We start from the raw sequence: 60,948 nt of genomic DNA, 5'->3' as shown, positions 1-60,948 counted from the left end.
ATGTACAATATATTTAAAGATTTAGTTCTTGTTTTAAAATGGTTAATTTGTGCTGTGCTTTTGGGTGTACAGCTAGATCTGCTAAAGGGGTTTCCAGAAGTTTTCATAGGTAAGAATTTAGTATTTATATAAATTAAATGTTTTGATTTTAAAGATTCAATAGAAATTTAATATATTGATTTTAAAAGACAAACACTGTATGTATAATGAATCCTAGCTATCCATTTTTAAATAGATTTCCAGTGAATCCAGATAAAAGAGCAGCATGGATTCTTGCAACAAAATGAAAGAATTTTGTCCAATTTGCAAACTATCAACAAGAAGTTGTCATTTGTATTAAATGTTTATAAATTACAGAAAAAACGTATCAGATATGTAATGCAACAAAAGCGCAGACTCAAAAAAAAAGTTCCAAAACTTCAAAATATGATAAATAAATTACAAGAAAAACGTTTAATTAGTGATGAAGCCACAGCAACTTTAAATCGTCTTAATCCTGGTGTTAAAGATTTAATTCAAAGAGAACTGAAATCCAAAAGCAAATTAAAATACTCTCCATCATTGCGAACTTTTGCATTAACATTGCATTTTTATTTAGCAAAAGCATATGATTATGTCAGACAGTCCTTCAATACTTGTCTTCCTCACCCAGACACTTTAAGAAAATGGTATAGTAGTATTAATGGACAGCCAGGCTTTACTCATGAAGCATTCCAAATTTTAAAATTGAAAAATAATAAATCTACCAAAAAAATTGCATGCAGTTTGATGATGGACGAAATGTCAATTCGAAAGCAAATTGATTGGGATGGGCATACATCCTATGGCTTTGTTAATTATGGAACAGGATTTAACGATGACAGTGTTGGTGTTGCTAAAGAAGCTTTTGTTTTATTGTTAGTTGCTGTTAATGGACATTGGAAAATCCCAATTGCTTATTTCTTAACAGATGGACTTAATTCAAAAGAGAAAGCAAACATTATTTCTGAATGTCTCATTAAAGTTCATGAAACTGGAGTTCAAGTTATTTCTTTAACTTTTGATGGTACAGCTGCAAATTTATCTATGATAAAAATTCTTGGTGCTGACTATAGTGATATAAAAAATCTGAAATCGTACTTTAAACATCCAATAAGTGAAGAACCAGTATTTTTAATTCTTGATGCTTGCCATATGTTAAAATTAGTTAGAATTTGCTTTGGTGAAAAGAAATTGCTAAAAGACAATAACAATGGTATTAATAATTATGCTTTCATTGAACTATTGTATGAGCTTCAATCAAAAGAAGGAATTCATGCTGCTAATAAACTGAAAAAAGACCATATTGAATGGAAACAACAAAAAAAGAAAGTGAAATTGGCAGCACAAACCTTAAGTCAAAGTGTTGCAGATGCTCTTGATTTTTGTGCAAACAAGTTAAAATTAAAAGAGTTTTAAGATTGTGGACCAACTATCAATTATATTCAGCTTATAGACAAAAGTTTTGATTTATTAAACAGTCGGAATTTTATTGGTAAAAATTATAAAGCTCCTATCTCTTTAAGCAATTTGGAACACTGTACAAATTTTGTCAATATGGTATGTCAGTACTTGTCCACTTTGACAGACATTGCTGATAACTTAATTTATAAAACAAACCGAAAAACTGGCTTCATTGGATTTATGTTTAGCCTCCAATCAGTAATTCAACTTAGCCGATACTTGATTTTAACTCCAGAAAGCCAATTTAAATTCTTGTTGACATACAAACTGAGTCAAGATCATATTGAAATGTTCTTTAGTGCTGTTAGAATTCAAGGTGGTTTCAATAACAATCCATCAGCAAAACAGTTTATGACAACATATCGACGTTTGTTGGTACATCACTCATTACGAAACATAAAAACTGGTAATTGTTTAGCTCAGGATGCTACAGAAATACTTTCTGTAACAAAAGGAATTGTGAATCATCAAGAATGTAAATTAAATGACAATGATTCAACTGTGTTTATAGCTAATGAGGGTTTTACACCAGTAAGTATTATGGAACCATCCCTATTGTCTGAATATTCCGAAGAAGTAGTGAAGTATATAGGTGGATTTGTTAGACGAAAACTAAGAAGATCTATTAAATGTAAAGTCTGTTCTGCATCTCTAACGGATGATAATTCACAAAGTTTACTTGTTGATCAAAAAAGCAGAGGTGGTCTACTTCATCCATCAAAAGATGTTATTGTAATTTGTTCTTTTGTTGAAAAGTTTATAAGACAAAGCATTCCAGACAAATCAAAAATCAAAGAACAACAACTTTTTATGGAATCTATTCCTCATTTAAAATTAACTATCCGCCGTCATTTATTTTCTAAAGCATTTTTTAAAGGACTTACAAGTCCCATTCAGGAACTCCCAGTGGAAGATAATCATTTGGTTAAACTGATCAATTTGATTATAGAGGCCTATTTATACCATGTCTCATCCTGTGCAACAAGTTATATACAAGGAACACAAGTTCGAAACAAACTAACTAAACTTGTGTTGTTCAAAAATCAGTGAAAGAAATTAATATCCACATTATATATATATATATATATATATATATATATATATATATATATATATATATATATATATATATATATATATATATATATATATATATATATATATATATATATATACTTTAAAATAACATATAGTATTTTTATTTTAAGAAAAACGCTGAAAAAATACCTTGATCCAACAAAATAAGTACTTTTTCAATGCACGATATTCCAAACATGTATTTTATACATAAATATAGGTATATATTATAATAAATATAATATACATAGATATAGATGTATATAAAAATGATTAGTTAGTCTTCAGAAAACACCATTTTTTGAAACCAAATTAATATTCAATAAAAGTATAACGTTAAAATTTAAACTGGATATTTTATTTGCTAGTACAACTTCACTTTAAATAGGTCGTTATCAAATCCTCAGGTGCTGCTGATAAATTGTTAATAGCCTCAAGTCATGAGCCTAATAATTAAAATTATACAAATAAACAAATTCTCTTGAAACTTATTAATATATATTACTTTAAATAAACTTTTTGTAATAGTAATATGCTTTACAATATATATATTATTTACATATTACTTTTATTAAACGACTATTTACGAATTGTTTTGCCTCAATCTACGTCACTTTTTCAACGATAGCTCGGCTTCAAAATATTTTCCAAAATTATATGCCTACGCCGTATCCAGTAATTTATATATCTATGGTTTCGTGTGTGTATGCATATATATAGTGTTATTTTAATATTGGTATTGTTCATTTAGGTCTTTACTGATTTGCAAGAAGGTTTTTTGGAACAGTATATCTAATATTTATTATGGACTTTCACCTAAGGAAGTGAGGAAACTTGCTTATCAGTATGGAAAAGCGAATAGCATAAAAATACCTCATAATTGGAGTGCAAATGAAGCAGCTGGAGAGGGCTGGTTTAGTGCTTACCTCAAAACGCACAAAAAACTGGCAATAAGAAAACCTGAGGCAACATGTCAAGCACGTGTTTCCTGTTTTAATCTAACGAATGTTCCAAATTTTTACAACAATTTACAAATTGTTCGTAATCGTTTAAAGTTAGAAAGTGGAGATAATTGGAATATAGATGAAACTGATATTACCACAGTTCAAACTCCAAATCATATTGTAGCATGAAAAGATTTTAAACAAATTGGACGTGTTACTTCCGCTGAGAGAGACAATTTAGTAACTGTGGCAGTTACTATTTCTGCAAGTGGAAGCTCAATTCCTCCATTTCTCATATTTCCTTGAGTGAAATTTAAAAACTATTTTTTAAATGATGCTCCTAATGGAAGTGTAGGCGCTGCAAACCTATCTGGTTAAATGACTGAAGTTCAATTTTTGCAGTTATCCCATCATTTTGTTAAATATGCCAGAAGTACGAAAGAACTTGTTGCTATTAGACAATCATGACTCTCATCTTTCAGTAGAGGCTTTAGATTACTTTAAAGAAAATGGGGTATCGGTTTGTTTATTTCCTTCTCATTGCAGCCACAAACTTTAACCTCTAGATCGAAGTGTATTTGGAACTTTTAAAAAATACACTAACACAGCTTGCGATGCATGGATGACAATGCACCCTGGTTCCACAATGTCTATTTACAGTAAACCAGGTATTGTGGGTAACTCATTTTTATTAGCATGTACCCCTAATAATATCAAGGTTAATTTTGCAAAAGCAGGAATTTTCCCACTGAATGTTAACATTTTTAGTGAACACGATTTTATGCCAGCCTATACCACAGGTAAACCATCTGTGGTATAGTTTGATTTGTGTTGGAATGTTTTCTAAAAGTAAAAGAAGTCTGAGTTCAATGCACCCAAATGTCATTTTCAATGTCACCTTTGGGCTCACGAGTATAATTGGAAACTCATTGTTTTTCATTTGCAGTAATTGCTGCTAGCCGATTTAAAACTCAATTGGTTGAAAATATTCATATGATAAAACAATATAAGTTTTAATTCTTATTGTTTAACCATAAATCGGGAATTGTTTTGTTTTCCCTTTTTTCACTTCTTAAATATAATTTATTACAAAATATATATTATATTTAAATTATAAGTTTTAATTATACACTTTTTAATTATAATTACTCTTTTGATTAAAATGCTTCGATGACCTGACCCAAAAGTTGATAATATTGATAAAAGTATATTTCAGCTATGATTTAAAAAAAAAAAGGAGTTGAGGGTTAAAATATTATTGAAATACATATAAATAGGACCTTAAACTTTAACTTTTATTATTGTGAGTCAACTTACTCCTTGAGTATAAGCAACTTACCCCATGGTTGCAATTTTTAAGTTCGCGCAATTTTTTTTTTTAAGCGTCCGGGAAGGCCCCAAGAATTTTTTTTGTAAATGAATGCAACTTTTAAAAGTTACCCAAGTTCATACTCTTTGAGACTACGCTTTAATATTTTCAAAAAAATGTGCCGTTAGGGCTACAGAGCCTATAGAGTAAAAACCGAGTTAACTAGCCCCGGTCTCCCCTACTAAAGTTACGCATGGTTAAAATTTTTTAGCAAAAAGTAGTACTAAAGTAATACATAGTTAAAACTTAGTGCAAGGTGCTTTTCGGTAATTTTAAAACAAATATAGTAAATATGTTACCGTTACATCTGTAACTAAATAATTTTCTAAAACCTCGTAAATTATAGCAAGTGGGAGAAAATTTGTCAAAAATAACCGCCATGGAAGGTGAAGTACGTTTTATTAACTACTACATAACAAAATACAACAATGGGCGTCCCCAACATTTTTTTTTTAATTATTTATCTTTTTTTTAGTTTACTTTTTAATATTAAATTTTAAAGTATTTTATTTTATTTATAAAAAAACACTTTTAGCATCTATCATTAAGCGACATTTAAAATGTTGCTTAACGATAGATGTTAAAGGCGTTAGTCAACGTCAGTTAATCGCAAAGTTGAAAACGTCGTGCTACAAAATGGCGAAACAAAATTAATCACTTTGAAAATTATAATACAAAAAAATACAATTTCTTATAAAGATACGAGGCTTGTTGACTCTTGTGAAGTATTAAGGTTTCTTAAAAAATCAAGTGTTTGCAACATTTCTGTGCTAAAACTGGTAATAAAATTCTTCAAAATCAACTTAAATATTATTAAAAAAAATGCTTCATACATATCTAAGACACTATATCATCAGGTAAAAATGTATTTTGGAGAAGTTATTAAACATTTGAAATTTTAAACATTTTTCTATTTTTGTTGATGATGCTTCTGATAGTTAAAGTAAAGAACAACTATTATTAATTATATGGTTTGTTGATTCAAAGTTCAATAAAAGAATTTTATAAAAGTTTAATAAAAGTTTTTAGCTGATACAAATGGCGTTATTAGTTAAGAATTTTTTTATATTTTGTTAAAAGTATTTCAGTTTTGTATTTAGAATCTAAAAAATCAGTCTGAAAACTGATAAATTCTCTATCTAAATTATATATCCTGATATGCAGTGAGCAATAATATGATGGTGCTGGAGCAATCGATGGTCACACTAAATGTTTGTCCTCTTGTATCTGAGTAAAAAACCTGCATATGCTCATTGCAACAGTCATAGACTTAACTTAGCTATTTGTGCCTCATTATATATAATCTCTTTAATACCAAGTATTTCATTTACTTAGTGTTAAAGAGAAAATATAACCATAATATATGATATAAAAAAATAACAATGTAAACAAAACCAAGTGCAATAAGTGAAAATTTTTTTAATTTATTTAACATTTACAAAATTCAGTAGGGCAATATCCTTTCGGACAGTTATCATTACACCATTGATCTTTTACCCTTGCATCAATTGCCTTACATGCTCCACTTGGGGGGTTGGTTGCAGGACGATCAGTGGCAGTACTACTTTTGCTAGGCGTTGATGGTCCTTTTGTGGTTGGGGAGAATGTCGGCTCAACGGGAGGAACGTATCCACCAAGAAGTTTAGCCACTGATGACATTAATGGGTAACGTCCTTGACCGCAATGACGACCATTGAAATCATCAAGATCTAAGCACCAAAACATGGCACCAGCAAGACCCTTTTCTGAAAAAATTTAAAATTTTTTATTTATTTCTTTGTTAAAGTACTAACTAAGCGTTAAATTTTTCTTTCAAACCTAATATGGTTTTGTTTACGTTTTAAAAAGTAAATTATAAATAAAAAAAAAAAATTTCAAAACAGTCTTACTAATAATTTGAGATTCTACTTTTTTTTTAAGACTTGCTTGATCATCATATCCTACCCAGGTTTTGTCTTTGTACCCGTATGGAGCATCAACAACACTGTTATGTACAACAGTTAAACCCATCTTACATATTTCATAATAAGCAAGAAAACCTTCTTCACGTGTAAATTCTCCTTTTGGGGCTTTGTTCCAATCTCTATCTTCTATAGGAGCACCGAGTCCATTATCACTTGGATTTTTAAGGAAGAAAGCGCGACCATAAGTGCCCATACCTAAAGCAATTTTTTTGGCAGGAAAACCACGTTTTATCCAGTGATCAACAGCGTAAGGTATGGTAAATTCTTTACGATTTGGTGCATTAACTAAAATATTTCAATTTAAATTAAAACCTGCAATCAATCAATATTTTTAGAAGTATTTATAGTATACTCTATACTTTAATCGCCTAATCTATGTATGCAATGTATAGTTCCCATTTAGACTAGCTCATTTGATTTAATTACTCCATTCCATAACAAATTTTCCTAATACTTTTTATAATGGCTAAATATTGTCGCATTATAAAAAATTGAATAAATACACACAATAAATACAAGCACATAATTACACCCAATAAACATACACACATATAATTATATAATTGTTTAAACAAACTAATGCATTAGCGCAACATACATAAATAGAACAAACTTTTAATAAAACTGCCTTTAACAAAAAGCGTGTTACAATTAATTTGTAATTTTTAGTATATCTTAATAAAAACTAAGAGTCCAATAAATGACGCCAGGTAAAAAAAATTTAAAAGCATTTAAGAGAAAAACATTATACTCATACATTTTTTTATTTTTTAAGTCAAAATAAAAATTGCCCGTGCATCCACAAAATAACAACTGTTCAACAACAACTTGATAACTTTTTTTATTCCTTCTTTACTTGTCTCAATGCAAAAAATAAATAATTTGTTACCTCCATCACCAGCCATAGCAGCGTGATGACCAGTTACTTTATCCCAGATACCATGCAAATCATACGCCATTAAGTTCAAAATATCTAAGTATTTTCCAAGTTCTTTTGCTTCATACCCAGCATCAATGCCTAAATGGGAAGCAGATACAGCGGCTGAAAGTTGAAGTCTTGGCTTTTGTCTTGTAACAGCGTCTTTATCAAAAGCTTGTATAAGCTCCTTGCAAAGCAAAGTGAACCTTTATAAAAAAAAAAAAATTATTTTCATTTTATCAAATCAAAATTTAATTTTTATTTTGATAACGGGTGGTTACTAAAAAACCGGACATACTTTCAAGGGTTATTACTCCCATAGTTTTTAGAATATAGATTAAATAAAAATATCATTAAATAGAGTTTTTAGTTATTTATTTATTTTAATTAAGTTTGTCTTCAAACATTCTGTTTCTTCGGATTCGACCAACTCGAAGACGAGTTGTCCCAAAAAGTGAAAATATAAGGTTAGGGTCAATTATTTTCCGACAAAGCTTTAATCTGGTTTGTAGTTGCTTCATGTTTTTTGCATGTCGGTTACCCTTATACACTTTGCCTTTCAAAATAGTCAAAAAGTCTTCGATTGGGTGACATTCCGGTACGACTGGCGGATTGTCAACTTTTATGACAAAATTGATGTTATGAGTCTCATAGCAGTTGGTCACGGTTTTGGCATAATGCAATGAGGCCAGGTCCGGCCAAAATGCATAACTACCATCGGCATGATGAGCATTGATAAACGGTACTAATCTTCTTTTAATAATATCCATTTCAAATATGGCTTTATTGACTGCAAGGCCGCTGGAGACGAAAAATAGATAGGAAATACCTTTGTCAGAAGTGGTCAATAAGAGGAGCAGTTTGGGTTCATACTTGCGCTTTTTTCAAAATAAACCACTCGGTGGAGTCTTTTCTCTGTTGCTAGTGTAGTAGGTGCTGTTTCTGCTTATCGTTGAGTGTGACAGCATGAAATAAGACTCGTCGTCAAGGATGACCAATTTTTCTTGAAAATTGCGATAAAGACGATCAATGCCGGTGTTGATTCCCTCTATCTAGCTCTCTTATTGATCAGGTATACCCTGTTTTGGATAAGTTTGATGTCAGTACTTGGCAAGATTTTTAATGATATGTGAATGACTGCATCCAAGTTTTCGACCGGCTTGCCTCATCGAAACTCGGTCACTGTGGTCAAATATGGTTCTTAGACGCTTGATCACCTTCATGGTCACAATTTATGCCACTCGACCACTTCCTTGCACTCTTTTGTGTCCAAAATTGTTCTTAGTACGCTTGATTATATCATTGCTAGTGCTTCTTGGAATTTGTTTAGCATCAAAGTGATCTACTGTGAAATTTTTACCTTGCAGTTTATTACTCAAATAGAACTCATAAATCTGTTTTTCTATATCTTCTTGCTTAGGACATCATTATTATCTTAACTTTTATTAATCATCTAAAAACAAGTAAGTTAACTTATAGAGAATTAAATAAGCTTTAAAATGGTAATAAATGAAAAAAAAAAGTTTAGCTTATGGCATTTAAAAGTCAGTTAACTTAGTCCGAGTTTTTAGTAACCACCCGTTTGTCTTTATTACTGCTTTTATTAATTTTTATCTACATCTGTTTGTCACCAGGGGGTGAGTTTCCTCTTCCAGCTGGATACTCCCAGTCAAGATCAAACCCATCAAAGCCCCAATGACGAATAAGTTCAACAGTTGATTTTATAAATGCCTGTCTGTTTGTTTGGCTGTTTACCATAACTGAAAATTTTGATGTGTCTACAAGAGAATATATGAAAAAATAAAATAAGGCAATAACTTTTATATATAGTTACAGAGCAGCTATTAGCATGTGATGTAGCATGTGATGTACACAGTTCAAAGTTGTTTTGTATAAATTATGATGCTACGACAAACATTTAAATACCTCCATTTTCATGATTCCAACCTCCAACTGCCAGAAATATTTTTAAATTTGGATTTTTTTGCTTAAGAGCCATGACACGTGGATACATTTTGTCGTCATTCCATTCATACATATCAAGTTTGTTGTCTAAATGGTTCGAGATTAATAAGATTATATATAAATGCGTTTAAGAGTATTCGTAAGCGCGTTTAAGAGTATTCGTAAGCGCGTTTAAGAGTATTCGTAAGCGCGTTTAAGAGTATTCATAAGCGCGTTTAAGAGTATTCGTAAGCGCGTAGCTAACCAATCAATAAAAGCAACATGCATTTGGTTCTCGTGCGATTTTATAAATAATTATATTTAAAAAAAATTTTATTAGCAATATAAATACTTAATACTAATAACACCTTTGTAAATTTGATAATTTTTTTTATAATAAAAATTGAATTTTTTTGTTTAAATTTTTCTAAACAGAGAAGAAAATTAAACTTTATTTTAAAAACACTTACAGTTTGTAATTTTAGCAAATGAATACATAATGTGCGTGCAAAGAAACGGATCAATATCTTCAGGAAAAAACTTCATTGGTTCGGGTCGATATTGAGCCCAGTTTGTGTAATAGCAAACTCTAACATAATTTGAAGCGGTTGCGGTTGCCGCCAAGAAAGCCACCAAAACCACTGCCTAAATGTTTACGATATTTTTTACTTACAGAAACGGTATGAAACAAAAATTTTATAAAATATCAACAAATAAATAACCGTTATCATCTTGCAAGTCCTTTAAGAATAAAACTATAATGAATTACATTCAAAACCAGCAGGTTTTTATATTACATTTACGTACGGAGATAATAAATTTTATTATATAATGTTCAGGGGGTAAATTTATTGTGAACCTTGTGCATTACCTTTGATATAACATTTTTAATGACCCGTTATCATTTTCTTAAAATTATATGTCGTCTCAGGCAACTATTAATAAACAAATCTAAACAAACAAGTTTGATCGATGTTATTAATTCTAACAATTATTACATTAAAGATCAAACAATTTTTTAGGTGAACAAATTCAGCTGTTGCAGTTTTTGCAACGCTCTATGTTGAACAATCGAAGCTCATAAGAGGAAATAAATGATATGCACAATTAGGAAAAGAAAAAGCCAAAACAATATTAATTATGATATATATATATGAAAAAAAAGAAAAGAAAATGGAAAAGAAAAAACTTTTCAACACAACAATTTCAACAAAACAATAATAACTTAGTTTATATAAGTAAAAAAAAATGAATTATTATTCCTAAATTGGAGTCTGAAGGTGTACACATGAGCGTTTCCCAACATTAACTGAAGCTTAACAACCATTAGTTAAGCTAATTTAAATAAAAGCTTCAAGATACTTTACTTTTTTTTAGAATTTACGCATTTAAAAGTTGTACAATATTTTTAGAGGTTGTGCAATGTTTTTAAAGGTTGAGCAATGGCATTTACAAATTATTTTCATGAGTTTCCACAAAATAAGAAAACAAGGGAAGAAAAAAAAAGTAATTTGTTTACTTATATTTAAGTAAAACTGATTCAATAGACAGAGCTAAGTATATGTATTTGAGTTTACATAAAAGAGATTTGCCTTAATTAAAACAGCTCCGTAACTGAAGTAATTTAATTTCTTATTATTTTCTAATCATTCATTTTTTTAAATTTATTTTCCAAATAAAACATCTTACAATAATATGCTAAATTCTTCTAGTATTTTAAAAAATAAAAACGTTCTAGTTAACCCTTTACAAGCAACTTAATTTTTTAGACGTACCTCAAAACGCGCGGGTTATTCCGAGAGAGACATATCTTTTTACCAATGGAAATTTAATGCAAAAATATTGCATGAAAAAACAACAATAAACAGAGTATTTTCTTTTGCCTTTTTACTGTATACAACACACCTCCGTTGAGGTGCATTTTTTGATTCTGTTTCTAGTACATACGCGATGGGTAATGACGGTGTAATGATTGCATTGGATTACTATCAAGACTTGGTCTCCCACCCTGACCAGATTTTACAATGCCATAACCATAAAAAAAAACTAAATCACTAAAAGGTTCCATTCTGAATTCTAAAGACTTCAGTTTACCTCCCAATACTTTGTGAATTAAATAAAAGAATAATAAGATAGAAATAGAACTTCTTATACCACCTTTATCCTTACCCTTTTACGTTCGCACGTGCAAGATGTGGTCATTAGATCACTAAGATCAATGTCACCCATGTTGCTGTTGCAAATATAGATAACAGTTATTACTTCTTTCCCAACACCTTTACGTAAGATTATTTCTGTGGTATCAGGTATACAGGTGGCTATCATGAAAACACCGCGTTTATCCTTCCAATGCGTTACCATGAACTGATATCCATGCTCATCTGCAACACATCATTTGCTTGATTTCAATTTTGCAATAATAAAATCTTTTGATAGATATTTTTTGTTGTTTTGTAATGTTCGAACAACATGAGTTGTTCTTTGAACAAAATAATCAAAATCACAAGTTATCATTGAGGTGTACCAATTGTTAAGGTATGTGCAGATATCATCATCTAAAAGTTCCTTAGATAATGACGTTACTACATCAGTCCTAGTAGTAACAATTTTCCAGCGATTTACACTGCACTCCTGAATGAATTTATTTGTTATATTTTTTGTATAACTCTTGTTTACAAAACAAAAATATCTACAAACTGAAGAAATCTCTCTAGTAATATTAATTTGTTTTGTGATAGATTACTTTTGAAGCCTCGCTTAGGACTTGGCTCTCGTAATTTTAAGATTTTACAAACACCTTATCTCAGTTCATATTATTACGGCGGTGATGCTTAAAGCATAAAAAGACCCTCCGTATTATTACGGCGTTTTGTCTTAAAGGTCTTACGGCGTTTTGTCTTAAAAGTCTTCTTTTCAACGGTTAGCCTAATTTTATACTTTGTTCCCTAAAATATTCAAGTATATCAATGAACTAATGCTTTCTTAAATAAGTTTTTATTTTAATCTGGTTTACTGTTAATACTTAATCAAGTTCACGGGGGTATTTTATAAAACCATTAATAAGATATAAAAATAGGGTGCAATTTATATTACATACTTAGGTTTTAAGTAGAGCTGTGTTAAGTATCGGTATCAAGTATCAGCAGTATCACTGTTTTTGTTGGGTATCTGTATCGGTTTCGATATTGGTGAAATAATACCGATACTTTAATAATAATGTAACACCAGATTAAATAATTAAGTACATTTCTAAGAGGACAACATATAATCTTTTATCAAAATGAAATATTGAGGTAATATATTATTAACATATTTTATAATTTTTAATTTCATTACATGATATCCATGATCAATAATCAATCAGTTATTTATTTATGTAATCTTTTTTTAACATGTATATTGAAAATGTGAGAGAAAAATTAAAATTTTTATTTGACAATACAAATGATACAAAAACTGATAACGTAGTTATACTATAAAAATTAGAACCCAAACTTTTTATAAGGTTTAATTCCTTACTTCTCGATTATAATCAAAAATGCATTTTTTTATTATTATAATAACATGCCTATTACCTGTTTAATTTCTGACTTGATTAATTTATTAATATAAATGCATTTTACATCAATTATTACACAAATGAGGGATCAACTCTTGAAAAATAGTTTAAATAATTTAATAAATAAAAAACTCTTTTTCAATAAATTTTTCATGATCACTTTTATTATAAATTTTCATTAATTTAAAATCAAACAATTGTTTTAAATTGTTGTTATTAAACACAATTAAAATAACTAAAAGTAAATTTCTTTATGTTTCACTTATTTATTTCAAAGCTTTTTTACTGCATTCAAATTTATGACAAATTTCGTTTTGTTATAATTTTGTAAAATATATTTTTAAATTAATCATTTTATTTTCACTTTCAGCTTTAAATCAATAGTAATTATTAAATTAATAATGTCATTGACAAATAAAAATATTGCATGGAAGTTTTTCTTAAAAAATTCATGCGACTTATCAAAAGTTAAATGCAGGCTATGTGATAAGATAATTTCTAGAGGAGGGAATGCTGGAGGAGGAAACACCACTAACATGATTAAACACCTTAAAGCAATACATAAAAAAAAGTTAATAGAAGAACAGCACAAAGAAGAAGTGGAAATTAGGAAATAATCACACAGAGAGAAAAGGAATTCTGTTTTAGCTGGATTTTCTCACTTATCAAGCAAGAACGTTAAAATATGTGACAACGCTTCAATAAGTTTTATTACAGGTGAATACTTGTTAATGAGTGTCTATGCTTTTTTTATGTTCATACTAAACTTTTTTGCGTTTTTTGTTTAAAGATGTATGTGAAGTACAATTAACTCAGAAAACATTGCAAGAAACTTTAGATTAGAAGAAAAGTTGGGATATAAACAGTACTGCATCACAAGAGATTCATAACTTAATTGCAGAGATGATTGCATTGGATAATTAGTCATTATCTATAGCTTTAGTTTTCAACAAGTTGATGAAAAAATTAAAACTAAATTATGTTATTCGCAGCCCTAAGTATATTGCCAATACAGTATTACCATCAATTCACTCAGCAATAACAGATAAGGTGAAATTTACATTACACAATGCTGATTTCATAAACTTTACTACTGATATATGGAGCAGTAGTTAAAATGAAAGCTTCATGAGCCTGGCAGGTCACTGTTTAGACAATACATTTAATTAGAAAACTGTTGCACTTAGAGTAGCTCCATTTCCTGACAGGCATACAGCAGCAAATATTGCTGAACTGATTGAAGATATTATGGTTGAATTTAAAATATCACTTTCAAAAATTTATTTAATAGCTAAAAATAATGATGCAAATATTGTTAAGGCTATTAAAGATAGCCCATATGATAGTATACCTTGTTTTTTACACACACTGCAACTAGTAATTAATGAGTGTACTTTTGAACAAACAGTAGTCAAGAATGTAATTGCAAAGAGCCATTCAGTTAATGGGCATTTCAGCCAATCTCCCCGAGCCTGCCATAAACTTAAAGCTCTTCAAGAAGCATACAATGTTCCCAAGCACAAACTTATTCAAAATGTTCCAACAAGATATAATAGTACCTATCATATGTTAAAACAAAGTTATGAACAAAGGAAACTTCTAACCATATAGCACTTGAAAATAGTAAGTTTCCTTCATTAAGTGCAATAAAATGGATGATTATTGGATAATTTTGTGTTTTGCTAAAAAATTTCCACAAAATGACAGTTTGCTTGAGTGAAAGAAATTGTATTGTCTCAGATATTATACCATATGTAAAGGTTTTGAAGCATTTCATTAATAAAGCTTCAATTGATGACAAGTTTAATGGCCTGAAGAAAACACTAACTGATTTAACTAATTCAACGGAGAATAGATTCAAAAAATATACTGATAACTATAACATCATCTTATTAACATTTCTTGATCCCAGATTCAAATTAAAAATGTTCAAAAATGAAAACACCTTCTCAGCTACTAAAACAAGTATTAAGAACATAACCATTCAACTTATTAAAACCCATAAAAATATAAAATATATCAAAGTTACTAAAAATGATTAGGCTGCAGCTTGTGGCATTTAAATTATTGACTCAGAATATGCAAATAACGGTACTGTACTAAATGAATACAAAAATATAATAGAAATGGATTTTGACAGTTGCTTTGAAGAACTTATAGAATTTAATTCTAAACAAATCGGTCAACCACAAACTTCATTTTTCAAATAAAACTTTATTAAACGAAATTCAGCTCTACTCAAATGAAGACCTTATTGACAAAGAAAGCAATCCTTTGTTGTGGTGGAAATCACAGAGAACTAAAAAGCCACTATTAGCAAAGCTTGCTATAAAGTATTTAAGCTGCCCACCGTCTTATGTGGAGAGTGAAAGACTTTTTAGTATTGGTGGAAATGTATATACTGCTAAGAGAAATAGCTTAACAGGAGCTCATGGTGATATGTTAATGTTTCTGAACTATAATATGAGCAATTAAAAATATTTGATTTTGTCTCTTCAACCTATTTTTTAAATATAAAAATTTTAAAATAAAAAAATATTTCATGTGTTTGTCTTTGAGAAAACCAGGTAAAGTATTGGTATTGGAATCAGTATCGGAAAATAACTCGGTATCAGTTTCGGTATCGGTATCGGTTAAAACTTTGGTTTTGGTACAGCTCTAGTTTTAAGTTTATTTAAATACACTTTTACTGCAGTATAACAAAATGATTCAAAAAAGTATTTCTTATTAAAACATCAATAAAATAAGATATTTTTTATCAGAGTTTTTGTTCTAATATATAGTTTTAAAAATATTTTAAATAAAAACAAAAAAAAAAATTTACAACATATATTTGTATACATGCTGTAGATTTATATATATATATATATATATATATATATATATATATATATATATATATATATATATATATATATATATATATATATATATACATATATATATATATATATGTATAGGGCAGAGTGGGGTATTGGCGAACACCTAAGCAGGAATGCGAATTATAGACACCAGTTATACAATATTTATTGCTTATCAATTAGTTTAACTATTCAGTCACAAACCCTAAAAAGCAATTTTTGTTAATCGTTTTATAAAATAAAATTTTATGGCAAAAATAAAACCATTGGTGTTCGGAATTACCCTACGTTCGTGGGGTAATTCCAAACACACCAGGGGGCAATCACAAACCCTGATGTGTAATAATGAATAAAATGCTAATTGTAATAACTGCAAAAATTATACAATTATATTGATAACAACAAAAAAAGGAGAGGTTTTATATCCATAGAAGTTACAACAGAATGTTACTCATGAAAAAAGTTGCATAAAATTATCAGTAAAAGTTAAAATCAAATTACAGTGAACAACAATCGCAGTTTTATTACACTACTGCATATCTGGAACTTAGCATAGGATCCCCTCTCAGCAGGTAAAAAAAAATTGTCAAATTTATTTTTCTATAATGCTGTTTTGACCATGTTCGGAGTTACCCCGCGTTCGCCATTACCCCACTCCCCCCTATATATATATATATATATATATATATATATATATATATATATATATATATATATATATATATATATATATATATATATATATATATATATATATATATATACATGTATACTATATATGTATTTATATATGTATATATATATATATATATATGAATATATATAGTAATAGTAATAATAGTAATATATTTAAATAAGTCTTTTTAGATAACATGACAAATAATTAAAAAACAAACAAAACCAACAAATTATACAAAAATTTATGCTTTGTGAAATTTTAACTTTAAATAAAAAAAAGGTATATGTTATTTTATAGGAAGTAAGTTGATATCAAAAATGAGAAAAAGAGAAAAAAGGTTTCATTTAATTAAAGTTTACATCTATGACAAATAGTATTTTAAAAGTCAATATTTGTGGCTGCTGGAGCACGAATTAATTAATAAACGTGCAGCTCATCTTCATTAAAAGATGTACTGTTTGCAGCTGTAGAAAAAAAAAACTTATCAATTCTTCTTAAATGCGTTAACTGACGGAGCCTTTTTGCATGCTGACGGCAAGTTATTCTAATCATTGACAATACGATTTGTAAAAAAATTGTGACGAGCATTATTATATGTGAATTCACGCATTAGGACGTTAGAAGATGATATGCAAATTGGTGGATTATGCCAATTGATCAAGTTTTTTATGGTGACCTTACATAAAAGGTGACTATGATGTCACCTTTTAAGTAAAGACACCATACCGAAACATATATATATATATATATATATATATATATATATATATATATATATATATATATATATATATATATATATATATATATATATATATATATATATATATATATATATATATATATATATAGTATTTGAATAAAGTTACTTAAAGTTGTTACTAAAATTAAAAAAAGTCGGTCATAATGTTTTTCGAAATTATTAAAAAATTACCAAACTTTATAACCTTTCATTGGTTAAAAAAATGGTTGGTAAAGATACTATGCTAGTTATTAAAATTCAAATTTCATTCTTTCCAATGATATATAACATTAGAATTATAAAATTGATTTTTTTAAGTTTTATTAAAGTAAAAAAGGTAGTAAAGTCTGCAATAAAATGTCATACGAATTAGCAGGTGGATTATAGCTTTAAACGTCACATTTATAGTTGTTTTAATTTTCCTATTTCCTTAAATGTAAGATGGCATAATAGCATAATTATTAGTAAGTAAATATATATTTATATCGTATTTATCAAAGATTTAAAAAGTCGCTTTAATCCGTCTCTAAGGCAAGCAAAAAAACAGCTTTGTTCGCATTTTTTAGTACATGCGTAATACGCATGTCCACAAAAATGTCCATTGCGAAAAGCCGTAAATGAAACACGATTCTTGATGACACGCGCAATAAAAAAAGAGTTTTGGATGATTGAAATTTAGGGAAAAGCTTAAGGCGACGTATTTTAAAAAGTATTCTATTTTTAAACTTTTTAAAATTTTAGATTATAAATAGGATAATTTATTTTGAAGTACAGAAAATCTTGTTATCACTAAATTTTGTTTTCATAACAAATGCTGATAAAATCAAATACTTCTTAGAAAACCGACAATCATTTGAGATTGGGGGAGTTGTTGTTGTTCGGCTCCAACCGCAGCATTTTTTTTATGCTCAGCCTCATTCAAATTTAAATTGAACATACCCAAGATTTAAGTTTGCCACATGTCTTTGAGTAATCTTACACATAAAAAAAAAAGCTACTGCAACCTCTGATAAGATTCGCCATTAACTTTTTTTATTAATGTTTTGATGCACTCTCAATTTTGTTAATAACTAATCAAGAGATTAATCACCTTGTTGTCATCTTAAAAAATACAAAAACCAATAAGTCTTCAAAAAATTTTAGGAACGAAACTGCAAAGTTTATAATTTTGAATTTCAAAAACTTAATTAACAAAAGTTATATAACTTGGCTCTTAAACAAAACGCTGATTTGCATTTTATGAATACAAAACGTTTTTGTTATACTGCCCTGCCAATAATGAACACCCTAAATGTAGAAAGATTGATTTTGAGTTATTTGTTTGCTTAACATAAGACCAGTTTGTAAACTGTTTAATAATAGACTAATGTGTTAATATGTTACTATAGAAACGCACACACACAAACGCACACACACACACACACACACACACACACACACACACACACACACACACACACACACACATACACACACACATATATATATATATATTTATACATATGTATATATATATATGTATATTTATATATATACATATATATATATATATTTATATATATATATGTATATATATATATACATATATATATATATATACATATATATATATATTTAAATATATATATATATATATATATATATATATATATATTCATATATATATATATATTTATATATATATATATATATATTCATATATATATATATATATATATATATATATATATATATATATATATATATATATATATATATATATATATATATATATATATATATATATATATATATATATATATATATATATATATATATATATATATATATATATATATATATAAAAATAGTTTTGAAACATTTTGACTTTTCTCATGAATGGACTTATACCTCTTATAAAAGGAAACTTAACTTAAAAAAACTTTAATAATAATAAACTTAACTTATAAAAGGAAACTTAACTCTTATAAAAGGAAACTTAAGAAAATCATTTTGTCTATTGATAATATACTTTTATACTTTTAATAGGAAATTTATTTGAAAATTTCTATTTTTTATTTAAATTATGTTTTTCTTCTAATATTGTTAAACACAGTTTTTTTTTTATTTATTTTAAAATATGTAACACGTAAATTTGTAACGATTTTGCAGCGGTTCTCGACGGCAACACCTTAAGGTCTTCTACGAGTCTGCGCATTCTTTATTTTTATTATTTATAGTAAAAATCCTCACTTGTAATTGTTTATATTATTATATCTTAACTTGTAATTTTATAAATATTGAAGAAATGTAAAAAAGAAAAAAAAAAATATATATATATATATATATATAATATATATATATATATATATATATATATAAATATATTCATTATGACTTTAGAACAAATTATCTTTTATATAAGATGAATGAATTTTTTACAGATGAAAAATCTTATATAGAGTTATATTCTACCCCTGCAAGGCCATTAGTTAGCAAATTGGGACCTTTTTGTACCTTCAGTCGGCAAATAGAAACATTTTTTTAAATACAGTCAGCAAAATGGGGTTAGGACTATTTAAATTATATCCAGTCCAATTGATGCCCACTTGCACTGGTCTTGTACACCAGACTAAATAAATCAATTTTCAGCGATTGGGTTATTCTTGATCGGCAGGGCAGTATATATCAACATATTTCTTAATCAACGTTTTCATCATGTAGTAAATCTACCAAAGTTAATTCTTTTGTTCAGCGTCTGAAAATTTCAGTTATATTAAAGTGTCAAGCAAATATTAGTTAAAATTAAAAAGGGGGTTACCAATTGCCAAAAAAATGAAGTAATATTATTTTAATTTTATTTTTCATTATGATTTGTTGCAACAAGGCTGCAACCAATCATTATTAAGTTAGGAGTTACTATAAATAAATAAATATAGAGTTATAGAGCAAGGAAACAGTTGAAAGAAAACTTGAAAAGTTGTACATTGTATGAGTAAGGAATACAGGAAGATGGATTAAATTTTTTTCCCTGCATTTCAACCTAAGGGTTGAAGTGCGGGGAAAAAAACTAGAAAAGTAGAAATATTTAGAGCGTGCAGGGACACATATAACAAAAAAATGAGACTTAAGTTTTAGTTTATGGAACTAGAGATGATAGGTTCTTTGAGCAGAGACCACCATAGTATTTGTTGAAAAGAGAAAAAGATGCAACTTTTTGATGGTGGGAATTAGGCTCAAGCTTAACAGATTAAGTGGCTCCAACTATGTTTACAATGCGTCTTTGGACCTTGTCTAGAAGAGAAAGAGCATCGTTAGAAGAACTAGCCCAGATATGATAACAGTATTCCAAAAAAGTATAAGAAATTTGTAGAGGAAGAGAATGAAATCACGAGAAAGGAAATGGCCATTTAGAATTTGATTGTATTTACAATCAATTTCTATATTCCAATAATCCAAGAAACATAAAGAAGAGGACACACTGAGAAGTTGCCATTAATTAATATAGAAATGTTGAAAGTATTGCGATAGTTGTTTGCATTGAATAACCAAGTTTTGGAGTTAAAATTTACAAGCCACTGTCAAGACTGTAAATCATAAAATTTTACTTTGAAGTAAAGCTATGGGATAAAAAACATAACCCTTGGCCGGTTCAAAAACTATTTATGCAACAGGCAACAATGTGTTATTTCAAATAATTATAAACACTCAAAACTACTAAAATTAGAGTGCGGTATCCCCCAACGTTCCATTCTTGTACCTTTTCTTTTTCTTCTATATAATAACATCTTTACAAAACCCTCGAAAAAACTTCATGTAATAATGTTTGCCGATGACGCAAACTCATTTTATTCCTCGAACTCAATCAAAGACCTTTATTAATATATGAACAAAGAGCTTGAAAAATTAAATATATGGTTGAAATTAAATAAGTTATCACTAAAGACAGAAAAAAGCAAAATACACAATATTTTATTCTAAAAAACAAAAAAAATAATACTCTAACTATCCTTCCCTCTCTAAAAATAGATAAGGTATACATGGAAAGAGCAAAAACAGCTGAATATTTTGGGATACTTATTGACAAAAACTTATCTTGGAGAGCCCATATAAGTACATTAAACACCAAAATTTTAAAAAATATTGAGATCCTCTACAAAGTTAAACCTATGTTGTCACGACATAATTTTAAATCGCATTATTTTTACTACATCCAAAATTATCTTGCGTACACTAATATTACAAGGGCACACAAGGGCCAATTTGAGTACTATTTAAATAAGAGAAAAGCATGCATAAAAATTAGTTTATAAAAAAAGATAAACTCAAGCATGCTGAACCTTTACTTCAAACCTTGAATGCACTAAATGTTTACCAAATCAATATCTACTAAAGTATTCTATTCATGCTTAAATACAAACTTGGAGTAGTCCATCTTTTAGAAAAATTTTTTCAATTTAACTCTAATAGATATATCACAAGAGCAACAGGCAACTTAACATTGCCTAAAAGAACAACAGTTTTTCTTACGCTTTTCCATTTCCTACCGGGGGTCCGAACCTAAATAACAAAATAATATCCAAAAATATAGAACTTAAAGTATTAAATAATCCTGAAAACTTAAAAAATGTACTTAAAACACCTCATACATAATATCAAAAATATTTAGGCATGTATTAAACTTAACAACAATATTTATACTAAAATATTTATGAGTATAACTGACTCTATATTGTTTAACCACTTTTGAATATATATATAAAAATGAATTAGACTTTATTTAACCAATTAAGAAGGTACTTGATGATAAATCTTAATAGACTTCTACAAGCTTTCCTTACAACAACATGCATATATCTGAAGTAACAAAAGGTCTTGTCTTATTTTTCTTTTTCTTTTTTTTTAAACACTGGTAGTTTTTATGGTACGAAAAATTATTAATTTACGTTATGCTTAGTTAAATTTGTCAAACCGTTTTATTATGTTACGTTATACATGATACTATTATGTTGTATTTCATAGTTTGCATTACAATATAATTATAGTATATAATTATAATAATAAATAAAGTCATATAATTGTAACGTAACAAAGTGTAAATTTATTGTAGTTGTAAAAAAAAATAAAGTTGAGTCATCACCAAAAAGAGCTATGTCAGATTAGAAACAAAACAAGACCAAGGTAAAAACCTTGAGGTACCCCAGAATGTTCTGGAAATAAAGAAGAGTGTAGACCTTTGAAGATGACTTGTAATAAAGCGGTTATAAAGAATTAATTTAATAATCTCAAAAACTTTCTCAGATACACCATATAAAGCAAGCTTATGGAGAAGACCAGCATGCAAAATTTTTCTAAAACCTCAGATATATCTGGAGCAATAGCCTTAGCCTCTCCGCCTCCAGCTAATGCAAGATAAAATCTTTCAGTCACAGCAGTTATTATGTCAGCTTTAGAAAGAGGATCAAAAACTGTATTGATTTTCTGACAGTATGTTATTTGACTCAAGATGGTATGTGAGAAATTTCTTGATTAAAGACTCAAAGACCTTGCTAATAACAGAATGAAGACTCATCGAACGATAATTGGAGGTATTAGAATGTTCACCGGAGTTTTGAAAATTGAAACAACAAATGCCATTTTCCAGCCGACACGAAAACATGACTTAGTCAAGCACTTATTAAGTAATTTAGAGAAAATACGGAGAGTTCTGGAGAACAATTTTGTAAGACTGCTGCAGGAATTCTGTCTCGACCACAAACTGTAGAAGAGCTGGAGTGATTTGAATGACGAACAGTTTCAAGCAAGAATTTTGTAAATCTTTTATTTAAACAACAAATATTTCAATAAATTTTATTTATTTGAAAAAATCAGAATTAGAATTTTATCCATGATTATATCGGTTTTTAAGAAAAAAAAGTTGACATGTTTTTATCAAATAAGTGAGTTGCAAGGATATGCTGTTTTTTAAATCTTTTAATTTCCATAACAAAATTTTATTAAGCCATAGGTATTTTTTCAAAAAAAGTTACTAAAATATGACCCCATGAACATGGTCAACAGTTGGTATTGTCATTTACTCTCATTTGTTGCTATATGAAGGCCACATTCCAAGGTCCGCAGAAGACAATTTCAACTTGTTAAAGAGCATTAAAACCCACCCATACGGACCAAGAGTAAGTTAATTTTGCAAAAAACAAATAAAGAAAAAAGTCAGAAGTATTAAGTAAGAACGTGCGGACATGTAACAATCATTTAAAGAAAACACCAAAAGTTCAGATTTTTCTGTTTTTTGAGTTTTTCAATAATTCAAAATATAAGCAAAACCTGTAAATAAACCATTTTTTGAGTTTTGTTGGGTACACAGCCATTGACAGAAGAAAAAAATTACTCTAACAAGCTCCAGAAAAACCCTTTGTTGGGAGCAATTTTGACATTTTCCTGATCTCAAAACTATAAAAACCGAAATCATCCATAACCGTCCGTTGAAGAGATTTCATTTTTAAATTTTTGCTTTATAAAAAACAGCAAATGACAGCAATAAAAGTTTTTGGTATTTTTACAGCAGTAGTAACCTTAAATTTTCAAATTGTAAACAATTAAAAACATATAATCTGGTAAGAGAAACTAATTAGAATCTAAAACTGCAAATAATTTTATTTTTACTAAATCTGAGAATGAGCAATTGTTAATGATTTATATTGCTCTTTTTTTACGTTAACTTTAGATATTCAGTATAAAATTTTGCGATCATTAATTGAATATTGTTTGTAACTTCCATGCTGCAAGTTAACCAAAATTAAAAAATAACTTTTAATTTTGAATCTATATAATTTTTACCAAATCCAGGAAACAGCAATTACCATTTTTAAGTTTATGTTGTTACTCAAATTTTGAACTGTGTACTTAAAAAATATACATTTCAGTATTCTTACAGAAAAATAGAAAAATTTCTTCAGTTTCTAAACCTAAATTGAAACAAAAGAATGGCAAATTAAGCCAAATCACAAGCCAAATCACACAATGATTGAAGAAAAACCATCTATTTTCTCTGTATGAGAAATAACTCAAGATGTTGTGATATTTTTTCTTTTTTCTGTAATATTTCGATTTATTTATAAAACATTTATTTCTTCATTTGAATATTTAACATAAACTTCTTTTGATATACATTATCTGATGAGTTTTATGTAATGTTTTCAGAGTTCTCATAAAATCTATGATGGATGATGTGTTGAGCATACTTTTATCAAATCTTGATTTTGCTGATAACAGAGTGCCACTTGGAATATGTGATACTTGCTGAATCACCATAGGAAAGAATAAGAATGAAGCAAAAGTCAATTTATCACCTCTTTTTGACTTCACATCTGTCAAAGTTCAACCTTTAACAATAGACAACAACTGTGACTGCCTAATCTGACAGATTGGTCGAATGAAAGTTTTTGAAAAGTATCCAATTGAAGATAAAAAAAAATTAGAAACAGGATAAACTCAAACATAATGCTTAGATACTCTCTCGGTTATTGGAAGAGGCATTTCTCACAACTGTAACACATTCACGTTTCGAGAAAATATGAGACAACTAGCGATCACGAATTTTAAAGTCTCCAAGCAAATTGCATTCACTATTGTTGCAGTCAAAGAATAATCTACACATGGGACAACCAGACTGTCTAATGCAATTGGTGGTTGCCCCCTACCACTAACAAAAGGTAATTTTAATATATTTCAATTAGTGAAACATAAAATAGACTTTTAGTAAAGTCAACTAAGTGAGACAGTTGCTTTTTGCTAGAGTTAAAAAAATTAATGGCATTACTATGAATGTAATACAATCAAGACAATAATGTAATGGAATGATAACTTTCAGGTTCATTAAGAGGAAAAAGACTCTTTGGTGATGGTCCTATCTTGAGCACTCAAGATCTTGTGCAAGTGCAAGTCAAGAGGCACAGCAGAACATGGAGGCAGGGTCACCACCAAGCAAGAAAACTTTAGCCACACCAACTGCCAGGGACAGTGGAGTCAAGAAGCAGCTGCTAGTTGCAATTGCTGAGGATGCGCCTAAAAAATTACAGTAATATTCAAAAGATCCTCAATCTTCTTGGAATCAAAAAATTTGGACCTCCTTCTCTCAACAGATTTGAAGTTAACCAACATTGTTTGCGGCCTTCAGTCACATGCCAGCTCTCACCATTGCACAAAGTGTGATGTCTCTGACAAGAATTTAGCCCAGTGTGGCACCCCTTGAACATTTGGCTCTTTAAGAAGATGCTTTGAGGATTTCAATGAAAGTGGTCAGAATTTAAGGAAAGCTAAGCTATTCAAAAATGTTGCAACTTACCACTTCTAAATGTACCAGACAGCACACTTGTCTTGGACGTCATTCCACAAATGTAACTCCACTTACTTCTGGGTTTTGTAAATCATCTTTACAGCATTCTAAAGGAGTCTTGGCCAAAAGTCTCAGCTTGACTAAATGATCTGCATATCAAACCACAGCCTTTTCATAGTGGGAAGTTTGCTGGCAATGAATGCAGGAAAACGCTGAAGAACGTGGATCTTCTTCAGAGAATAGCAGAACAAGATTGTGCATTTGACATCTTTGATATAATTGACGCACTGCGAAAATTTGATTCTGTTGTTTCAGGATGCTTTAGAAACAAATTGAAACCTGACTATGTAGAAAGAATTAATGAATTTCACACTGCATACTTGTCTCTGACAAGAAGAAACATCACTCCAAAGGTTCATGCAGTATTTTTCCACGTGAAAGAGTTTATTGAAGATCGAAGGGAGCCACAAAGAATATACAGTGAGCAGGCATTAGAGGCTTTACACCACAACTTCAAATTATACTGGAGTAGATACAAAAGGCCAATTGATCACCGTGAGTATAGGAAGTGGCTGCAAACCTGTCTGGTTGACCAGAACAGCAAAAGCTTGTAAGGAAGAGAAAAGTATGAATACTAGAAGTGCACATTTTCTAATATAATACATAATAATATAATAATATATAAAAAAACTTTAATGAGGAAAACTGCTTTTTTCACTCTTGGATAACTTGTTGAGTAAAACTGTTGTACTCAACCATAGTTTAAGGATCATTGATGAAACTATCAAAGATGCAATTTTCCATAATAGCTTCTTCTGATTTTGCAGATTATTTAAAGCAACTATTAAATATCTTTTATTTTAGAAAAAAATAGTGTTTTAAAGCTTGATTTGTTTTAAAATCTTTTGCAGTTTTTTATTAAACAGTTACCTTTTGTGTTTTTTATGCCAATCTAGAATAAAGAATATTTATAATACTGTAAAAATGCCAAAATTTATTGAATACTGTCATTTTCAATTTTTTAAGAGTAAGCAAAATTTCAAACGAACTTTTCTTCTGCGGACGGTGATAGATGATTTCAATTTTTATAATTTTGAGATCAGGAAAGTGTCAAAATTGCTCCCACCAAAGAGTTTTTCTGGAGCTTACCAGAGTAACTTTAAAAAAAAAAGAAAAAAAAAGAAAAGAAGAAAGAAATTTTTTGAATAAAAAAAAATAAAATTTATCAATATAAAAGAAAATAAAGGCATTACCAAATTATATATAACCCTAACCCTGTCCGCAAACAACTTTGTTATACCAAAATCTTATTCTAAGCAAATTTTTTATTCAATTCAGAATAGCGGACCACTTTTGTGGAAAAGATTCCCAAACATTGTTTCCGGGAGAATAAAAATTTCTACATCAGTTCAAAACTGGTTCAAAACAGTTTTTATTAAACACAGATTTTGATTTATATTATTATAAGTCTTTCTTCTAAAAATAGATCAGATATATAATTTAAATACTGAAAAACAAGGTAATTATTCCTCGTAATCATTAGAAAAAGGTTAAAATTTTTTGACAATAACCATTATCAAAAATCACATTTTCTTGCTATATATATATATATATATATATATATATATATATATATATATATATATATATATATATATATATATATATATATATATATATATATATATATATATATATATATATATATATATATATATATATATATATATAAGTTATTAATATTCACTTTTACTTTCGCCCAATCTGGTTATGATACTGTGTATTAAACGATGTCTTACTTTATTTTTTATATATTTTTTGTAAACATTCATTTAATTTTTCTTTAATACTATATATTCTTGAAACAACTTTGTAAAAATTATAAATTGTTATAGTGTTCGGCGATAAGGTAAATCAATGCCTTCTTCTCGCTCCGGTCATTAACTTAATTGTAAATTTATGGAAACTGTTATATTTATTAAACGGAAAAATATAATGTTAAATAAAAAAATAAAATAAAAACAATTAAAGTTAAAAAGTTAACTTCTAATCGCTTGTTTAAAAAAAAATTAATTAAGTTATAAGTTATTCAATAAATATGTAACCAATTAAATAAAGTGTTTGAATTGAATGCGGCGGAATATACCTTCTTATAGATGAAAAAATAAATAAAAAAACAAAACAACAATAAAGAGATTCGAATTTAGAAAAAGATCTTTTAATTACTTGCCCTTCTTCAGAAAGTAAGAAAAATAGTTTGAAGTTTTTTAAGCTTTTTAATTTAAGATTTTTATTTTACAGTTTTTCTTCTCTTATTTTATAGTTCATTCAATTTATTTTCTTTTTTACATACCTTTTTTATCATTTTATTATTGTTATTATTTTTTGCTTAATAACTCAAATAGTACAGTTTTTTCGTTTTTTTTTTTTTACTTTTTGATTATTTAGAGTTCTCGGGACTAGAGTTAAAATAGATTGGCGACTTTTATAAAGTATTGCTAAGCGACAGAATAGCGCCTAATTTTAAATTTGAATCAAAGTTTTACCTTTCAATTCCCAAATTTTTTTTCTTTGTAAGTTATGGATTTTGCTTCTTCATTTATTTTATACTTTTTTTTTTAGTTTTGAATATCTAAGTTTGCGCATTAATTGTTTTAAAAGTTAATATTAAATTATATTTCATTTTTATTTGAAAAATTAAGCAAAATAACTATAGTAAAATATAAAAATAAAAAAGATTAAAACCTAAGCTAAATCAAAAAAATTTTTAAAATAATAATCTTATATTCATTTAGAAGTTAAAACATATTTTTATGTACACGCTTTTTTGCAATTCAAATTGCTATGCGTGTAGTTTCAAACTTTTTTGTTAAATATACCAAAAAGATTTTGTGTACTTAAATCTCATTGATGTCTTTCACGCTTTAGGAATAGTGTTTTCTCGTTGACAGAAATAAATATTTAAATTAGTATACCTATTACAAGGTTAATTGCAGAGTCACGAAAATAAATTATAACACAAACGAAATGAGCTAAACTTTTTATTCATCTATTTAACATTTACAAAAGTCAGCAGGACAATATCCTCTCGAGCAGTTATCGTTACACCATTGATCTTGTACCCTGGGATCAATTGCTTTACATGCTCCACTTGGGGGATTGGTAACAGGACCATCAGTGGCAGCAGTACTTTTGCTAGGTGTTGATGGTCCTTTAGTTGTTGGAGCGAAAGTTGGTTCAACTGGAGGAGTATATCCACCAAGAAGTTGAGCCACTGAAGACATTAATGGATAACGTCCTTTACCGCAATGACGTCCATTAAAATCATCAAGATCTAAGCACCAAAACATGGCACCGGCAAGACCCTTTTCTAAAAAATATGATTTCAACTGTTTTAGTTCCACTTAAACTGAATAAAATTATTCTTTATTTTATATTATACGCATTGTTATTTATTCGATTGTTCGATTCACTTGCTTATTAACTTAATTGTTCATTTCAACTTCAACTGGTAACTCCATTCTTCTTTTTTTTTTAAATCTTATAATATTAATCCTAAAACTTTAAGATACAAATAATCAAATAAAAAACATTTGAATAAAAAAATATCATAAGAAAACATACTGAAAATTTGAGATTCTACTTTTTTCTTCAAACTTGCTTCATCATCATATCCAACCCATGTTTTTTCTTTATATCCGTATGGAGCATCAACAACACTGTCTTGTACAACAGTTAAATCCATTTTACATATTTCATAATAAGCAAGAAAACCTTCTTCACGTGTAAATTCTCCTTTTGGGGCTTTGTTCCAATCTCTATCTTCTATAGGAGCACCGAGTCCATTATCACTTGGATTTTTAAGGAAGAAAGCGCGACCATAAGTGCCCAAACCTAGTGCTATTTTTTTGGCAGGAAAACCGCGATTTATCCAGTGATCAACGGCATAAGGTATGGTAAATTCTTTTCGATTTGGTGCATTAACTAAATATTTCAAAACGCATTAAATAAAACAGTTTTATATATATATATATATATATATATATATATATATATATATATATATATATGTATATATATATATATATATATATATATATATATATATATATATATATATGTATATATATATATATATATATATATATATATATATATATATATATATATATATATATATATATATATATATATATATATATATATATTATGTATATATATATATATATATATATATATATATATATATATATATATATATATATATATATATATATATATATATATATATAAATCTGTATATGTATATGTAAACCTGTTTGTGTATGCGTCGAGTAAAAAGTTGTTTTTACCTCCGTCACCAGCCATAGCAGTGTGATGTCCGGTTACTTTATCCCAAATACCATGTAAATCATAAGTCATTAAGTTTAGTATGTCTAAGTAGTCGCCAAGTTCTTTTGCTTCGTACCCAGCATCAATGCCTAAATGGGAAGCAGATACTGCAGCTGATAGTTGAAGTCGGGGTTTTTGTCTTGCAACAGCGTCTTTATCAAATGCTTGAATGAGCTCTTTGCAAAGCAAAGTAAACCTTTAAGTTGAAAAATGAAAATAATATTCGTATTATTATAGTTATTACTAATTATTACTATTTTAAATATTATTTATTTGCCTACATTTGTTTGTCTCCTGGTGGCGAGTTTCCTCTTCCTGCTGGATATTCCCAATCAAGATCAAATCCATCAAAGTCCCATTGACGAAGAAGCTCAACTGTTGATTTGATAAACGCCTGTCTGTTTGATTGGCTGTTCACCATTACCGAAAATTTCGAAGTGTCTATAAAACAGTTTGTTTTACATAAATAGATGAAAATAATATTATAAGGCTTACGTTTTTTTTTGAGATCTGATTTTTAAGTATGATGCTCTCTAACTCAATTTTAAACTTTTTAATATAAAATTTTATATATAAAATTTTATTTATTCTGGTGATTACTAAAACTATGGCTGCATAGTTTTGTAACGACACGTACAAAAAAGAACATTTAACTACCTCCATTTTCATGATTCCAACCCCCGACTGCCAGAAATATTTTTAAATTTGGATTTTTCTGTTTAAGAGCCATGACACGTGGATACATTTTGTCGTCATTCCATTCATACATATCGAGTTTGTTGTCTAAACAATTTGACAGTTTAAATGATATAATAAATAATAAATCTTTTTCGTTGAATATTTATACGTGCATTTGCTTTTGTAAAGTATTTAAAAGTTTGTAAATTATATAAAAAACACTTACAGTTAGTGATTTTAGCAAATGAATACATGATGTGGGTGCAAAGGAATGGATCAATGTTTTCAGGAAAAAACTTCATTGGTTCAGGTCGGTATTGAGCCCAGTTTGTATAATAGCAAACTCTTATATAATTTGAAGCGGTTACCGACGCCGCCAAAAAAGCCACTAATACTGCCACCTAAATATACAAAAAAGATTTACGTAGTTTCTTTAATTGTGATAAAAAAATGAAACTGAAAAAACTTTAAAATCGAAGTTGAGCACATTAAAAAGAAATAAGTTAAAAAAGTTTTTACTGTGATCATTTTGCAGTTCCTTTAAGGAAGAAACAAAAATGCAATTAAATTCAAAGTTATTAGGTATATAGATATATATGACAATTATTAGGTAAGGAGGTTTATTGATTTATTAAAAATGCTATGGGGGTAAATTTTTAGTTATAGGTTATGCCTTATCGTTATAGCTACATTTTCTTTATCCCCCGTAATGGTACTCTTTAGACATAAAATTATCTTACTACTAACCCCCTTATTAAAACTGAACAAATTTATTACTTTTAGTTCTGGTATTCATTTTAATAAAGTTCAAATAAATTTTAAGGTGATCAAATTCAGCTGTTATAGTTTCGTAATAGTTTTATATATTTAATCAGGCAATTAAATTGCATATTTTTTAGGGAATTGGAGGCAAATTGGAGATAATTGCTTGGAAGAGAACATAAATTAAAAAAATTATTTAAAATCAAAAGTAAAAGATTATTTTTTTTCTTTTAAAAAAGACAAGAAAATAATTTTTTGTTTCAACACTAATATTTATTTATTCAAATATCCTATTTATACAGAGCATTTTAGATTCGTAAATAAAAAGTAATACTGACGCCATGTAAAACATAAATACATATGTAGTATAAATTATAAAAGCATATATATATACATACATACATATATATATATATATATATATATATATATATATATATATATATATATATATATATATATATATATATATATATATATATATATATATATATAAAATAGAAGGGAAAAAAAAATCAAAAAATTATTAATGTAACTTTAATATATTACTCTTAACATTTTATTCTTAAGATATGATTAAGTAATGACAAGAAAACTAACCTAATGTACAACCCACTTAATGTTCTAAATCATGAGAATAATTGGCATCGTCTATTTTACAATACAAATAAACAATATATAAGGATAAATAAACTAATTTAAAAACTTTTTTAATATTTAATACACCTCACTAATTCACTGTGGGTCAAGGACTGGTCAAAAGTATAAAAACAATAGTCAGATTTTTGATGTCATAATGGTTTTAAACTTTTAGATAGATAAAGGAATTTAAAACGGTTTACTTTCACTGGAAACTTAATGATTTGATTGAAGTAAATGCGAATGTAAGTCAGAAAGAAAAAAATTATAAAGGCAAAAATGATATTTAAAATATCGATGGAAATAAATAACTTTTACATAACGTACTGCGCTTTTTTAAAAGTTGTATCACAACTCTATTTATTATCTGGGTTTTAAAAGTAGTTAGACTAAACTTGGTAATTAATATATTTACAGCAATTTTAAATATGCGTAATATTGCTTTTAATTAAACAAATATTTTTATTGCTACATCTTGCTTTTATACCCAGATATTTTTATGCTTATATATGTTTGCTTTAATAATTTCATATATCTGGATGCCACTAGGCGCTTCTTTAACTTTCTTTCATATTTGAACTCTTTTACCTAACAAAAAACCTGTGTATGCACTCAAAATCTTTTATTTGAACAAATGGCGAATAACATATAATACGGTCTTACTCTTACTAAAAGTAGTACTGAACAATAGTATATATATATATATATATATATATATATATATATATATATATATATATATATATATATATATATATATATATATATACAGACACTCCTAGTCGGCGCTAACAGGGACTTATTTATTTCGCTCCCGTTTTTTTTTTTTCTTTTTCTATACTATTTTTATCATAACTATAATTATTTTTTAATTTTTATCATATTTTTATTTGTACATATTTGAATTCATTTTTTTATCATAAAAATTTGTTTTTTATATTTATTTTCGTTACTTTTATTTATTTATTTATCATATATTATATTGCATTTTTATTTTTATCTATTTACGAAAACGATTAATTATAGTAATATAACCATGTTTAAACATTTCCGTAACCATAACCCTAAGCCTGACCTTGATGCTTACCCGAACCAAACCGTCAGTCGATGTAAAAGCGCTCCGCTGCAAGTCAGGCTGTTTGATAGTCGATGTATGTACTTTTCATTCTCTATAAAATATGCTTACGAGGACATTTTTTTTACAAAAAAGCAATGCTTTTGGGGACAAAAAATTAATGGGTACACTACAATGTCCCCAATAATGCTAATGTCTCCGTATATATTCGTTTTTTTATAAAATCTGTCCCCGTAAGTGATACTATAGGTGCATCTTTTATCATCAAGTATCTTTTTTTAACTTTGTTAATTAGGTGCCCAAAGAAAACCTAATGGTCTCGTCACAGAGCACCGCAGTGAGCATTTAACTAAGAAGCTCACGCCTCCTTCGTTCCTTCCTTCGTTCCTTCCTTCCTTGGGGTTACATTACACTGGGCAACAAAAAAATATTTTTTTTTTGTATCTCAAGCAATTCTATTCAAATTATACTAATTTCGGGCTGAGAAAAAAGAATATGACAACGAAAATTTTTTATTAGCTCTAGTTTCTGAGATATACAATAGCAATTAATTTTTATTTCACTTAATTTGCAACAGAGCAATATGACATATAATTTACATATTCTAATAACATTTAAAATACATTTGGTTTTTTTTTATTACAGATATATTCTAATAGTTTTAAACAAAGAAATCATGATCATCAAGTTAATAGGGTTAAAGATGCTTATGGGGTATCGTCACAAAATCGTGATCTTTTTGCTTTCCTTTTGTAAACTAGTTCTGGAGCATCCCTACACACAAATCAACAGTAATCTGCAAGCATGGCCTCATTTCAACGAACCTGATATCTTTTTTCCATTACAGAAATAACTTGGTGAAACCTTTCCCCATGTTCATCACTAACAGCTCTACAATTGGGGGGGGGGGGGGGTGAAGAAGTCTAGATGTGAGTGGAGGAAATGAATCTTGAGGGACATGTTACATCCAAGTTGATGATATTTTTGCAGAAGTACTGCTACCAATTGAATGTAGTTATAATCTCGTTTGTTGCCTAAAAATCCACTAATCACTCCCTTAAGAGCTTCCCAAGTTTCTTTTTCGGGCGCCTTCAAAACTTCGTCAAATGCAGGATCCTTTATAAGATTTGTGGCCCAACAAAAATACCTTCTTTAACTTTTGCATCACTTATTTTTGGAAACTTATTTCTTAAATACCTAAAAGCATGTCCTTCTTTGTTCATACCTTTGATGAAATTTTTCATCAAACCCAACTTAATATGTAATGGTGGAAGAAGAACATCTTTTGGATCCACAAGTGGTTCAGCAATAACATTTTTTTCTTCTGTGTTGAGATTTCTTGCAGACCAGTCATCTTTTATATAATGTGAACTTCTGTCTCTACTGTCCCACATACACAAAAAGCAGCAGTATTTAGTATACCCTAATTGCATTCCTAAAAGTATAGCAATGACTTTTAGATCACCACAAATTTTCCATTTGTGTTTATTGTAATTAATTGAGTTGAGGAGAACTTTTATGTTTATATAAGTCTCTTTCTTGTGAACTGCATGGCCAATAGGAAAAGAAGGAAGACGGTTTCCATTGTGCCGTAATACAGCTTTCAAGCTTAGCTTAGATGAGTCTATGAATAATCTCCGTTCAATTGGATCATAGTTCAAATTAAGACAATGCATTAATCCAAAAACATCAATGCAAACAACAAGATTATTTTTTTTCTCAAAAAAAGAAAGCAGATTCTGCTGCCGTTTTCTGTAATGTGAAACCTTGACAACAAGTTGGAGAAGATTCCACTGCTTTAGTCTTGACCCTAGAAGTTCTGCCTTTTCCTGTGACAAGTTAAGATCTCGAACAAGATCACTTAATTCTGCTTGACTCAATCTGTGTGGCACAACATCTGTTAACACAAAATCAGGATCATCTGATGTGGAAGGCTTGTTTTCTTCTATTTCTACTTCATTTTCTGCTTCTAACTCACAACTTTGTGGTGGAGTAGGAACTGGTAAATTATCTGAATGATTTGTAAAATTTTGCACTAGTAAATAAAAAAAAAAAAAACTAAGAATAGATTAGACCAGAAACTTTAGCAAACACACATAACTAGTATCACAAGTTTTAAACATGAACAAAACATTTTGGATAGTCAAAAACAAAAATTTTTTATAAAAAAAAATGAAAATTTCTACCCTTGCAATGGTTGAATAAGCGATCGCGATTTACAAAATCTGGAAAAATATCTGGTCTTTAAAATTTTAGTTTATGCAAGCCGTTTACTTTGTTTTTAAGGAGCAAATTATTGTTAGCGAAAAAGTTATAAAAAACAAAACAAAGCAAAACAATAAACTTACGATTACAAATGTAATAACACTCCAGTCACTAACTGCATTATATAAGTAATAAAACTATAATAGTATTATTATTTTTATAAAGCACTTATAACTTTTAAAGTTCATTCATTGTTCAAACAACATTAGTAATTCCAAACTTTAATCAAAGTAAAAAAACATCTGAAAAAATGAAGTGGATAATTAAATATTATTAAAAACTTCATGAACTTCTACAATACACTTAAACAACTTTATAAAAACATACTTTATAAAAGGATTTAGCATCATGAAACGTTACGAACAGTCCGAAAAAACGCGCGCTAATTTAAAAATAAACCAATAAAAAGTTTTTTTTGGTTGATTTTAAAAATAACCACGCGCTTTTACGGACCATTAGAAGCTTTTTTCGTAATGCTAAACTTTTTATAAAGTGCGTTTTTATGAAGTTGTTTAAGTTTAATACGTTATAAATATTATTTAAATATCCACTCTATTTTTCTAGATGCTTTTCTACTTCAATTAAAAATTGGGATTACTTATGTTGTTTGAACTAAGAATGAATTATAAAAGTTATAAGTTCGTTGTAAAAGTATTACACTTATATAGTGTTATTACTTTTATAATGAAGTTACTAGAGTGTTATTACTTTTGTAGTCGTAAGTTTGTTATTTTATACTTTATAACTTTTTCGCTAACAAATTTAAGTTGATTCGCCCTTAAAAACAAAGTACACGGTTTTGCATAAACTAACATTTTGAAGACCAGATATTTTTCCGGATTTTTCATTTCGCGATCACTTAATTCAACCCTTGCCTTGAGAGAAAATTTTTGCTTTTATTTCTTAAACTAGAGCTAATATGTCATTTTTAATGTCATTTTCGAATTCAGCAAATGGAAATGCATAAGAAATAACTAATTTTGGTTCCGATACAAAATCACTGTTGGGCAGTGTTAACATTTGAAGATAAATCTTCAAATGATAATGTATCATTATCATTCAAATGATAATGTACATATATATATATATATACATATATATATATGCATATATATATATATATATATATATATATATATATATATATATATATATATATATATATATACATATATATATATATATATATATATATATATATATATATATATATATATATATATATATATATATATATATATATATATATATATATATCATGATAATAGTATATATATATATATATATAACGTCTGTTCACAAAAAATCCGGACTGATTTCAAATGTACACAAATTGTTCTAAACTTCGAATTTTCGATTCGAAATTTTTAAATTTAATCGGTCAACAACAACAGTTTCATTTTGTGGCAAAATTGAGTTTAAATAATTAATTCAAATAAACATGGAGCATCTAAAAGAGAACGATGTTAGAAATGTGATTGGAAATTTTTATAAACAAAACATAAACAGTGGAAAGAAATTTACAGTGGATCATTTTAAGAAAATGGGAATCGCTAAATCTACAATTTATTACATAGTTAAAAGGTCTGAAAATAATTTGCCAATGAATAGAAAAATCTGTTGCGGCAGAAAACCTTTTAAAATTACACCAGAAAAGAGAGAGTCCATGATTGCAAGAGCAGAAGAGAGAATCGGGATTTCGCAAAGAAAATTGGCACTAAAATATAAGATAAGCGTTTCATACGTAAATAGATTATTAAGTATGCATGGACTAAAGTATACCAAAAAAAAAATGCACCAAAAACAACAGAAAAGCAAGAAATTAAACAAAAGAAAAACTTATTAAAACTTTCTAAAACTTTTTTCAAGCCATCAAATGAGTTTGAAATCATCATGGACGATGAATCTTATTTCTGTGTAAATGGTGCAAATTGTTCACAAAACTCTGGCTACTATACAAAGGATAGTTCTCAAACTGATCCTAACATTAAGCTCAACTTCAAAAAAAAGTTTGACGAGAAAGTTCTCGTTTGGATTGCAATCAGTGGTTTTGGTCATTCATCGCCTTATTTTGCTGTAAAAAACTGTGCACTGGATGCAAAAACTTATTCTAAAGAATGTATTACAAAAAGACTTCTTCCATTTATAAATTCCAAGCATCAAAACATGAAAATTTTATTTTGGCCTGACGGAGCGAGATGTCATTATGCAAAACACACATTAGAAACTTACAACACTTTAGGTATTAACTTTGTCGACGCTAAAGATAACCCCCCAAATGTACCGCAGTTAAGGCCAATTGAAAATTTTTGGGCACATTTAAAAGCAAAAGTTTATGGAAATGGATTTACTGCGAAAAATCTTGACCACCTTAAGAATAGAATTCGATTAAAGTTGAAAGAGTTTGATCCAGACTACTTTTTCAACCTAATGGATTCAGTCAAAACTAAAGTTCGAAAAGCCGCTGATTTAGGACCACTTTCGGTTATAAAATAGTTAACTATGTCCAGTCACTCATTTTAGTTAACATTTTTGTCAAAAATCGATTAATTTTGTATTCAATTAAGAACAATTTTTCATTCCGGATTTTTTGTGAACAGACGTTATATCGTAATAATTCCCCTTTTAAAAAATATTTTTTTAAAAAAACTTAAGTAATCATTTCTAAATATTTCTAAAAATTCTTTTTATAATTGTGTCAGGAAATTCCACAAACGAGTGAAAGTTTACAGTTAAGACATTTGCGATTTACTGTAATTTAATTTTAAGTTAGCCTGCCCGATTTAAAAAATTTGTTTTTTTCTGCTATTTAATTAAAATAAAAAAAGCCAAAAAGAATACTTTGAATAAATACTAGATAAAATAATTAAAAAAAAAAAAAACTAGTAAAAATGAGCATTTTTCATAAAAGTTGAACAAATTTTTGTCGCAATTTAAAACAAAACGCTTTTATTTTTTGGTAAGCACGTTTTTATGCGCAATCCAAAGTTTTTGTGGGTGTGTGGGCAAGCGCAAAAAGACTTGATCGCAAAAATACTAGTTTAACGGTGAAGACTGGACTGATTAGGGAGAGCATGCAGGGAGTGTGCATACATCTACTAATGGTGTGGGCTGGGGTAGGGTTAGAGGTAGATGCAGCAAAGTATACATCGACAGATTAGGGAGAGCAGGCAAGGAGTGTTTACTACATCCACTGTGGGTTTTGATAGAAGCAGTCCCTTATTAAGTTAAACAAATTAAATTAAATTTTCAAGCTATTTATGGTCTTTTATTTAAACTTAAAATATAAACGCCTAACGTGTCATTTTTATAGAAAAGTTTAAAGTTAACCAACAGAGTAAATATATTTATGTATGCATGTATTATTTTTTTAACTAGAAATAATAGTTAAATTTATCTTTTGTATGGCGAGTGTACAGAATATCTGTTTTTTTTCTTCATTCCTATTGAAACTGCATTTTATTTATCTTTTTGATCTCTCAGTGCTTAAATCAAGTTTCACTCAACTTTGGTCAATTGCAGCACCTGATTTAGAGTTTGAACTTTTTTTCTTAGGCATTGCAGAAATACTAAAGCCCCCTGTTAAAAGAATTTCATTTACTTCATATCTTGTTGGAGCATGCAACTAGATTCTGAGTTGAATTTTCAGAACAAGGTATTCTTTAGTGACCTAATTTGACAATACTGTATTATACATACTTTTAGTTCTATACCGAATATGTTAAATATAATTTGGGGTAGGTGAAGGTTTCTGCAGCAAAGATAAAAATATCACCAAGGAGAAGGAAAACTATGATATAAAATCCTCACTATAATGCTGTGTGCTTATGTGGTAACAATTACATTATTTGCAAATTGTTTTGTTTTTCTTTCAAAATTTTTGTGAGCATTCTATTATGACAGTTAATGTAGTTCAAAACTTTGTAGGTTAGTTGTTTAAAGCAACTTAGTGGGCAGCTTTGTAGGTCAGCTATTTAAAGCAACTTGGTGTAGGCAACTTGGTGTAGTCACCTTTGCACCTAGTGAGTTAATGTATGAAACATGTGAAAATATAAGAAGATGGAAAACAAAGGAAACAAATTGTTTAATTAGAATTTATCATAAGGTGATTCAGAGCCGCCTTAAGAGATTCGGTGCCCGTGGGCAAATAAAAATAATGCGCCCCTCTTCCTGAGAAAATAGACAGAATGGCAAATGGGAGCGGTGTCTCCAGAAAAGTTATACAAAAGTGTCAGAACTAGAAAAAAACTATTTATTACTTTTATACTAAACAAAAATGAAATTTAATTAAATCAAAAAACATGTAAGAACAAAAACAAACCTTAATATAAACAAATGTAACTTATATATTTATTTTTCTAGCTTTTTCTCTGGCAAACTGACCAATAGCATCACTAGTACTGACCAAAAGCATCACTAGTACTAACCAATAGCATCACTAGTACTGACCAATTGTATCACTAGTGTTTAAATTATTAAATAAATCTCTCTCAATGAATAAAATACTTAAATCATTGAGTTTGCACTTTCTCAAAGAAGATCGTAGGTAGTTTTTTATTCTTTTGATTGCTGAAACTGATATTTCGCCACTTCAATTTTTAACTCGATTATTGTCTTTAAACTTAGTTCTGCGGTAGATATATTTTCGGTAGTTTCCAATAAATTCAGATGTTTAAAATGTAGACATTCTTCAATAAAGTTATTTTCTAAATCATTCTGATATATTTCGCACAACTTTGCAGCATTATTTCTAATTAAGTCTTCATTTATATTTTTTAAGTTAATTAGAAACTCAAATGTTGAATAAATGTTATCATATGCGAATTTTCTCTTTTGTACTTCTGCTAGAATTTCATCAATAATAGCATAATATGTGTTGAGCGGAATTCGTCATTTGCATCAAGTTGTACTTCTTCCGACGTACTTTCGTCGAACTGTCTTTTTCTTTTCCGTATCCGTTTGTATTTATCACAGCCAGATAATTTTATACCATCTGATTTGTAAAGGTTAAATGAGTTTATATTTCGTTTTGATTGTACAAATTTTTCTAAAGAAGCAAATAATGTAAGAATGTATTCAATTGTAATATCAATTTTTTGAAGCGATATATTAGTTTTATTTATGGTTTCTAGTATTTCACTCCAAAATGCTATCATAATAGCAGTTTCCAATAACTTGAACTCATTTAACAACCCCTTAGCTTCAACTTTTGTTGCAGGCTTCTGAAAATTATTTTCGTAAATTTTATTCAAAGCATCTTTAAAATTTTCTAGCCGGAAACCACTGCTTTCACTGAATCAGCTCTTGCTGACCAACGAGTGTCGTTTAGTTTTTTAGGAACTTTATTTTTTGCTGTTAGCGCATTTTTAAAAATTTTCCATCTTGATGTTAGCGCAGCAAAGAAATTATATAAGTTTTGTAGAAATAAAAATAATTTAGTTGCTTGTACGCAGCTTTCAGCTGCCGACTGTCCAATTAAATTTAAAGAATGTGCAGCATAGGGCACGTAATGGCAAGATTGTTTCTAAATTTAATGCGCGCTTGGAGGCCGCTATATATACCCAACATATTAGAGGCATTATCATTAGATTGTCCTCTACAATCTTCCAAACTAATATCTATATCAGATAGTAGCTTTTAAGTTCAGTCTTGCATTTTAGCGCTCTTATGGCCAGTATTTTCTAAAAATTTAAAAAACCTTTTAATAGGTGTTCCATTTTTATTGACATATTTTACGACAATGGTTAATTGATCCATCTGGGAAATATCGGGCGTTGAATCTACTATTATGGAGTAATATTTTGCGTCTTTTAAAACCGTGATAACAAAACTTCTAACATTTCTGCCCAATATTTTTACAAACTCATCGCAAATATTTCCAGATAAATAAGAAATATTCCCAGTACCTTTATTTGCAAAAACAAATATATGTTGTTGCGAAATGGGGTCAAATTTTGCTAAAACTTCTAAGCACCCTAAATAATTCCCATTATGTTTATCACCAATAGTTTGATTTTCTCCCCTAAAAGCCAAACCCCTTGAACATAAAAATTTTATGACTTCAACAATACGTTCTAAAATATTTTACCAGTTATAAGTACTTTTTTCAATTGATAAAATAGAGTAATTTTTGAAATACTCCAATTTTTCTGTAAATATGTTCACAAGTATACGGGTGTTTTCTTTATGAAGGGCTGAATTTTCATGGTCCGAAATTTTTTTACTGTGTTTCCAACCGTTAAAACCTGCACTAAATGGATTATTGACACTACCAAATAGTTTGCAAGGGATGCAATAAACTTTTCTTGAAGCATTTGAATACAAAAGCCAGTTTCTTTTTTGTTGTTTTTCGTTTAGTCTGTGATTTGTAGACCACTTTAGATGCTTGTAAAGTCTAGTTTTTGGATATCTACCTCTACGTTATGTTCTTCATTATATCTATAATTTTATCTTCGCTTAATCATCCTCATAATGCAGGAGCAGCATAACTAACACTCAACATATTACTAAGTTCATCTTCATCAAAATATTCTCTTTCTTAATCTTCTGGCTGTGGCTGTTGCAGGTTTTGTTGCGCCTAGTCCTTTTGTTGTTGCGCCTGGTCCTCTTGTTGTTGTGTCTGATCCTCTTCTTTTTCTTTCACATTTGATTGCTGGGCATTATTGTCCTATTCTTGTTAATTTTTTTCTTTTCCTTCTTTGCATTGCTCACCCTGTATATCCATAGAAAGTGTTTCACCTTCTTTAAAGAAATTTGTTAATGTAGGCATTTTTCCAGGAAAGCTTTTTGCCTCGCTTCTTTCTCTTCTTTTAATTTACGGTTGGCGGAACCAGATAACTTTTTTTGTTTATGTTCCATAGTTAGTTTTGCTACATAATAGAATAAAAAACTGTTTTTATAATTAACGCTACGAAGTAAAGTTTGCTTTACCAGCTGTTGCACAAATTAAAAATGTAATGAACTATTAAAACATTACACCAAAATTAAATTTATAACTTAAATTTGTGATTTAAGTAATTAATTTATATGAAATATATTGAATCTCTAGATTTAATAAAAGTTCATAATTTTAATAAAAGTTCAAATATTTTTCAAATGGGCAGTTTAAAATTATTACATATTAATGTATATTATAACCCTTTAACCGTTAATGACGAATATTTACGTCAAGACAAAACTTTCGAAAAACGGCGTTGACGTAAATATACGCAAACATTTGTTTAAAGCAGTCTGCCACTTACAATACCGAATTATAAGGCGTGAAACCATTCACTAATTTTAGAACATTCTTCTACGGAAATTTTAGGCGCATAATGGTCATTTTGCTATGAGTGTAACTAATCACACCCATGTTGAACCAGGTTTTAGTTTGATGAAATGACATAGGATTGTTTCATACCTTTTTGGAATTGCTAGATCCATACCATTCAGGGAAAGTCAGTGAAAAAAATCAAAAAACTAATCTTTTAAAAATATTTGGATTTAAACAGGGGTCAAAACGGGTCCCGGACTTTGGTGCCCTTCTGGTTGATCATAAGACCCATCCAAGAGGGGCAAACAACTGTTTCATATTTTTTTAAATAATATATAGTTATAAGTTGCCCCTGTAGATGGCCCCAAAGACATCCCAAGGGCCAACAATTTTCATCATCTGTTTTGACCCCTTTGAATACTTAACAATACTTTTATACAAAACAGACCGTAACTCATCATTACCATATGTGCAACCAAACTTCTTAATTGTGCATATTTTCATTTTATTTGTTTTAATTTTTAAAACTGGAGTATAATTAACAAAGCTTGTAAGTAATGTCTTATAAATTTTAAAAATCGTTTTACTCACTCAAGGCCACTTTTATTTAACATGAATGTTTTTAATGTATATCAAGTAAATGTTTATAATGTTCTTTGCTTTTTATGTTTAAATGTAAAACCAACTCATCTCCAGCTTCCTTTTTTGATTTATGTTATTTAAAAGAAAAAAATAAATATTCTTTAAGAAATGATAACTTTATTAAACAACCAAAATTTCAAACAAACTTTGGTAAATTTTGCATTTCTTTTCGTGGAGCTTTTTTATGGAACCAAATAATTTAAAAAAATTTTCATTTTTCTCATAAATGGAATTATTATATGTTCAAAAGAAAACTAAAAAAAGTAATTTTTTCAATTGAAAATTTTTTTATATACTTTTAATTGTACCCAGTTTTGTCATCACTCATTTATATTTTACTTTTATACAATATTGATTTAAAGTTTATGTGAAAAACTATATTTAAACACCATTATTTGAATTTTGTTAAAAGTTGCACTGACATTATTTGTACAGTAGTCATTTATTATTTACTTGTTTACTTTAATTTTTATTTTAATTCGTAATATTTGTAAATAATTTGTATCACGAAAAGTTTAAAATTGGTATTTATTTATTTTATTTATATTTACTAAGTTCAAAGTTCTTCAACAGCGGTTCTCGGTGACAAGATCTGTATGGTCTTCTTTGAGTTCCCGCGTTCTTTATCTTTATTCTATATTTTTATTTATTTATTTTTAACGATTTGTTTGCATGTAATTTTTCTTATTGATATGTTTGTAAATATTGTGTTAAATATTGTAATAAAGAACAAAAAAAAAAAAAAAAAAAAAAAAAGTCAAGTGACAATTAATAAGGAACCTATATATTGCAATAGTCAGCATTTATATTTGTAATATATTATATTATATTTGCATATTTTTACAGAACGTTTGAAACAATTTTTAAAGAATTATTATATGCCATATAAATCCGTATATTTTATGTAAAACATAAAGTGTGTTTTCTCTGTGTTTTTAAATTATTTTATTTTTCTAGTTAGAATGAGTTTATATAAACCGACCTGTATTCACAAGGAAAACAGGAAAAAAGGTGTTTATACTGTTTCAAAAAAACAAATAAACCTAACAATATTAATTTCCCGTGGATTAAAAATTTAATGAATTTTAAATACAACATTAAAAATTCATTCTACCCTAAAACTATTTGCGAATCTTGCAAGAGCAGTATAAGAAGGGGAAAACCTTCTTTACATGTAAAGTGGAACAAAATGGAAATACCAGTTCAAACAAGAAGTGTTTTTATATGTAAATGCAAAATATGTATAATTAAATCTACTCAAGGAAGACCTAAAAAATTTAAAAAGGGACATAAATGTAACGCAGAGCCTCCAGTAAATAGTCTATCTTGTCAAACTTGCTTTTCAATAATTAGCATATAAATTAGCCACAAATATTCTTTAGCTGAACTTAAATGTAATTTAATGCAAAAGCTAACAAATGATGTCAAGACAATTGAGCAAATAGATTATGCTATAATAAAAGACAAAATAGACAAAAAAGGTAATGCAGTACTTGCCACCGGTGCACTATGCGTCGCGCTGATAGAAAAAACGGAAATAGCCTTATAACTAGCGAACTGTTTAACATTTTGAAGTAATTTTTTTAACAAAGCATCTATTTATAAAAAAAATCCGGTCTTTTTTTAAACCGGTTTTTTTGGCGGTTAATCCGTACTTATTCGAGTTTTGATTAAAAAAACATAAAACCGATAGTTTTTGATATTTAAGACTCTAAGTCTGATATACCAGTTTATCGTTTTTAGGGGTTACAGGCATTTTTTGTCTCTTACTTATATTCTCATGTTAAATAAAAAAGGAAATAACATGCACCAGCACCTTGTCTAAAATGTATATTTTCATGTTAAATAAAAAAAGAAATAACATAAGAATTTTATTATAAATAAAAGTGAAATAAATAAAAAAGTTTCATTCCTTTCAATTGCAGAAAAAGGTTCTGATGCTAAAATAGGTTTTTAACAATATGTGGCTATGAAAATAACCGTTTTTTAAAACTTGCTTATCAATTTACAGCTGCATGGTTTAATGATACTTCCTTGATTTTTTTTCTTAATACGAACCATTACTCTTTGACTTCCTAAAATTATTTCACAAACATTAAAATTTTAAAAAGTTTCATTATTAAAATTAAATAAATAAAAATGATAGCTATAATCTTAGAGCGAATATGACCAACACATATAAACTGCCTCGGATAATAAACAAATATTCAGAGTACAGCATTCTATATCGAGGTCCAAAAGTATGGAATACTTTTCAAAAAGGATTCAAAGGTACGGTAAATTCGTTAAGTTCATTCAAGTTTTTAACAAAAAAAGAAATTTTTAAAATATAAGAAACGTTTTTGGTTAATGATACTTTGAATAATTTCTCATAAATCTGTTTTTGTTTTATTTCTACTTTTGTTGGTTGCTTATCAATTTTATTAACGAATTACGCGTTTTATTACGATATTTTATTGAAATTTTATTACGCATATTGTAACATATTACGATATTTTTTTGAAATCTTGTTATAGGGGCTCTATGAAAAGATTGTGATAACGTACTGTCATCCTCATTTTCTTTGAGCCCCTATCTGTTTTACTTATTTTATTTATTGAAATTTTATATTACGAAGTTGTAAAATCTTATATTATATTAAAACAGAGAAAAAAAAAAAAAAAAAAAAAAAAAAAAAAAAAATTGTAATAAATAGTATAGAATTTGATAATAGATAATAGTATTATCTATTATCAAATTCTACTTCTAATAATTATACATTCAAGAAAAAAACTGTATTCAGTGTAATGAATAGATATAATTGAGTTTTTTTTTTTTTGCAAGCATAAAAAAAACATACTGTGTTGATTACGTGAAAAGACCTCAGAAATATCAGATTGGCTACCACCAGCACCTAAAATGTATCATTAATATAATTAAACGATAACATTAAATATCTAAATTTAAAGATACACATAGCTTTCTTCAATATTTACCTTAAGAAAAAAGTTATCAGCTGAATCTTCTTGCAGTATAGCTTTTATACCACTTGCATTTTGTTCTTCTTGCAGTATAGATACATGTCAGATGTTATAAATAAATAATTAGCTGTATCCCTAGTATTTTCGGCAAAAAAATTAAACGTGCATGACCTACTCATGCAGTTTTGTTGGCTTTGTTCCTGGCTTCAATGACACTCTCAGACAAAGAACCTAATGGATACTTAAAATATTTAATAAAAGAAACACCATGAACCATCATTCTATGCACAGACTGTGACATTGGAGATCAAAAAGACGTTCATATTTCTGCTTAAAATTTTTTACATCTGGTCTTGTGGTTCTACTGTTCATATCAATGAGCAGGTCCCTAAATAGTTTGATCAAATTGATATTCAAATTTAAAATTCTTCCAGTCACAGATGGATTATTAAAGAATTTTGGTGCAACATTTCCAGTATTGGATGTACCACTTCCTTTCCTGACAAAAGATACCCTTATTTTTAATTGAGTTTTGAATAAGTGCTGGAATTTTTTTTTGTTTTCAATAAATTCTTTTTGATGGAATTTTTCTTCCTTGTTTCACTGCAGGAAGTTTGCAAGCAGTATTGAAGACCCACTCTATGTTGCATACCCACAAATGAAGACTGCAAACTCCAAGTTTTAATATACTCTTGTCTACAAGTTTATCTTTATTCCGAATAGTTTCCAAATTAAACTCCTTTGGACTTGCTTGACATACATGACAGCACTGAGATGCTAAATTTTTTTTAAGCATTTTTGATACCACAGCATTAAGTGTTTTTTTTGGTTAGATACCACAGCATTAAGTGCATTTTTGATACCACAGCATTGATGTACCATCATTCATTGTGGTATAAATAGTTGACAAACTTGAATTTATAACAAAAGTATTTTCATGAAGTGTAAACTTAATATTCAATATAATAAGATAAAATTTCATTTTGTAAATTTTCAAACTTCTCTTGATTAAAACTAGTAGTCTCTTTGGAAAAACAAAACATAAGATGACGGGTTGCATCTGAACTATTTGGATTACAATTTTTCCATATTACCTTTTTTCCACTTCGAATCTCCAACAGTACAAACACTATGCTATACACAGTGGAATCATCCACACCTCTCTTCATAGTTGCTGCATTCTGAAACTCAAATCGGTCACTCGGACCATCACCTCCAACTTTACAAACAACGTATATGTTATCACGTTCCTCCTGTGCTAAAACTTTAATAGGATTATCTTCATCCTCCAAAAGATACTCAAACACTCTAGAAACTGAATATTTGATCATATTGAAGAGACTACATTTTACTTCAGTTTCCGAATATTCCACATGCTCTGGATACATCAATTTTTTCTATTCTATTAACTTGCTTAAACCTGGAGGAACAAGATGATGATTTTGTGTAAAAATTTTCTTAAATTCAGCCTATGTTCTGTCTGTTAGTCTCAAATTGCAAAAAGAATGCAATGATAAATTTGGACCATATAAAGTAGACCAGGGTGCAGTAAAAGGGATTAAATGGCAAATCTTTTTTCAGCATGTTGAAGTTCTTCCAGTTCTTTTCCCTGAAGATTATCAGTTCTTTTACGCTTCATCCTACTCGTGAGTTCTGAAAAAGATTTTCTAGGTTTTGGTATATTTTATATATATATATATATTTATATATATGTATATATATATATATATATATATATATATATATATATATATATATATATATATATATATATATATATATATATATATATATATATATATATATATATATAAATATATATATATATATATATATATATATATATATATATATATATATATATATATATATATATATATATGCACACACACAATATATATATTTATATATATACATACACACACATGCACACACACACACATACATATATATACATATACACATTATGCGTATCTGTTTAATTTCAGTCCAAGAGCTTCAAGTATTAATTGGCCCTCCTTCGTTTTTTGTTCACCCTGCTTGATGAGCTGGTTACCGTGCTGAATCAGCTTTTCACCATCTTTTAAAATAAGCTGTCCCTCCTAATATTTCCTTATCTGTTGCTCAGGGTCTTTTTCTATGCTATATATGTATTTAGTGAAGAACAAACTGCTTTTTTTCCCACATTTGTTAAAGTTTTTATCAACTCAAAAGCAAGTCTTTGAAAAATTATGAAACTAACCATACAGCCAGAATTATTTAGTGAAATAAACTTAGACTGCAAAAATTTGGTACAGGCTTTAAATTTTTTCTTAAGAATACATGCCTTGGGGGAAATGCATGTGTTAAAAGTTGACAAAGAGTGAATGTAGCCATTTTGATAATTTATAAAATCCATAGCAAGGTATAACTGTATGTTATTGTACTACGGAATTTCCATTTACTTCACAAAATTTAGTCGGTTTTTAAATAAAACTGACATTAGTAAAAATGATTTTAAAGCATAAGGTCACAGAGGTCGCCTGAATATTTTTCATGGCAGTAAAGTCAATTCGCAGTAGCTATATTTTATTCAAAAAAACGAGGCGACCTCTGTGACCACATGCTAAAATCAATCAATGATTAAGAAATCAAAAAATCAGCAAAAAAAATGCTATGCAAAAACCTTTTTTTTTTATTTCTAGTTTTACATTCAATTAAACGTATGATTATTTTAATTTTGCATAAAATAATACAAAAATTTAACACCGATCATATACCTTGAAAGGATATTAACAAAAATGCGAGTTTTAAAAACCGAATGCAAAAAAAAAAAAACTTAAAAAGTTTAAATATGAAAAATCACTCAAAAATAGGTACAATATTTCCGCTAAGCGACGCATAGTGCGGTGGTAAAAAAGTTAGTTTTACACTTAAAAGAAACAATAATGATATTAATAATATACAACCACTTTCTATAAATAGTATGATTGACATACAATCAACTTTAGAATTAAGTAACACAAAAATTTATTAATGTGTCCTCTTTGTTTCTAATTAAAAATTTAACAAGAGTAATTTGTTATAAATTAAAGTGTAATTTGTTATAAATTAATTAGATTTGCTTAAATGTTGTATCAAATCCTAGTGAAACAATTAAAAACAAAAGGAGGAAATATGGAGAAATTAAATCATCAAATTTCAAGAAAGGATTCATGAAAGTATCATTTATTATAGCACTGGTACCAGATGTACCAGAGACAAAGCATAAAGTGAAAATTCTGCTTAACAAACTCTGTTTAGATAAAATATATTACCGAGAGAGTAAGAATCCTAGAAAAGACAAATAAAGATATTGAAGAAAGCCTTACAGTTACTCAAGACATCCAAGAAAAAAAGGTATGCAAATTAGAAAAGAAATTAAAAAACAAAAACAGTATAGGTGAAGAGGACAAGAATAAATTACGACAGCTAGAAGATAGACTCAGAAGGAATAATCTTCGCATCGACGGGCTTCCCGAAAACGATCAAGAAACCTGGGATAAAACTGAAAAAAAATTAATAATTTTATTTAAAAACGAATCAAATATTAAGAACGTTGGTATTGAGAGGGCTCACAGAGTTGGAAAAAAAGAAACTTACAGGATCAGGAATATACATCAACCAAGACTTCTTTTTTGAAACAATGGTCATAGGAAAAAAACTCGTAGAGGAAATAAAGATACATAGAAAAAATAGTAAATATTCTTCTATAAAATTTGATAAACTTAGAGGTAGAGAATTTAGAAAAAATAAAGCGAGTGCTTAATTACTTTATAATTAGAATTTTTTTTCTTTTTTTTTTTTTTCTCTTATAATCATTTATTTTATTATCATTTGTTTTATTATTATTATTATTATTTTTTTCTTTTTTTTCAGAAAAATTATAATTTAACAGTTTATAAAAAATGCCCTACCTATGAATAAAGATAATGTTACACTTCTAATAAAATGTAATACTTCTAGATAAGCATTCTGACCCGGATATTAATTTTTTTAGTAATAACAAAGTATTTCAAAATATTAATACTTTATATTATGAGCCTAAAACTGAAAACATAATGCAAGGACTAGATGCAAATTCATTTTCAATTTTGCATTTAAATGTTAGGAGTTTTTCAAAAAATTTTGAGTTATTTAAACAATTTTTATGCGAGGTTAAATTTAATTTTAAAATTATTAGTCTCAGCGAGACATGGTGTACTGATGAATATATTGAGACAACTTCAGCTATCAAATTATAAAGTGATTCATCAATATAGAGGATCTGGGGAAAAAGGAGGGGGTTTGTATGTATTTATAAGTAATTCTTTATCATACATATCTAAAAAAAGATTTGTGCTTGACCTTGAATCACTATGCATGGAAATAATAAATAAAACCACAAAAAATATTATCATCCACGTTTTATACAGACCACCTTCCGGCTCAATAAAACAATTCGAAAATCATATTAACAACATAATTAAAAATAAATTAAGCAAAAATTAAAGCATTTATTTTGTAGGTGATTTTAACCTTGACCTGAACATGAGTCATTTAAATACAAATATAAATAATTTCTTTAACGTCATATATCAGAAAGTCTATATTCTACTAATTAATAAACCCACAAGAATAACTAGAGAAAGCGCAACAATTGTAGATCAAGTTATCACTAATAAATTCAAATCAAAAATCAAAAAAGGAATATTTAAATGCGACATTTCAGATCACTTCCCTGTACTTTTTATCTCACAAAAATGTGATAATATCTACGCACAATATTCCTTAAAAGTTAAAAAAAATACGCAAAATATAAATGAAAAATCCATGAAAAATTTTAATACTCTTTTATCAGATTGAAATTGGGATGACCTCCTTGATATTGAACACACAGATAAGGCATACTATAAGTTTATTGATAAATTACAACAACTTTACAATGCGGCTTTTCCTGTTGTTAAAAAATTTGTGAAAAAACAACATTATGCATAACCGAATTTTAACTTTTCTAAATATAAATAATATTCTATATAATAATTAGTTTGGATTTCAGCCAGGGTATTCAACTGACCATGCCATTATTAATATTGTTCACGATGTATTTAAAGCATTTGACGAAAGTAAGTTTACCCTTGTAGTTTTTATAGATCTTAGCAAAGCCTTTGATACAGTAGACCATAGCATTCTTGTAAAAAAACCTGAAAGTTATGGAATTAAAAGCACATATTTTAAAATGGCTCAAAAGTTATCTAAGCAATAGAAAACAATACATAGCACACGAAGAAGGAAAAACTGATTACTTGACTATAACTTACGGTGTTGCCCAAGGCTTAATTCTGGGTCCACTGTTATTCCTTATTTATGTAAACGACTTCCATAAGTTTTCAAACACTTTAAATTCAGTTTCATTTGCAGATGACACGAATTTATTTTATTCTAATGGAGATGTCAACCTTTTATTTAAAATAGTAAACAAGGAATTTTTTAAATCTAGCGAAATGGTTTAAGGCAAACAAATTGTCCTTAAATTTAAATAAAACTAAGTATATTTTTTTTCATAGAATTCACGATAAAGAAAATATTCCATTAAAACTTCCTGATCTTCATATTGGTAACTCTAAAATATTTAGAGAGTCATCATTAAAGTTTTTTGGAGTGATACTTGATAAAAACCTGACATGGAGAGAACACATAAGAACGTTAGAAGATAAAATTTCAAAAAATATTGGCATTCTATACAAAGGTAAGCAATTATTAAACCAAAACTGTTTGAAAATCTTATATTTCTCGCTCATACATTGCTATATAAAATATGCAAATATTGCATGGTGCAGCTCTAATGTAAGTAAAGTTAAAAAGTTGCTTAGTAGACAAAAATACGCTGTCAGAATTATTTCAGGTGCAGGTCGTTTTACACATTCTAAAGAACTGTTTAAAAATCATCACATACTTAATGTTTTTCAGTTGAACCTTTATCAAATTCTTATATTTATGTACAAACTTCATAATAAAGTAACTGCTATAATACTTAATACACTTTTCAATAAAATTAATCACGAGTACCCAACAAGATTTTCAAATTACAATTATAAGCAACCTAAAAATGCACTATCTGATTACTAAATTTTCTATCGCCATCAGTGGTCCTAAATTATAGAAAACTTTATTAAATAACCAGCTGAAAAATTGTTCTTTGCTTTCTCTATTCAAACAAAAACTCAAACAAAAACTTCTTAGCGATGTTAATGAATTAAATTCTTTTTAAGATTCTTTTTTTTCGTCTTTTTTTTTTTTTTTTTAATTATTTTTTTCCTTCTTTTTTAACAACTATCTTATTAACTGGTCTTTAATTTAAATTTTCCTTAAATTCTCCTATTAACTTATTTTTAATTTTTAGGTGTAATTATTATTTATTTAATTTTTTTCCTTTTTTTACGATTTTCTTTTGGTTATATTATATAACCAAAAGAAAATCGTAAAAAAACGATTAAAGAAAAAAAAAAAATAATAATAATAATATAACTTATAGATTAGTTACTGAACTTAACATACTTGTAAAATTTGTATTTATTTTTTATATGGTACAAAGTAATTTTATGTTTACTTTTTAATGATTGGACACATTTGTGGATGAAAGCACGTCGGGGCGTAGTGATAGGCAAATAATGTCTTCTTTTAGCCCCGGTCATGTAAATTTTATTTATATAAAACGGCATTGTATTCTTTTTTTAATGACGAAATAAAATAAAATAAAATAAATAAATAAATAGTCTTATTAAAACCATTGGCTAAAGCATTCAGACTTCTGGACAACCTTGCTCACTCTTGTTTTGGTGTAAATTTATGGCCAACATTTGAAAAAGACAACAAGTTCTTTAAGAATCATTATTCAACTTAAGCGGAAGATTACGAAATGACAGTATCTGTGAAGTCACACATCATATTTCAATATGTAGGTCCTTTTTGTAAAGATAAGGACATTGGATTGGGTTTCTTTAGTGAACAAGCAGGGGAAGCTGCTCAATACTCATTTCTAAAGGAAGCATGGGAACGTTTCAAAGTGTCTGATAACCATCACAAGTTTGCAAAGTATTTAAAAAAAGCAGTGCTTAGTTTTCAATGGAAAACATTTATTTAATGTTTAATAAGTATTTTCTGAAAGTAATGTTATTTTTTCTTTTTAATTTTAAGAAGAAAATGCTCGGCATTGGCGCCTCTTAGACTGTTTTTAATACCTATCTGAGGGGGGCATATAACGACTAGTCATATTTACTGACAAAATGTACAACAAATGCATGCACCCCTGTAGTGGATCTTGAGATCTGTCAGAGGGGCGCCCAAATTCGGAACCTATTTAACCCCCTGTATAATCCCAAATATTTTTTAAAGATTAGTTTTATGATTTTTCACACTAACTTTCCATGAATGGCAAAGTTCTAACAATTCTAAAAAGGTATAACACAACCCTATGTCATTTCATCAAACTAAAATCAGGTTCAGCATGGGTGTACAATTTATTTCAAATTTTAGTAAACACTGATTTAAAAAATTATTTTTTAAATTAAAAAAAAAAAAAAATACTAGCAATGTTAAACTGTAATCGAATAAAGATATTGTTGATTATAGGTTTACAAGTGATTGCAAAATATTAGATTTTGACTATAGTGACTTAGATAATCTGATAAATGGTACAGATATCTCCTTTGAAATGGATAATTATAATGTTATAAAAATATAGGTTGATGAAATTGATCAAATTCGTGTTACCCATTTGTGTTACCAAGCTTATTTTGGTTGCTGTTCCAACTAGTATAAGACGAATAGCAGCAAAAGTTGTTGATGTTAGACAACAAGTAAATTTTAAATACAAGGTTGGGTTGATGGCATCTATAACATATGCAGTGTGTATAATAGTTTAAAAGAAAAACTAAATGAATTTAGTTCTGTGTCAAATGAGATGATGGACGACGTGTTTTGCCTTACTCTTATAATTATCACACTGTATTAAGATGATTCTTAACATTATTAAGATCTATATAGTTTAACATAAGTTTAGCTGTAATTTTTATGTAAATTAAGGTTGTTTTCGAATATATCTGTTTCCTATATCTGATATTCGCAGTTTTTGCAAATTAACCCGACGCTGTCGCTATTGCGAACAAAAATTAGGTGACGGTTAAGGGGTTTATTCCTTTATTAGTTAAATATTTTGTTAAACTAAGTCATTATTAAAAATTTATATTTATCATTATTAATTAATTTTTAGCTAACATATATGGAGAAGGAAAAGCACTTACCTTAGGAATATAATAGTATAATCTAATAATTTCCACTTAATTTTCAACTTTTAGTTCACCTTATTCAGTCGACAAATACTAAAATACTAAAATTATATCAATTTTTTTTTTGTCCTGTGTAATTTTCATTAAGGTACCCATCAGTGACCCATTGTACGTGTCTATCTTTTATTAAATAATACAATTTATGTTTAGATAAATAAACACGCCAGGGCCGCGAGTATACATAGATGGTCTGTTTACATTTAAGCCGTCTATCGAAGTTTAAGACATCCTAAATTATTGTTATATTGTTTGTCAGCACATTTGGAAAAAAATAAAAATCAGTTAAATATTTTAAGAAAGGGTTTTAATTTAAAATTTAGTGAAAACTAACAAAATGAAAAATTAATTTTTTTAAAGTTAATAAATAAATGACAAATAACTAAAATGAACAAAAAAATATAGATATCGCAAATAAAAATTGCCACCCTCAAAAGGCTTGCGCCCTGGGGCTAGAGCCCATTAAGCCCTGTAGTTAGGGCGGCCCAGAGTTGATTCCAGGTTTGGCTCTCTCTAATATTGATCACACCACCACACATATCAGTTATTTACTTTTGAGATGTATTTATGAAATTTATATAGATATACACTTTTTTTTTATCTTGAATCTTTGATTTCTCTTTTTCTTTTTTTTTTTTATTGTTATTGTCGACTTTTGTTATTTATTTTTTTCAAATCCTTATTTATCTTTTAGCAATCAGAGTGAAAATTCTTTTTATTATTATGTTGTTTTTATTTCTTACAGTAGAAAATTCATTCGTTTTATATGAAAAAATTCAGATACAACAAATTCGATGAATGTAAAATTAAATGCCAAATTATTTTTTAAATTGTTTTTATTTTTTATTGTATGTAGAATTATTTTATTAAAGTTATTTAATGATGCTTTAGATCAAAGCAAACAATTAGAAACACTAGAAAATCTACTTGCTAAAGTAGTTGGCGACTCACCGAGTAAAATTTGTGTTAAAAATTTGTGTTTTAAGATAATTATTTTATTATTCATAATTATTATTTAAGATTTTGGTGGTTTCTTTATAGCTAAATTTGGTGTTGCTTGCTAATATGGGAAAAAATATCGACTGATTCATGAAATAAAGTTTGAAGCGTGCTCTTCGTAAGTTGGAAGCAGATCTATGACTTTGACCCTTTTACTTATTCGATATAAGGATGATATTTGAACAAAAATTCAGCATTTATTACAAATATAAAAGGTTTATGTCAAGAACTAATTTACTGACTAATGAAACCATGTAATTTAATATGTATGAAACATTTCCTCGACGTTGAATTTTTCTTCTTTAAACGAATTCAAAAGCTCGCAACTTTAAAGCATAATTATTGCAATAAAGAAATATTTTTAGTTCCTTTGAACTTGAGGATCAAAAAGTCACCTGAATATCACGTGCCAAAAGTAACGTGAAAAACACGTCCACGAATCACTTGTTTTAGTCATTTCATGGGGACCAAAAAGTCACCTAAATGTCACGTGCCAAAAGTAACGTGAAATAAACGTTTTTATCACGTCGCTATACCTGTTCGGGTGAGCGTTATAGAAAAAAACCAATTTAAGAAGAAGTTTTTTTTTAAACTTGAAATAACTATCACTCCCATGTATTGTTATTTACAACACCACTTCCTACTACTCTTCTACTTTGCCAAAGCGGTTTTGTTCTAAATCCTAAAAGCGTTCCTTGACTTAGTCCCGGGATGACTTTGCCTCCTCATGTCAAAATCTTTTCTATTAAATTTTATAAAATAATTTATAAATAAAATATGTGATAAAATGAAAAATGAAATTAAAAGCTGTCATTAAAAAAATATACTTCTTGTCTAAACCTCTTTTGAAGACGAAGAATCTTAAGAAAAAATCACAATTTCATGTCTAAACAATTTGAGGCGCCCATATATTATATAGTTGATCCTTTACACTAAGTTTTGCTAACTTTTGAGAAAAACATTCCAAAATCCTATAATAAATGTTAACTAATGAACTAAAAAATAGTTGGAATTAAAAAAAAAACAAGAAAAAAATATTCATAAAAGATAAAAAAAAAACTGCGACACTTTTGTCCACTGCCACATGAGCACACGATCAGTCCAAATCACAAAAAAGTGTATAAAAGTCGGTTTTAAAAATTATTTCAATATTAATAATTTCTTTATAACTTAGATAGTATATTTACCCAATTACTAGAAAATATGTTTTGCGGAACTTTTATTACGAGTATTATGAGTTTCACGAGAAGTATTTTAGCGCTATATAATTACAAAAATAAATCCGATAAAATTTAAAGATTTATTTAAAACTTTTTATAATAATGTAATTATTGCATCATTAAACAAAACTGAAAACTTTTTTAAATTTTGCTTTTTATGTTATTGTAATTACTGTTTTAATTAAAAAAAGTAATTACTCAATTTTTTAGTCTTCGATTTTGTGTTTTTAAAGAAGAGTTTTAAATTTTCAAGATGTGTATTTTTTAGGTCAAAAAAACTTAAAAAACTTTAAAGTCCACTTTTCACCCCTTCTTAATTTTTGCCACATTATTATGGATGTATTGGGTACAAAACAAATCATTTTTTAGCTGCTCAAATTTGCTCCACTCCGAATAAATGTCAATTATTTCTGAAGACACTAGATGGGCCGAGGAAGGGGGAGGGAAGTTGAGAGAAAATTGAAATATTCAGAACTTCATTTTAGCATTTTTGTGACTTGAGATATTTAAAATCAAAAAATAAAAGTGCCTAACTTAACTATATTATATATATATATATATATATATATATATATATATATATATATATATATATACATATATATATATATATATATATATATATATATATATATATATATATATATATATATATATATATATATATATATATATATATATATATATATATATATATATATATATATATATACTATTAACATAGCTAGAAAAAAAATTTAAAAAATCACTCTTCAAGCAATAGTTTTAAAACTTCAGAATCTAAGTAGCAGCACGAATGGATTTATTTATTTTGAAGCTGATTTATGATACTATTGGATCACTTTGCAAAGGCAGATAATGAAATTGGTTTAGAATTGTATTTCGAACATATTTATCGTGTGTTTCCTGAGCCTCTTCTGAATATATACCTTTTGGGAGTTCAAAGCAATCAGAAATTTGATAACCATGCTCTAACAGCCTGTGTATTTCAGGTGGAATTATGCACCAGTTATATTTTTCAATTATTGCTTCAGGAGTAGCTAAGCAATATTTTTTGAAGGTCCCCACATCAAGGTGTTACTCACTTCACATAGCCTTCATTATATTTCTCAGTCTAAAAATAATGTTAAAACCAGCACCTGCAATATCTGCATAAGTATCTGCATTCTCAAATGCTCTTCTGGCTGTGTTACCTGAGTTTGAGGAACCATATCCATGCTTTGGCGTATCGTAAAGTAGATATTCATTCTACCAAAAAAAATAACAATTGATAAAAACACAATTTATGATAAATTAATTATTGCCTAAAAACTAAACAGCTTGATCGCTAATACTGGTCCGAATTTTGCATTAAAAATTCCTATGAATTCAACATCATTTAAATCTTATTTAAAAAATTACGATAAAGTTATAGATGATCCTAATTTAAAATTAATTGAATTGCAAACCGCCTTTTTTTACCTTAAAACTAACTAAAGTGCTGGATTTGATAAAATTAACATTAATGTTGTAAAATCAGTATATAATGTTTAATCTTTCACTTAAAACAGGTATCGTCCCTGAAAAACTAAAAATTGCACGAATCACGCCGATATTTAAGTCTGGAGATGACTCAAATATCTCTAATTATAGGCCATTATCTATTTTACCTTGTTTTTCAAAATTACTTGAGAGAATAATGTACAATAGGCTTTTTAATCACTTTTCAGAAAACGACATGCTGTATTCACAACAATTTGGTTTCAAAAAAAAAAAATTATCGGAGCATGCAGTGATTGAACTAGTAAATCAAATATCAAGTGCATTCAGTAGTGACTACTTTACCTTAGGAGTTTTCATTGATCTGTCAAAAACTTTCGATACCGTTAATCATAATATACTAATGAAAAAACTTGAACACTATGGTGTAAAAAATAACAATTTACTTTGGTTCAAAAGTTATTTGACTGATAGAAAACAATTTATAGTTTATGAACAAAAACAAACATTTCCGACTGCCGTAACTTGTGGGATTCCCCAGGGCTCTATTTTAGGACCACTGTTGTTCCTAGTGTATTTTAATGATTTAAATTTAGCAACAGACCTGTTAAATTGGATTCTTTTTGCAGATGACTCCAATCTTTTTTATTCCCACAGTGATATTATTACACTATTTGAAACAACAAATAAACAATTATTGAAAGTTAATGAGTGGTTCAAAAGTAATAAACTTTCTCTAAATGTGAATAAAACCAAATTTATTTTGTTCCACAAAGTTAATAAATCAAAAAATATTTCCATCAAATTGCCTAATCTAATAATCAATAAAACTAACATTAAAAAAGAAATCTCAGTAAACTTTCTAGGCGTAATCTTAGATGAACATTTACGTTGGAGTTTACATATAAAAAGTATTGAAAATAAAATATCAAAAAATTTAGCAATGATATATACGGGCTAAACCATTTTTAAACAGTAGTTCTTTAAAAAGTTTACATTTCTCTTTTATTCATTGCTATTTAATTTATTGCAATATTACATGGGCAAGTACAAACCATACAAAATTAAAAAAATTGTCCTGTAAACAAAAACACGTGTGCAGAATAATTTTTGGAGCTAATAGAACTGTACCTTGTGAGCCTCTTCTGCGTATACTTGGATCATTAAATATATATATAATCAACTTACACCAAGTTTTAATTTTCATGTATAAAACAAAGATACGAGTATCTCCTAAAATATTTCAATCTTATTTTGACAAAATAGTTCATAAATATCCAACAAAATTTTCAAATAATAACTTTGTTGTCCCAAAATATAATTCAAAACTAACTTCATATTCAATTTTTTATCGTGGACCTTGCTTGTGGAAAATGTTTCCCAAAATTGTAAATACACATAAAACTAGTATAGAGCAGTTTAAAAATGAATCAAAACAGGCATTCTTACTCATGGATTTTAATATATCCGATTTTAAATGTTTTTTAATTAAAACTCAAATACAAAAAATAATTAATACAAATTATGTATTAAAATACAAAATTATGTCACTGAGTGTATCAACATTTTTTTTTTTTTTTTATTAACTTATTTATGGTATTACCTCTATGGCGTTTGCTAATTTATTTACGTTATTTCTATGAAGTAGACTAATTTATTTATATTATTTTAATTTAATTTATATATTTGTTAAACACCCACTATATATTCCAAGTAAGGTAAATAAAAAGTTTCAATTTATTTTCTTTTTATTTTTAAATCTTTCTTTAAATTTTAAAGTTTTAAATAAATGATATCTTATTTATTTTTTCTTATTCACTTGATCTTACTCTTTCCTTAAATTTTTATTCTCTAAGTTTTTCTAAAAGACAAGGAATTGTTATCTGTTTTACTTTTATATTTTTATTTTTTTTAATAAATAGTTTGTTAACTTTTGATATTTAAATATTACGGTTTTTGAAAATACGTGAGAATAGGGCTTGGTGATAAGGCTGAATTAGTCTTCTTCATGCGCCGCCAATATTTATTTTTATTTATGTGCTTCGAAACTGTATATATTATTTAACAACAACAAAAAAAAAAAACCTATTTTAACAGACTTTTAATCAGGAGTAGACATTCTGAATAGTAGATTGTTCATCTCACTTGGCTTTGTAAAACAAACATTGTACGATTGCGATGAATTCAAAGCCATGACAACATTTACCGATTTTCCATCAAACATAGTTAAGTCAACAGCTAATTTAATTTTTTATGAAATCATGCTTTTCATTGCTAAAAAGATTTAAATCTAAAATATGTTCCTAGAGACTTTCAATTTGCTTTTTTAGACTTATTTCTTCTTCTGCAATGAGTTTACTTGTTTCCTTTTGGTATCGTAGCTTTGAGC

At 27.9% G+C, this 60,948-nt stretch overlaps 1 protein-coding gene and 1 long non-coding RNA gene across 4 annotated transcripts; one reads left to right on the top strand and one right to left on the bottom strand.

Annotated features, from left to right (window-relative positions):
• Nucleotides 1–6,271: 6,271 nt before the first annotated feature.
• On the bottom strand, nt 6,272–31,580 carry LOC100214339 (chitinase-3-like protein 1). 3 transcript variants are annotated; one of them, XM_065804239.1, is made up of 7 exons: nt 31,444–31,580; nt 31,151–31,325; nt 30,904–31,029; nt 30,528–30,687; nt 30,207–30,442; nt 29,479–29,838; nt 6,272–6,617 (listed from the first exon to the last, which is right to left on the bottom strand). In XM_065804239.1, exons 1-7 carry the CDS (start codon nt 31,450–31,452, stop codon nt 6,301–6,303), a joined length of 1,383 nt encoding a protein of 460 aa, XP_065660311.1. In that variant the 5' UTR covers nt 31,453–31,580; the 3' UTR covers nt 6,272–6,300. The 3 variants fall into 3 exon arrangements, with proteins under 3 accessions (XP_065660311.1, XP_065660309.1, XP_065660310.1); XM_065804237.1 differs by lacking the exons at nt 29,479–29,838; nt 30,207–30,442; nt 30,528–30,687; ... (1 more) ...; nt 31,151–31,325; nt 31,444–31,580 and adding exons at nt 6,762–7,121; nt 7,726–7,961; nt 9,374–9,533; ... (1 more) ...; nt 10,170–10,344; nt 10,422–10,561; XM_065804238.1 differs by lacking the exon at nt 6,272–6,617 and adding an exon at nt 28,883–29,224.
• On the top strand, nt 13,710–16,019 carry LOC136084089 (uncharacterized). Its single transcript, XR_010640322.1, has 2 exons — nt 13,710–13,975; nt 14,049–16,019. It is a non-coding gene; the product is annotated as an uncharacterized LOC136084089 (long non-coding RNA).
• Nucleotides 31,581–60,948: the final 29,368 nt, after the last annotated feature.

Source organism: Hydra vulgaris, chromosome 08, assembly GCF_038396675.1.
Source record: "Hydra vulgaris chromosome 08, alternate assembly HydraT2T_AEP".
Classification (NCBI taxonomy): Eukaryota; Metazoa; Cnidaria; class Hydrozoa; order Anthoathecata; family Hydridae; genus Hydra; species Hydra vulgaris.
Note: the sequence above shows the minus strand (reverse complement) of the source record. Positions and strands in the feature narration are given on the sequence as shown.

Bases quoted from the DNA above. Each gene is read 5' to 3' on its own strand.
- LOC100214339 (XM_065804239.1), bottom strand. The intron at 31,030-31,150 runs GTAAGTGTTTTT...CAAATTGTTTAG, and splicing joins ATTTGCTAAAATCACTAACT to ACAACAAACTCGATATGTAT. The intron at 29,839-30,206 runs GTAAAAACAACT...TGAAATATTTAG, and splicing joins TGCTATGGCTGGTGACGGAG to TTAATGCACCAAATCGAAAA.